The following is a 72089-nucleotide window of genomic DNA, read 5'->3' on the forward strand; positions in this document are numbered from 1 at the left end:
GACTGCTCTCCTCTGTCTGGGTGCCGGGGCCTAAATGTTTGACAGTGGCCTGTTCCAGTGGTGGGTGACGTGAAGCCTGATTCTCTGCTATGACATGAAGACAGATTCTCTGCTGACATAAGGCCAGATTCTCTGTTACGGGACCGCTCTCCTCTGTCTGGGTGCCGGGGCCTAAATGTGTGACAGTGGCCTGTTCCAGTGGTGGGAGACGTGAAGCCTGATTTTATTACATGCCACGGAGGCTCCTATTGCATTCTCTTTCTTTACTGAAATTTATCATAGCAGCACAGAAAAAAGAGAAAAAACCTTTACCACACAGGGTAACTATGGCAACAAGCCCACCCCTAACCCAGTATAAGAGTACTGGCATCCAATAACTCCTCCTCTTTCTTTGCTGCTCCACACCAGATAAGTAGCACTTTTATCTTGTGTAGCCTTGATTTGTATATCTTGTGATATTATCATATGGTTTTTTGTTATTGACGGGGGGTTTCTCCCCAATCTGGGTCTGGTATCTCTGTATACTTTTGTTTTTTCCAGTTTTTCTTACTCTGGTTATTTCTCTAAAGATTCTTTATTGTGCTCCCCTGGGATTTTTTATCCCTCGGTTCTGCTTTCACTTTAATTGCGCTTCCCTGGGATATCTATCCCTCGGTTCTGCCCTCACTTGTTGTATCGCTACCCCTCCTGTAGCACCCGTTTGTCGCTTCCTCCCCTCACCTCTTTCCGGCCGTCGCTCCTGTAGCCACTCCCCCTCGCCATCTTTGCCGGCCTTCTTCTTCCCTGCTCGCCTTTCCCGCGTCTGCTCTCGGCGGGACGGCGCGCTCCTTCCGGCTCTTACAGGAAGTCGCGTCAGTTATCGCGAGACTACGGCCGTCTTTCCCCTACACTGCATCGGCTGCTCCGGTCCGTTTCTCTGTCTAGAATTTCGGCGATTACTGTTGCTAATTCGCTCAATTAAGCGCTTACTAATATATATATATATTCTCCACTGTTATTATGGCTGAAGGTAATAATAATGTTAACCCTTCCTTACCTGGGGGCCCTGAGAATACATTATCCCCTCCTTCTCTGATTACCCCAGTGGGGTCCATTCCCCTTCAGGCCTCTGATTTGCAGCGCTCTGTGACTGCTGCGATTCAAGCAGCCATGGGCTCTGTGTCTAGCGCCATTTCCTCCTCTATATCGGAGGCGCTCAAGGGCCACTCTTCCAAACGCCATCATCGCCCTGCCCGTCAGCACAGTCACCCTGTGCCTGAGCCCACCGCCTCCAGAAAACCTATGACTGGTGTGAAGTTATCCACCACTGAGAGCGCGCATATATCGCGCAAGAGAGCCCATGCCCGCCGGGCAGAAAAGGCGAGGCCTTGGAAATGCGCCAGAGCGCAACCTGAACCCGATTCTGAATCGGATGTAGTATCTGATGAGGAGGCTAGCATACAAGATGTCTCTTCTGATGAAGAGGGGCTTGATTTCACAGACGAGGTCTTCCCGGGCACCTCTTCCACATTGACGGAGCCTATGGTCCCTACTTTAGTTCCCCCTACTCCTACTTCGGCGGTCCTTGACCCAGCCGGAGAGTCCCTATTTGACCCTGATGCACTGCATCACCCTCGCTCCGCTGAATGGTTGCCATCTGACCATGTGGCGAAATACTTAGAATCCCGGATTCGCCATCCCCTGTCCAAGGAGGCGAGAAATAAATTGCGGGCTGAATGTCCCAGGCCCATTATCCCGAACAAAGTGGCCGAGACCCCTTCGGTAGATCCGAAAATGACTCAGTTCCTGGCAAAGTCCGGATGGAACCCATGTAGGGGTTTGGAGTCGGCCCTGAAGGCCTGTCAAGATAAATTACTTGACGTATTGGGCCCTCTTACAAAAATCTTTGAAATGGCAGAAACTGCCAGGACCCAAAATCTGGCCATTGACCCAGAGGAACTTACTGGATGGGTTCAGAGAGCCGTGTGTATTACCGGCAATGTCAACACCTCTCTATCCATCGAGAGGAGAAAGGCCATACTATTTAAAATAGAGCCTAAGCTCTCTAATTTGGCCCTCACGGAGGCCGGCAAGGACGCCCAAGGCCTACTTTTCGGGGACTCCTTTATTAAGGACCTCGGACGTTTTGTAGGGGCCTTCACTGCGCTGGATAAGGCCCAGTCATCCATGAGACGCGTCTTCCAGGGGCGGGTCTCTTCCAGGGCCGGCAGCTCCAGGGGCCGCCTGTCCGGCCGTGCTACATTTCAGTCCCGCGGTTCTGCGGGTCGAGGCTCCTACCTATTCCGTGCCTCCCAGGACTCAAGACAACCTCCGTCATTCTTCCCGTCCCGCGGTTACTCTTGGAGATCCAGAGGCCCCAGAGGTTCTTCCTATCGTAGACCCCTCGGTAAGTCTAGCTCTATCTTCTTCAGCAATTTGGATAGGAGGCAGACTCCATCGTTTTTCCCATGTTTGGTTGACTGTCACCACAGACCCTTGGGTCTTATCTACGGTTCAAGGGTTCCATATAGAGTTGACTGTTCCATCTGTTCAGATTCCTTTGCCCCATCCCATTTGTCTTCCGTTTCAGAGACAACGTCTTCTGCACCTGGAACTGTATTCCCTTTATCAGAAAGGCGCGATAGAACGTGCTCCCTCCACTCCCGCAGGTGTTATCAGCAGCATCTTCCTGGTGGCGAAGAAGGACGGTCAGATGCGCCCGGTGATCAATCTCCGTCCCCTGAATCACTATGTCCGCTACCGCCATTTCAAAATGGAGGGCATTCACCTTCTCCGGGACATGCTCCTCTTGAACGATTGGATGGTCAAGCTCGACTTAAAAGATGCCTATTTGACGGTTCCAGTAGCGGATTCCTCCAGAGACCTACTTCGGTTTCATTGGTACGGAGAAACTTGGAGGTTCACTTGCCTTCCATTCGGCCTGTCATCAGCCCCTTGGTGTTTCACCAAGCTGATGCGACCGGTCGTGGCCTTCCTCCGCAGTCGTGGGATTCGTCTAATTATTTATCTAGACGACATCCTTCTCATGGCCCAGGATCGCAACTGTCTGCTGGAGCACCTGTCGACCTCTATGGATCTTCTGTCCCGATTGGGTTTTCTCATCAACCTGGAGAAATCTTGTCTCGTCCCATCCCGCTCCATGGAGTTTCTGGGTTTTCGGGTCGACTCTGCCTCAGAGTCCCTCAGCCTTCCTTCCACCAAGGTTCGTTCTATTCGCAGGGAACTTCACCGGACGTTGACTCTCCCTCAGGTCTCGCTACGCCAGCTTGCCCGTGTGATTGGCCTGCTATCCGCTTCCATTCAGGCAGTCTTCCCGGCTCCGTTACACTACCGAGCTCTTTAACATCTCAAGCTTGCGCACCTTCGTGCCGGTGCTACATACGAGGACCTGATTTTTCTGGACAGAGAGACCAAAGACGAGCTTCAGTGGTGGATCCACAATCTGGATGCCTGGAACGGCAAGGCTATCTTCGGTCCACGTCCGGACTTCACGATAGAGTCGGACGCCAGTCTCTCGGGCTGGGGTGCCTACTGCAACGGCGTGACCACCGGCGGTCGTTGGTCCCCTGCAGAGGCAAATCTTCACATCAATTCCCTGGAGCTTCTTGCTGGTTCTTTCGCTATTCGCAGCTTCACGAACGGTATAGCCTGCGCATGTGTGAGACTTCGGATGGACAATATCTCGGCTGTGCGTTATGTCAACGCCATGGGAGGAACACGCTCTTCAGCTCTTTCCCATCTGGCGAAGGACTTCTGGGAGTTTTGCCTGGAGAAGGACATCAATGTTGTAGCAGAGTATCTTCCTGGTTTGCACAACACTCACGCGGACTGGTCCTCGCGTTTTCTGGTGGATTCCAGCGATTGGAGATTAGACGTGGGGATGTTCTCCTCCATTTCTTCTCGGTGGGGTCCTATGTGCATCGACCTTTTCGCGTCTCGCTTGAATACTCAGCTTCCGAGATTCTACAGCTGGAGGCCAGACCCGGACGCGGAGGCGGTGGACGCGTTCCTCCAGAAGTGGACCAGTCATCTGTCATATGCGTTCCCACCGTTCATGATGATCCCTTGAGTTCTTTCACAACTACGTATTCAGAGAGCAGAGATGGTACTTCTGGTTCCTTTCTGGACGGCCCAGTCGTGGTTTCCTCAGCTACTGGAGTGTCTGATCCAGCCCCCCTTGCTACTGCCGTCTCTCCCAGACCTTCTACTCGACCCGTCAGGTTGCCAACACCCGCTCGTGTTAGACGGGTCTCTACGCCTGATCGCATGCAGAGTTTCAGGAGTTCCTGGGACGTCTCTGAGGTTCCGGAAGCAACTAGACGTCTTCTGGAGAGCGCATGGGCCCCGGGGACTAGAAGATCCTACCGTGCTGCCTGGCGATCTTGGACTGACTGGTGCCTGGCAGGGAACTTGGATCCCGTATCAGCCTCTGTAACGGAGATCTTGAAATTCCTCACCTCTCTGTTTGAGTCAGGTAAAGCTTACCGAACAATTAATTTGTTCCGTTCTTCCATTTCTGCCTATCACTCAGGCTTGGACGGTCGCCCGGCTGGGCAACACCCCTTAGTCTGTCGACTTCTCAGGGGTTCCCGTCTTTCACGTCCTCCTCGCCCTCGTTTTTCTTATACCTGGGACGTTTCCTTGGTTCTTTCCCTTTTTTCTTCCTGGCCCTCTAATGAACAGCTATCCTTGCGGCAATTGTCTGCGAAATTAGTCACTTTGTTTTGTTTGATTTCATGTAAACGGGTTTCCGATGTCAGGGCGTTGGACTATGATGCTAGGTCTTTTACGCCAGAGGGTGTTGTTTTTAACATTTCTCGGCGTACCAAAACCAACATTAGATCTGTTTCTTACCCTAGTTTTCCCGAGACTCCTGCCCTTTGTCCAGTTGCATGCCTGCAGATATATGAGGCCCGCACGTTGCCTCATCGTTCTTCGACATCTCCGGAATTATTTCTGTCATACCGGCGTCCATTTGCTCCAGTCACTTGTGTTACCTTATCCAGATGGGTTAAGTGGGTTATGTCCTTAGCTGGAGTCGATACTTCGGTGTTCACGGCTCATTCCACTAGAGGCGCTGCTTCTACATCGATGGCGGTCGCTGGTGCCCGTCTGGAGGATATTCTTCGTGTGGCTAACTGGTCTCGTGTGTCCACGTTTCGTGAGTTTTATTTCCGTCCATCCACTCATGTATTTTCTTCTGTTATTCAACAACTTTAAACTTGCAATAGGAGCCTCCGTGGCATGTAATAAAATTGCATGATTTTCCTAGTTTATGACGTAAAGTCATGATTTTATTAAGGACACGGAGGCGAGTATTGCCCCACCCATATTATATTAACCCACCCTTATTGTCTATTTTATGATATTTATTATTTATTATTATTATGATGTTCTTGTTATTACTATTATGCTCTATCGTGCATCATTTTTCCTTAATATTTATTGATATATATTATTCTGCTTTAGTGCAGTATTGATCTGTTCTTCTTGTTATGCAGTGCATTAGACTTGCATTGATCTTACATTATCTATGTTTCTCTTTGTCTGTTTTTTCCTTAGGTTAATAGTACTGTCGTCCTTGGTGCCTGAGGTCAAGTTTGGCTCTGTTGCCTTGTTTATACAATCATCCCGGTTGGATGCTTTCGGATGGGATTCTTCGTGATTGGATCCGGTCCTGTTGTCATCACGGTTTCTCAGGATGTGGCTTCATCAAAGAAAGAGGAGGAGTTATTGGATGCCAGGACTCTTATACTGGGTTAGGGGTGGGCTTGTTGCCATAGTTACCCTGTGTGGTAAAGGTTTTTTCTCTTTTTTCTGTGCTGCTATGATAAATTTCAGTAAAGAAAGAGAATGCAATACTCGCCTCCGTGTCCTTAATAAAATCATGACTTTACGTCATAAACTAGGAAAATCATGCAATTCTCTGCTATGACATGAAGACAGAATCTGTGCTGACATGAAGCCAGATTCTCTGCTATTGCATGAATAGACTGATTCTGTGCTGACATGAAGCCAGATTCTTTGCTATGGCATGAAGAGACTGATTCTCTGCTGATGTGAAGCCAGATTCTCTGCTATGGGACCTCTGTCCAATTGATATTGGGTCATTTTTATTTTTTTTATTTTTATTTTAATTCATTTCCCTATCCACATTTGTTTGCAGGGGATTTACCTACATGTTGCTGCCTTTTGCAGCCCTCTAGCTCTTTCCTGGGCTGTTTTACAGCCTTTTTAGTGCCCAAAAGTTCGGGTCCCCATTGACTTCAATGGGGTTCGGGTTCGGGACGAAGTTCGGTTCGGGTTCGGATCCCGAACCCGAACATTTCCGGGAAGTTCGGCCGAACTTCTCGAACCCGAACATCCAGGTGTTCGCTCAACTCTAGTCATGAAAAGAATAAGAACAATCTTGCATTGTTTAGTACCATCCTCTGTATCCATGCCATGTTGGAGATTACAGACTTCATAAATTGCCCAAGTGTGTGGATTCTAACGACCAACCACAACAATATCCAGTGTATGCATGCACACAGCGTTCCTGCAACAGGCTAAATTTTCAGCAAACTGCCAGCCATTATTTTGCCAAAATGACCATATCTGATGAACAGAGTTCTCTCATAACTATCAATATGCCTTATTCGAACATGTGGACTAACTTCATATAGGAGTTTGTCCCCCCCTGCAAGAAACCGAATGGAGATAAACTCTGCAATAGTGGCTCCCCCTTTGGCAAAATAAAGCTACAGTATCCATATATTAGATGTAGAAATGAGCGAATAATTGAAAAGTTAGATGCGGCTGATTCGCCGAATAAGAAAAGAAAATTTGTTTTGTGACTAATTACTTCATTACGAAGCTAATTTTTTTGAAAGTAGCGGGAGCAATGACAGGGAGCTGCTTTAGCGCTGCCCCCGTCATTGTACCCCTCAGATGCCGCTTTCATACATGATCGCGGCATCTGAGTGTAAAGACAGTGTAAAATTTACAATTAATTTTTTTTTAATCAAACTTACTGCCTCCATTTGCACGCTACCGGTCACATGTTAACTACAGGTATATCTCACACGGGTGTGTAATATAATCAATATGCAGTGATTACAATGATCGCTAATATACCACGCTAACATACTACACCTTAATCCTGCCCATGGTATTGAAAAACACAATAAGAAAGCAACCCAAATTTGTACAAGAGATAAAGTCACAATGATATATCCCAATTGGGCAAAAGGTTACTACTACATATGTAATACAATCCTATAAAGGTAATACTAGATAGTTATAAAGACACAGATATCACATACAGACCGAGGACCTGGAGAGAGCACCGAACCCCAACGCTCGTTTCGCTGACGCTTCCTCTTGGGGGAGTACCCAAACGTCGTCACCACCTCCTATTTATACCCTATCTATAAGGTATGCATTCCCCAAACCTGCATATAGTCAATCGCACCTGAAAATCCACAAGTGATTGTTAGGGGTACTACCTCATCCAGCCTACACACATCTCGCTGCCAGATCGCACGATAGGTGGCGGTCTTGTGATCCATATGGCCACGTGATCCGCCCCATCACATCGCCCAGCACATATCCTAAAGATTGCGGCGTTTCGCTATCCCGTGACCATATCGGTCACGTGGAACGCGATATTCATGAACGCAGAATGTCACATATTGTAGCCAAAGGCACCATCTTAGAACGGGGCAACCTACTCTCAACTTAATTTCAAGAAGATATCAATGTAATGTAGACCTACTAAGTTAGAACTCAGAATAATAAAATAATATCTATTCATTAACAGTCATCGTGATCCTCTAAGTTTGTTCCCTATAACCCTTAATAAGGACATATTGCACATATATAATACAGGGTGGTCTTACCCCATCACTATACTAGTTAAAAGCATAGAATATAGTAATCAATTAATTTAAAAAATACACTGCTCAAAAAAATAAAGGGAACACAAAAATAACACATCCTAGATCTGAATTAATTAAATATTCTTCTGAAATACTTTGTTCTTTACATAGTTGAATGTGCTGACAACAAAATCACACAAAAATAAAAAAATGGAAATCAAATTTTTCAACCCATGGAGGTCTGGATTTGGAGTCACACTCAAAATTAAAGTGGAAAAACACACTACAGGCTGATCCAACTTTGATGTAATGTCCTTAAAACAAGTCAAAATGAGGCTCAGTAGTGTGTGTGTGGCCTCCATGTGCCTGTATGACCTCCAGGCTCGGACTGGCCCACAGGGGTACAGGGGAATCCCCCGGTGGGCCCCTGAGCAAAGTGGGCCTCTAGTCTCCCACCCCCTGCACAAGTGGCAGATAACACTGTAGACTTACTGCACTACATATATATATTCAATGTACAGCACCTCAACCAGCCTATGTTAATATAAAAACTTGTTAGATTATTTATTATATTTGAATGTATGCATACGGTGGGCCCCCAAAATAAATTTTACTGGTGGGCCCTAGGTACCCCAGTCCGACACTGATGACCTCCCTACAAAGCCTGTGCATGCTCCTGATGAGGTGGCGGACGGCTCCTGAGGGATCTCCTCCCAGACCTGGACTAAAGCATCTGCCAACTCCTGGACAGTCTGGTTGATAGAGCGAGACATGATGTCCCAGATGTGCTCAATTGGATTCAGGTCTGGGGAACGGGCGGGCCAGTCCATAGCATCAATGCCTTCGTCTTGCAGGAACTGCTGACACACTTCAGCCACATGAGGTCTAGCATTGTCTTGCATTAGGAGGAACCCAGGGCCAACCGCACCAGCATATGGTCTCACAAGGGGTCTGAGGATCTCATCTCAGTACCTAATGGCAGTCAGGCTACCTCTGGTGAGCACATGGAGGGCTGTGCGGCCCTCCAAAGAAATGCCACCCCACACCATTACTGACCCAATGCCAAACCGGTCATGCTGAAGGATGTTGCAGGCAGCAGAACGTCCTCCACGGCGTCTCCAGACTCTGTCACGTCTGTCACATGTGCTCAGTGTGAACCTGCTTTCATCTGTGAAGAGCACAGGGCGCCAGTGACGAATTTGCCAATCTTGGTGTTCTCTGGCAAATGCCAAACATCCTGCACGGTGTTGGGCTGTAAGCACAACCCCCACCTGTGGACGTCGGGCCCTCATATCACCCTCATGGAGTCTGTTTCTGACCGTTTGAGCAGACACATGCACATTTGTGGCCTGCTGGAGGTCATTTTGCAGGGCTCTGGCAGTGCTCCTCCTGTTCCTCCTTGCACAAAGGCGGAGGTAGCTGTCCTGCTGCTGGGTTGTTGCCCTCCTACGGCCTCCTCCACGTCTCCTGATGTACTGGCCTGTCTCCTGGTAGCGCCTCCATGCTCTGGACACTACACTGACAGACACAGCAAACCTTCTTGCCACAGCTCACATTGATGTGCCATCCTGGATAAGCTGCACTACCTGAGCCACTTGTGTGGGTTGTAGACTCCGTCTCATGCTACCACTAGAGTGAAAGCACCGCCAGCATTCAAAAGTGACCAAAACATCAGCCAGGAAGCATAGGAACTGAGAAGTGGTCTGTGGGCACCACCTGCAGAACCACTCCTTTATTGGGGGGGTCTTGCTAATTGCCTATAATTTCCACCTGTTGTCTATCACATTTGCACAACAGCATGTGAAATTGATTGTCACTCAGTGTTGCTTCCTAAATGGACAGTTTGATTTCACAGAAGTGTGATTGACTTGGAGTTACATTGTGTTGTTTAAGTGTTCCCTTTATTTTTTTGAGCAGTGTATATATATATATATATACATGATTTTACGATAAAAATTACTAAAATTGACACCATTCATGACAATAAATACCCAATAATTATGTCATAACAAAATACTGTGATACTTATAGATCGATTAATAAATATACTAATAAAAGCTGATTGATAAGGTGATGATAAAATACAAAAAAACGCCACAGTGAAAACACACAAAAAGTGCCCAGTGCAAGCGCTGTGTGTAAATGTACCATGCAGTGAAATATCAAAAACAAATTGCTTCCAAATAGGACATTATCATCTTATGCTCCGTCCTTTATGGGGGTTGTGGTCCCAATATTCCCAAGAGTCCAAATCACTGTCATTAATTTCTAAAACGCATCTGTTTTTTAAAAGACTCTTCATTGTCAGATTACTTCTGACTTATGGCCACAGTCCAGGGCCAGGAACACCTGAGGGTAAACTACAGATGGATATCTGAAACACACCAAGATGGTTAAATGGAGGGTCACAACCATACTATAACTGTTAAAAGTATTTCATTAGCGTTAAAAATACTAGAGCACATTAGGCACTAACAAATATACAGTTTAATGCCTAAAGAAATGGGGCAAAACTGTTGCTCTCATTTAAGCCAAACGTTGTGACCCACCGTATTGAGAGCAAAAATCCACATTGTCTCCTTTTGACCCAATAACTTCTTCTAATTCCCTTCTCTGGGAGAGACAAGAACCCGATCTATCCCCCTAAAATGCAGGAGGGATCCCTCAGAGCAGTGTCTCTCCCTGAAATGTCTCGCCAAAGTCTGTAGTTGTGTAAGTTCTTCAACATCCCTTGCTGCCTCAATGGACAGGACATGCTCCCTAATCCACCTCCTCAGTTGTCTTGATGTCATTCCAATGTATATAAGATTACATGGACACTCAGCCCAGTAGATTACACCAACCGCAGTGCATGTAATTGGATACGTGATCCTATATTCCCTGTCATGTTGTGGAGTTCCAGAAGCTACCAGCCCTGTCCATGTTCACACAGGCCACACATTTTCTGCATTCCTTACTGCCCCAAGGAATACACCTTGTTCCAAAGAGTTCCGACTCTTTCCGAGTGTAATGACTTTGTACTAGACGATCCCTAAGGTTTCTAGCCCTCCGGTACGTTATTGATAGAAATAAGGAAATGAAAAGGAAAGGAAATTGATGGAAATATGTTGTAGTTGGGGATCAACTCTCAAAATTTCCCAATATTTGGCAAGGGCAGAACGTACCGCTTTTCACTTCGTGTTGAATCCTGTGATGAACCTTATTTTATCAGAATCCTGTCTCTTAGCTTGTTTATGCAAAAGATCCCATCTCTGCAATAGTCTTTCTCTCCGATAAGCCCTCTTTACGCACAGTGTTCCATAACCTCTCTGTTGGAATCTGTAACTTAAGTTCTCTGCCTGTAATTCAAAGGATTCATCAGTCGAGCAGATCCTGCGAGCCCGCAGTAACTGGTCGACTGATATACTCTTATTTAGATTACCTGGGTGCGGCGATCTCGCTTGCAGGACTGCATTGACAGAGGTCTCTTTCCTGTATAGGTCTGTACCAATGTATCCCTGTGAATCCACCTGGAAGATCACGTCCAAAAACTCCATATCTGTTCGGCCCACCCCTTTAACCCCGGGCCTGTTTTCACCTTCCTGCCCAGGCCATTTTTTGCAAATCTGACATGTGTCACTTTATGTGGTGATAACTTTAAAACGCTTTTACTCATACAGGCCATTCTGAGATTGTTTTCTCATCACATATTGTACTTCATGACAGTGGTAAAAATAAGTAAAAAAAATATATATTTTATTCATAAAAAAATACCAAATTTACCCAAATTTTTTAAAATTGGCAAATTTCCAAATTTCAATTTCTCAAATTTTACAATAGATAGTAATACCTTCAAAAAAAGCAATTACTTTACATTCCTCAAATGTCTACTTCATGTTTGGATCATTTTAAAAATGACATTTTATTTTTTTGGGGACGTTAGAAGGCTTAGAAGTATAGAAGCAAATCTTGAAATTTTTCGGAAAATTTCCAAAACCCACTTTTAAAGGACCAGTTCAGGTCTTAAGTCACTTTGTGAGGCTTACATAATAGAAACCACCCAAGAATGACCCCATTTTAGAAACTACACCCCTCAAGGTATACAAAACTGATTTTACGAACTTTCTTAACCCTTTAGGTGTTCCACAAGAATTTATGGAAAATGGAGATGAAATTTCAGAATGTCACTTTTTTGGCAGATTTTACATTTTAATCAATTTTTTCCAGTAGCAAAGCAAGGGTTAGCAGCCAAATAAAACTCAATATGTATTACCCTGATTCTGAGGTTTACAGAAACACCCCACATGTGATCGTAAACTGCTGTACGGGCACACGGCAGGGCGCAGAAGGAAAGGAACGCCATATGGTTTTTGGAAGGCAAATTTAGCTGAATTGGTTTTTAGATGCCATGTCCCATTTGAAGCCCCCCTGATGCACCCCTACAGTAGAAACTCAAAAAAGTGACCACATTTTGGAAACTACTGGATAAGGTGCCAGTTTTACTGGTACTATTTTGGGGTACATATGATTTTATATTGCTCTATATTACGTTTTTTGTGAGGCAAGGCAACAAAAAAATGGATGTTTTGGCACCGTTTTTATTTTTTATTTTTACAGCGTTTAACCGAGGGATTAGGTCATGTGACTTTTTTATAGAGCAGATCGTCACGCACGTGGCAATACCTAATATGTCTACTTTTTCTTATTTATTTAAGTTTTACACAATAATAGCATTTTTGAAACCGAAATAATGATATTTTAGTGTCTCATAGTCTGAGACCCATAGCTTTTTTATTTTTTGACCGATTCTCTCAGGTAGGGTCTCATTTTCTGCGGAATGAGGTGACGGTCTGATTGGTACTATTTTGGGGGGCATACGCCTTTGTATCACTTGCTGTTGCAATTTTTGTGATGTAATGTGACAAAAATTGCATTTTTTTACACAGTTTTTTTTTTTTTACGGTGTTCATCTGAGTGGTTAGGTTATGTGATATTTTTATAGAGCTGTTTGTTACGGACGTGGCGATACCTAATATGTATACTTTTTTTAAAAAAAAATTCACTTTAGCACAATAATAGCAGTTTGGAAGCAAAAAATAATCATATTTTAGTGTCTCATAGTCTGAGAGCCATAGCTTTTTTATTTTTTGACCAATTCTCTCAGGTAGTATCTCATTTTTTGCGGGATGAGGTGACGGTCTGATTGGTACTATTTAGGGGGGCATGCGCTTTTTTGATCACTTGCTGTTGCAATTTTTGTGATGTAATGTGACAAAAAAGGCTTTTTTTTACACATTCTTTTTTTTTTACGGTGTTCACCTGAGTGGTTAGGTCATGTGATATTTTTATAGAGCTGTTTGTTACGGACGTGGCGATACCTAATATGTATATATTTTTTTATGTATTTCACTTTAGCACAATAATAGCAGTTTAGACACAAAAAAAAATGATGTTTTAGTGTCTCCATGTTCTGAGAGCTATAGTTTTTTTTATTTTTTAAACGATTGTCTTAGGTAGGGGCTAATTTTTTCGCAGGATGAGGTGACGGTTTAATTGATACCATTTTGGGGGGCATACGCCTTTTTGATCGCTTGGTGTTGCACTTTTTGTGATATAAGGTGACAAAAATGTCTTTTTTTAACACAGTTTTTATTTTTATTTTTTTATGGTGTTTATTGGACAGGGTGGATCATGTGATATATTTATAAAGCCGGTCATTACGGACGCGGCGATACCTAATATGTGTGGGTTTTGTGTTTTTTTTCTGTTTTTTATTATACAATAAGGGGAAAGGGGCGTTTTTTTTTTTCTTTTTTACTTTATTAATTTTATTAAAAACAATTTTTTTTTTACTTTTTTCACTTTTGGGGGTCTGATCCCCTTTGCAATGTATTACAATACATCTGTATTGTAATGCATTGCCTGTTAGTGTATGACACTGAGTCATACACTAACAGGTTGCCTAGGAGACCCAGCCTGAGGCTGGATCTCCTCGGCTCCCGTAGAAGGCAGTTCCCGATGCCGTGCAAGGCATTGGGCAGCCTCTGCACGGCATCGGGCTGCCTTGTGTCGCATCGGGTCCCCGCCACAGCAGTGCGGGGACTTGACGCTTTCCCTCACCCGACACAAACTTCTTCTATTTGCACAAAGAGGACCGCCACTCGCTGAAGTAGAATGATTATTCAATATTTAATGGTCACATACAGAAGGCAAGTGACGCATTTTGGCTACTAGGTGAGCCTTTTTCCCCTAGTAGCTGAAACGCGTCACTTGCCTTCTGTATGTGACCATTAAATATTGAATAATCATTTTACTTCAGCGAGTGCCGGTCCTTTTTGTGCAAGTATGTGAGGTTTTACCCTGGACGCGCGCACCGCATCTCTGACACACGGCCGACTGTGTCTTCTCTGGAACAAACCTCTTCTATGTCGCGGTCAGTGCTGACCACGGCATAGAAGAGGTTAATCCGCCGGCATCGGCTTTTACAGCAATGCCGGCTGATACAGAAGGGGCCCGGCTACCATGGACTGCCGGGCCCCTGCAGTGATCGCGCGCGCACCGCATCGGTGCCCGCCCGATCACTATGACGTACTATTACGTCAAATTGCGGGAACTCAGTGGTTCCCATGACGTAACAGTATGTCAAAGGTCAGGAAGGGGTTAAAGGTAAGTTTTATGTTTTTGTCATTTCTGTTCAATTCCTGTATAAACTGCCCAAACTCATCTGGAGGACCTCCCTCTTCCACAGCCCTAGGAATCAATTTGCATATGGGGGCGCACAAGACTTCCCCAATGCGGTGCCCTGGAGCTGTAGAAAGAAGGACCCCCTAAACAGGAAAAAATTATGAGTGAGGACATATTCAAGGAGAATCGGAAAAAAAATCACACTTTTTCTTACCCAGGTTCGTAGTATACAAAAAAAAAATCTGTGGCCTTTAATACATGCTGATGTTTTATGGAGGTATAAAGTGATTCTACATCACACGTAGCTATCGGCATATTAGATTCCAAATGGATATCTTCTACCTTCTTCAATACATCAATTGTGTCTTTAAGGTATGAGGGAAGACCCTCCACCAGTGGATGTAGGTAATGCTCCACATACTTGCAGATTACATCATTCAGGCCATTTATTCCTGAGACTATTGGTCTCCCGGGTGGGTTCAACAGGTCTTTATGCACCTTAGATTGGAAGTAGAGTGTGGTGATTACCATAAAGTCAGACAAAAGGTGGGAATACTGTCGAGAGGAAATAATATCCTCCTCAACCCCATATTGGAGACTTGCCTCCAATTCTTGTTTGAATTTCATCAAGGGGTTGAAGGTTAGCTTTTTGTAACAGCCCATTTTGTTTAACTGTCACCTGGCCTCTTTCTCATACATAGCTGTAGGCCAAATGACCACGTTACCACCCTTGTCCGGCGGTTTTATAATCACATCATTCCACCCCTTCATCTCACTTAGTGCTCTTCTTTCCCCTCTCGTGCAATTGTCCCTCCCACCTTAGCTGGAGATCTTAGATAGCTCTCCAACCACTAGTTGGGCAAAAAGTTCCACATTGGGGTAAAGGGACAATGCTGGAAATTTAGTAGACTTCAGGATCAGATGTTTAGGTAACTCACCTAGCTGTTCGGGTTCATCTTGTTTCTCCAATAGTGAGGTAAGTGTGGCCAGAGCATCCTGCTCAGATCGAGTGGTAAAATTAGGATCCATTTTGCAGCTAAAAAGTCTCTTAAAAATAAGCCGTCTAGCAAAGAGATCTTTCACTATGGAAAAATAATCAAAGTTGCATGTTGGTGAAAAAGACAAGCCTTTCCCCAATATTGACATTTGGTCATTAGTGAGGACATGGCTAGAGAGATTGATTACCTGTAGCTGTTGGCTACCCTCTTGACATCTCTTTCCTACAGGTTGCTGAGCATCCCCCATTTTTCGCTTGCTTAATCTTTTGAGGTATCTCCATAGTCCCTGTCCCGATACACTGCCTTCCTCATTCATTGACATTACTGAGGAAATTTATACAGAGTGTGTCCTTCCCCCATATTTATAGTTTCTCCAGTGGTATACTTAATTTTTTTCCTGATCCTGATGATCCCGTTGGAATTTCTTACTTTTTACAGTTTTAATTTGCCTTTCCCAAACCAGGAAGGAACAAACTTAGAGGATCACGATGACTATTAATAAATAGATATTCTTTTATTATGCTGAATTCTAACTTAGTAGGTCTACATTTCATTGATATCTTCTTGAAACCATGTTGAGGGTAAGTTGCCCTGTTCTAAGATGGCGTCTTTGGCTACAACATGTGACATTCTGCGTTCATGGATATCGCGTTCCACGTGACTGATATGGTCACGTGATAGCAATATACTCTGAAACGCTGCGATCTTTAGGATGCTGCTGGGCGATGTGATGGGGCGGATCACGTGGCCATATGGATTACGTGACCGCCTATCGAGCAATCTGTCAGCGAGATGTGAGTAGGCTGGATGCGGTAGTACCCCTAACAATCACTTGGGGATTTTCAGGTGCGATTGACTATATGCAGGTTTGGGCACGCCCAAACCCAACGGTATGGGCACGCCCCCAAGAGGAAACGTCAGTGAAATGCGCATCGGGGTTCGGTGCTCTCTCCAGGTCCTCGGTCTGTATGTGATATCTGTGCCTTTATAACTATCTAGTATTACCTTTATGGGATTGTATTACATATGTAGTAGTAACCTTTTGCCCAATTGGAATATATCATTGTGACTTTGTCTCTTGTACAAATTTGGGTTGCTTTCTTATCGTGTTTTTCAATATCATGGGAGTATGTTAGTGTGGTATATTACCTTTACCGATCATTGTTATCACTACATATTGATTATATTATACACCCGTGTGAGATATAGTTAACATGTGACCGGGTGTACTTATGGGGAGAACACTTTTGTCATGGCACTTCATCTGCTGCCTCCTAGTAGGTCAGATTAATCCATCAGGTGATGAAATGGACAGTGCCTCCTGGCTTGTTCAGCCTCTCTGCAGGACACAGTTAGGCCAGCACATTTCATGCTTGCTGTGCACATTAGATTTAGTGACCACCTGTAAATCTGCCATGAATTGCAAATTTGCAATAATCTGTTTTGCGGAAGGAGCAGCTATTTTTTAACTATGTTATTCATTGAGTATTGTATTAAATTGCATCAATAAATTATGACTTTACATTATATGTGTGTGCTTTAATTCGGCAAATCAGCCAAATCGAACTTTTAAGAAATTCGCTCATCTCTAGTCACCACGCATGGGATTTCGGCCGAGATCTTAAAATCAATATGGAGGCTGGCAGCCCGTCACGAGCATATGGAGGAGGTAGGTTTGAATTTTTTATTTTTTTTTACACTATTTTAGGTTAAATCAATTCGCTGACACGAAGCACGATTAAATTTGGCTTCGAGGCGAATCTAATTTATCCTGAAATTCGGATCGAATTCCACTTTGTGGGATTCGATTCGCCCATCTCTAATTAGATGGATAGCCATTCATTTGGGTACCACAGAGGAATTATCTGGCTTGCCATATCTTCTCCCAAAATAATCTGCTGTTTGCTGGGGGTGCCAGAAGCTGGACTTTCAGTCATCAGCCCCTCACTGCAGGGTCTCCTGTTTAATGAGACATCACATTCTCTAAAAAATGATTTGCTAAAAAGGTGGAAATAACTTTTTTCATCCAACATTTAGCTAACAGTCAACTTAACCCAGTGTTCGTGAAACATTTATTGCTCAGAGCCTGGGGAGCCTCAAATTTAGATTTTTACTATGGAGTGTCTATGTAAGGTCACATACTGTATATACAGTAGTAGATTTGTGGACATCCACCTATAAAAGGTAACTTATACAGAACATTTTTGGGTCTATAGATAGAGTCGTTTGTGTAATCTGAACTTTTAAAGATCTCACCAGTATAAGTTTTCAATTTTTTTCCGAGTCAAGATCAACCCATTTGTAAGGTTGCATTAAAGTTAGTAGTACAAGAGCTATAGAAACTTTTTTTCTTTCTGCTAACAATGTAAAAAAGTATGCATCCAAACAAAATAACAGACCCGGCAGGGACGCAGTACTACCTATCTGCTGCCTCCTAGTAGGTCAGATTAATCCCTCAGGTGTTGAAATGGACAGTGCCTCCTGGCTGGTTCAGCCTCTCTGCAGGACACAGTTAGGCCAGCACATTTCATGCTTGCTGTGCACATTAGATTTAGTGACCACCTGTAAATCTGCCATGAATCGCAAATTTGCAATAATCTGTCTTGCGGAAGGTGCAGCTATTTTTCAGATGACTTTTAGCACCTTTGTTTCTTTCTGAGCCCAAGGCAGCCACTGTCATCATCTGCTAACCAAGAGGAAGCAGCGCTTGTCTACAGCCCCTGACAATGTGCTACATAAACAATCGCTGCAATTTTATTCTCTGTATCCTCTAATGCGTTGCAAAAGCAGCAAGTATGTGTGTGTTTATAAGTTATGAGTAGACAGCACTTAAATGATCATCCACAAATCATGAAAAACATATTTTTTTTAAACAAATCCCCGGAACAGGAGGATTAATAGGGTAGCCGTCCTTATTTTCTCTAATCCCTGACAGACTATATCTTTATAGACTCTTGCATTTTCAAGTCACAATCTGTTCCTAAGGGACAATTTTGATTCATGTTCTGCTGATAAGTAAATCCTGGCACAGTTAATGAAATATAAGTTTGCAGGATTCTCTCAGGAGTGGTCTAATATGCAGATATGGCTATGAAAAGATTTGTTTTAGGCTGTCTGCGCTGGGTATAAGTAGAAGTGTTGCTCGGTTAGTCACCATAAATGATCAAATCCTATCATTTTCCTTTAAGAGGCAAAGGGCTGAACGTTGAAGCTTTTATTATGGATTACTAGAACTACAGGGTTAGTGCAATCTGTCACCAAGAAAGAACATCAGCCTATGCTGATAATATACTGAAATATACTGTAACTTTTTAACGACAAAGCTTATCTTCTGGAATCTTTTATTGCATGGGAAAGGGTCACAAAAAATGATTGCTTTTTGTTGAAAAGTGGATACCAGTGGTGCTCTCCTTAAATTACAGTATATGACAGAAGTCCATGATTGGGGGGGGGATGTCCTTTCTTTCTAACACTACCAGCTGGTCAGGACTCCTGCACATAGCAAAACATTATAGGTCTATACTCTGTGTATCTCTAATTGTGCACAGAATTTCTTGGGGATAGACTCTGTAAGAAAGAAGACATGGCATGCTCCAGCATATGAAATATAAAATGTGGTAGAGTGCTCACCGATGTGCAGCTCGGTCTGCTATACCACCTAGCATGTAAAATCTAAAATACACTGCTCAAAAAAATAAAGGGAACACTTAAACAACACAATGTAACTCCAAGTCAATCACACTTCTGTGAAATCAAACTGTTCACTTAGGAAGCAACACTGAGTGACAATCAATTTCAGATGCTGTTGTGCAAACGGGATAGATTGTTCAAAATGTGAGCAAATTACCCGTTTGGAATCAAAAATTGAGTATCTAAACGGGCGAGTTTCAACACTGAGAGGCGTTAACAATTTGGAAAAGAGTTTGCTGCTCACTGAACAAGCACTCTATGGGGTAGTTGAGGGGGAAGGTGAAAGCGAAGAGGCTGAGGAAAGCGATGTAGCTAGCTGGGTAACAGATAGAAAGCGGGGTAGAGGGAAGAGTGCCAGGGAGGCTAGCCCTGATCTGTCACACCCCAACAAGTTTGCACGGTTGGCAGATCAGAGGGGATGTCGGTTCAGGGACAGCACTGCTGCAGCCGGACACTTCCTCTGCCAGTCAGGGGAATGTCAGCTCCAGTAAGCAGGGGACCAGGAGAGCAGGGCAGGCCAGACAGGTGCTGGTAGTGGTAGACTCTATTATTAGGGGTACAGAAAGGACAATCTGTCACAAAGACCGTGATCGCCCAACGGTGTGTTGTCTTCCTGGCGCTAGAGTTCGACACATAGCAGATCAGGTTGACAGGGAGGGGCTGGAGAAGACCCAGAAGTCCTGGTCCATATCGGAACCAATGACAAAGTTAGAGGAAGGTGGAGAGTCCTTAAAAATCATTTTAGGGATTTAGGTCAAAAGCTTAGGGCAAGGACCTCAAAGGTAGTGTTTTCCGAAATACTGCCTGTACCACGAGCCACACAAGAAAGGCAGAGGGAGATTAGAGAGGTTAACAAGTGGCTCAAGAACTGGGGTAGGAAGGAGGGGTTTGGGTTCCTGGAGAACTGGGCCGACTTCTCTGTCAGCTACAGGCTCTATCGTAGGGATGGGCTGCACCTCAATGGGGAAGGGGCAGCTGTGTTGGGGGAAAAGATGGCTAGAAGGTTGGAGGAGTGTTTAAACTATGGACTGGGGGGGAGGGTAATTACCTTATAGGATGGGAAGATAGTGCAGATAGAGACCGGGGGCAAGGTAGTGGGACTGGGGGAGGAATGGAAGGAGGGACTAGAACTGTTCTGAAGGAAAGGTGTAGGGTAAAAAATATACATAAACCTCTTAATTGTATGTATACTAATGCCAGAAGCCTGACTAATAAAACTGGTGAACTGGAATAAGTGATGTGTGAGGAGGACTATGACATAGTGGGAATAACTGAGACATTGCTGGATGATAGCTATGACTGGGCAGTCATTGTACAAGGTTACAGTCTTTTTAGAAAGGATCATCAAAACCGGAGAAGGGGAGGGGTCTGTCTTTATGTAAAGTCCTGTCTAAAGCCCACAGTCCGAGAAAATATGAAGTGAGGGACATGAACATGTGGAGTCACTGTGGGTAAAAATACATGGAGGCAAAAGTAATAATAAATTACTAATAGGAGTTTATTATAAACCACCTAATATACCAGAGTCCACATAAAATCTGCTACTAAACGAGATAGACGAGGCGGCAAATCATAATGAGGAGGTTATTATGGGGGACTTCAACTACCCAGATAAAGACTGGGAAACTGAAAGCTGTACATCTCATAAAGGAAACAGGTGCTTGGCAATAACCAAAGACAATTACCTTTCCCAACTAGAGGATTCAGGACCCGATTGGACTTAGTATTAACCAATAGACCTGACAGAACAACAGATGTGCAGGTTGGGGGACACCTGGGAAATAGTGACCATAAAGTAATAACCTTCCAATTATCCTTCAAACAAGTGTTTCTACAGGGAGGAACAAAAATACCAAACTTCAAAAAAGCTAACTTTAGCCAACTAAGAGAGGCCATAGGCCTAACTAACTGGGACAAAATCCTCAAAAATAAAAATACCGCCACAAAATGGGATATTTTTAAAAGCATCCTAAAATCTAATTGTGAGAGGTACATATCTTATGGGAATAAAAGGTTAAGGAACAAGAAGAAACCAATGTGGATAACTAGAACTGTAAAGAAGGCAATAAATGACAAAAAGAAAGCATTTAAATCGCTAAAACAGGAGGGTAGTGAGGAAGCACTGAAAAGCTATAAGGAAAAAAATAGAATATGTAAAAAACAAATAAAAGCCGCCAAACTAGAGACAGAGAGATTAATTGGCAAAGAGAATAAAACTAACCCTAAAATGTTCTTCAATTATATAAATGGTAAGTATAAATCTGAAGGTGTCGGCCCTCTATAGAGCAATGAGGGGGGAGTTGCAGAGAGCGACGAGGAGAAAGCAAAGCTATTAAATATTTTTTTCTCTACTGAAATTACTGAGGAAAATAAACTGTCAGATTAAATGCAGAATGTAAAAGTAAATTCCCCATTAATTAAAAGTGCTCTGTCTGACCCAGGAAGAAGTACAACAGCGACATACACCCCCGTATCCTAAGAGAATTAAGTAATGTCATAGCCAGATCCTTATTTCTGATATTTACAGACCGTATACTGACAGGGAGTGTTCCACAGGATTGGCGCATAGAAAATTTGGTGGCAATATTCAAAAAGGGTGCAAAAACAGAGCCTGGAAACTATAGGCTGGTAAGTTTAACATCTGTTGTGAGTAAACTGAGAGGTGCTATCTTGGAGGATCTCAATGAAAACAAGCAAATAACATCATATCAGCATGGCTTTATGAGGGATCAGTCATGTCAAAGTAATTTAATCAGTTTCTATGAGGAGGTAGTTCTAGACTTGACAGCGGCAAATCAATGGATGTCGTATATCTGGACTTCTCCAAAGCATTTGACACTGTACCACATAAAAGGTTAGTATATAAAATATATAAAATAAGAATGATCGGACTGGGAGAAAACGTCTGTATGTGGGTAAGTAACTGACTCAATGATGGAAAACAGAGGGTGGTTATTAACGGTACACACTCAGATTGGGTCACTGTCACTAGTGGAGTACCTCAGGGGTCAGTATTGGGCCCTATTCTCTTCAATATATTTATTAATGATCTTGCAGAAGGCTTGCATAGTAAAATAGAAATTTTTGCAGATGACACTAAACTGTGTAAAGTAATTAACACCGAGGAGGACAATATACTGCTAAAGATGGATCTGGCTAGATTAGAGGCTTAGGCAGAGAAGTGGCAGATGAGGTTTAACACTGACAAATGTAAGGTTATGCACATGGGAAGGAATAATGCAAATCACCCGTGCATACTAAATGGTAAAACACTGAGTAACACTAACATGGAAAAGGACCTAGGAATTTTAATAAACGGGAAACTAAGCAGTAAAAACCAGTGTCAGGCAGCTGCTACCAAGGCCAATAAGATAATGGGTTGCATCAAAAAGGGCATATATACCCATGATGAGAACATAGTCCTACCACTTTACAAATCACTGGTCAGACCACACATGGAGTACTGTGTACAGTTCTGCGTCTGGAGGAAAGAAGGTTTGTACACAAACATAGAAAAGGATTCTTTACGGTAAGAGCAGTGAGACTATGTCTGTAAAGAATAAATCAAGGCAACTGGACTTACTGTAGATTTCTTGAAAACGTTTCACTCGTTCTTCCAAAGAGCTTTCTCAATTCTGAGTGACGTTACAAGATTCTCTGGGAAGAAATATGTAACTGAATCAACATCTGGTAATTATTCCCAGCTTGGGGTCAGAGGTCAATATACCCAGCATGGGGTCAAAGGTGTTGATTCCATTATCCTAATGGCCTTGATTTATTCTTTACAGATATACCATGACTTGGATAAATGAGAACTTTCACAGACACAGTGAGACTATGAAACTCTCTGCCTGAGGAGGTGGTGATGGTGAGTACAATAAAAGAATTCAAGAGGGGCCTGGATGAATTTCTGGAGTGTAATAATATTACAGGCTATAGCTACTAGAGAGGGGTCGTTGATCCAGGGAGTTATTCTGATTGCCTGATTGGAGTCGGGAAGGATTTTTTTACCCCTTAAGTAGGGAAAATTGGCTTGTACCTCACAGTTTTTTTTTTGCCTTCCTCTGGATTAACTTGCAGGATAACAGGCCGAACTGGATGGACAAATGTCTTTTTTCGGCCTTATATACTATGTTACAACTGCTGCACAATACAAATGCATTATATACTTTCTATTTTAGAAAGTATATTATAGGTATATCACACCCCTCAATTAGTTTTTTTTGGGGCAACAGGTATATCAAACACGTTGCAATTAGTTGTTCCAATAGCGTTTGTCCCTTTGTATAGCTGCGGTATCGCAGCAGAACCGCACACGACTGCTACACAATACAAATGCACAATAATATACTTTCCATGTTAGAAAGTATATTATAAGTATATTACACCCCTCAGTATATCTTACTTATCGATAGCGCACCTATGCCAGTCCTTAATTTTTTTTTTGTGGCCCTATTAGCTAGCGTTTGGTGTCCCTAACAGCCTGTCCCTGCTTCACAAATCAACCTCTCCCTACACTGGCAAAACACAGAGTGTAAAATGGCTGCCAGATCGAGTTCTGTGATAGGGTGGGGGTGTGTCCATGTGCTGAAATGTCTTAATTGGTTGTCCTGTCCCACCTGATGGATGTGTCATGGGTCAAAGTTCGACGCAATGCAAAAGAATATGGCACCAGCTGACATCGCCATATGTTCACATGTTCGGTGAATCGCAAACACGCAAAGTTTGCCGCGAAACGACCGCCCGGTGAACCGCAAGGCCATCTCTACTCACAGAGCCTCCAGTAGTAATAAGGCCCTTCATATTTTTCCCCTACTGGTAATAAAGCTCTCTACAGACCCCTCAGTAGTAATAAGGCCCCCATAGTGCTCTTAGTAAAAATAAGGTAGATCCCCCATCTATAGTAGGTAAGTCCCTACTATAGATCCCCCAGTAGTAATAAGAATGCCTATAATGTCCCCTTGATTTATAATACCCCTACAGTTCCCCCAGTATTTGCATTGCCCCCTACTGTTATAATGCTCACCCTGAAGTGTCCCCAGTATTTATAATACCCCCTGCAGTGCTCCCTATAGTTATATTCCTCCCTCCACCATACATTCCCATGTAAATAACATCATACTATCTCTCCTGCCCCTTCCAAAATACAGTCCTATGTAAAACACATCACTCCCCTCCCTTCAGCCCCTACAATATATAGTCCCATGTAAATAACACAATTTCCCTCCCTTCGCCATAGAGTCCCATGTAAATAACGGATTCCCGTTTCTGGTCATTTAAAACATAACATTTATTTCTTTTATTAAGACTAATATAAATCGGGAAAAAGAAAGAAATTTAAAATAATAGGTGCTGGTGAACTCAGGCGGCTGGGAATATAGGTTGCTTCACCCATATATTCTGCCTTAATCGAATGCGTCTATCCTTATCATAGTTGATGTTACAACAATTTCTAGTTTCCACTTTCCAGCTCTTAATTCTATTGGCTGGATTCTTAGGTTCGTGTCTATGTGGATCACATTTATAGAGGCATATCTAGTCGCATTAATTCTCAATCCCTAGCTTCACTTTTTAGTATTTGCTTTAATGCGACTCCCTACCGCTTATGTGTCTTACACGAGGTGCGTCTGCAATTACACCAAGTTCGGACACTGAGTTACAACCGCGCCTAAGCTAAAAATCTGATTGCAGCTCCCCCATCAGTGTCCGAACTTGGTGTAACTGCAGACGCACCTCGTATAAGACACATAAGCGGTAGGGAGTCGCGATAAAGCAAATACTAAAAAGTGAAGCTAGGGATTGAGAATTAATGCGACTAGATATGCCTCCATGAATGTAGTAGATTAATAATGGTGGTATGGGAGATTTAATTTGTGGAATTAGTGGTATATATAAAAGAGGTAGATAAATTACTAAAGGTTTTTTGGATTGAGTTCGCACAGCCCCCGGGGCAAAATGAACTCTATAAAAAAGGTAAACAACAGAGATATTTTCCAGCTTCTTAGTTGGAATTATATTTTTTCCTGTAACAGTCATCTTTATTTCTTACAAGTCGTTCTAGTGTATCAAATACATGTTCAGCCACACAAATAAACCAAATCCACCCTCTGTATGCTTTGCCTTCCTAACAAGTCTATTGTACAACCCTCCGAAATCCATTGAGAGTAGAGCGTCAAGCAGTTCTCAGGGCATGGGTGTCACGGATGTTCCCGCGAAAGGTGGCAGGAGATCGGCGAGACTGGCAACACGTGGTTTGATCTGTCATGTTTTCTGTTTGGATCAAATGACGTCTGTGTTGTTTCTGGTGCTTGCCACACCTTTTTTCCCCAGGTGCGGCTATTTGGGTCATTTAACCTTCTCTATTTATTGTTGTTTCTTCCACTATGCTACGCTGTTTATAGCTTAAGTTTGAGTTGTGGATAGCTGGTGTGTGAACTCGGCTGAGTTCCTGGTGCTGCCATAGCCGCTTGAAGTTAAGTGTTTTCTTTCCCTTTTGTATTTTGTTTGGGTTATTTTGTATGTTACATTTCCCTGTCATTTGTATTATGGCCTGAGGGAGACTCCTGTTCGTCCTTCCTTTTGGTATACATTAGGTATACACTATGAACTCAACTACCTCTGGGGTCTGTTCACACTAGTAGTTAGTCAGGACTTTGATTAGGGTTTTACTAGGAGGTGTCCATCTCATTTCCCTAGTTTCCACGCCTTATTCCCTCACTCCTTTTCCTCCTATGTTCGGTGTGGTGTTTCCCTCCCATACCCGAATGTGACAATGGGTTTGTATCCAAGGTCTCATTTTCTTCGACATAATGAAAACTAGATATTTTAACAATACCCAACATCTGTTAATTATGTGGTAGAAGCAGAAGAGAGTTCTCTGACATCCACTAAGGAGAAAACATCTTTTGTTTTCTTTTATTCTGTTTTCATGCAACACACACCCTTCGTTCGCAAGAGATCTCTTAATATATGGTCGTGAAGTACAATAATTTTATATCATCAGCCCAAATGTACAAAATAATACATCAGGTTTCTAAGATCTCGTCCCCCTCCTACGTGCGCTTTCTGTCTCTCTATATTTCTTCTCCATGCAATCCTCCATGTACATATATATTTATAACCTCTTTCTCTTCCTTTCTCCTTACATATATATTTTCACCTTCGCTATCGCTGTCTCTTTTTTCTTTGCAGTCTTGTGGGACTACTTGACTGTTTTATTAGTTTTTTATGACCATAAGAAATGAAAAAAAAGTGAAAAGTAAAATCAAAAAGTCCAGAGTTGGCTGCTGTTGTCACAAGAATCTTTAGTTCTTTATAGATCCTGATATATAGTTTCTTTACACTGGTGTTCATCCATGTTACCTATGACCTACCCCATCTGCACAATGGCATCATACCCCTCGCTCTCAACTCCAAGTCATTCACCTTTTCTCTGCTTTCTCTCAGCCTTTACAGGGGCTGGGAATTGGAAATACATTACAAGAATCTTTTGAGGATTTTCCTTGGCTTTAATTTTAATGAAAATGTGGATCGGAGCAGGGGAAACAAAATTGTTTTATCATCAGAGTCTGTCTGAGTGATTGCCAGAAGGAGGCTTTGCGACTGGACGCATCCTCTATGGCTGCTGTGTTAAATCCCTAGGCTCGAGGTCTGTGAAACAGCAAAGAGGACAAAAATTAGCCTTTGTGGTTTTCAAGGCAGGGATTGTTTATATCGTCTTTGGTACAGATCCCTGCTCATCTCGTCTGTTAATGACACTAATGAATCAGTGATGAAACAGCCGATGCCTGTGTCAGGGCTGTGTCTCCATGGCTGATTGTCTTGTGACTTTGATTATTTATAGTAGTGTGAATGAAGGCTCAAGCAGGGTTTTGGCTATATTCATCAAAGCCTTACAAATACAGAACTAGCCACTGTTTTATCTGTAAAATAAGCTTTCATATTGAAACCAATGGAATTCTGACACAGATGTACATTTGTGGTGGGCTCTTGTTTGCTCTTTCTATAACAGTAAGGGGGGACATTGATATATGACCGAGTTTGGATTGTATTTATTAAGTCTCCACGGCAGGAAAATTGTTAAGGGAATATATATATGTATACTGACGAGCAAAAGGGTAACAATGCTTTGAACTTTTGACTTTCAAGCTCCATATCTCAGCATCCACTACAGCTTCAAACAGGAGAGTACCATCATTTTATAGACAGTCATCTTGGCTATCTCCTACATAAATTGGACTTGCAACTATTTAGCATATGATTAGTTATGCAGATTCTTGTCATGTAACTGCATTGTTACTGTTTTGCTCCTGGAGGTGGAACAAACTTTTTCTTATTGTACACTACAATTTACAACCTGCTATCGCATTCCGTAATAGCTCAGTGTCTAATTAGGTTGATTCCCAAGTGAAAGGTCACTGGTTCGAATCCAGGAGCAGCCATGAACAAGATTTCACAAGAAATGAGAAACAGCATTTTCCAGCTGATCTATAGCGTTATCTTGACCAAGAAAACTGCCAAACTGCATCATGTGAGTGCCATGACAGTTGGAAAAAAAACAAAATGAAGTTCATCTGTCCATTCCAAAGCCAAGAGGTGAACATCCAGGCCAATTATCAGAGCCAAAGGTTCTATCAGTTCTGACGCGACAAACAAGCCAGTGAAGGTGGCTCATATGCTTTGTAATAGTGAGATCACAGATGTACATGCAAGCATTGTACAATTTGCATTACACAAGTCTGGAATGGTGGCCTGAAAAAAGGTGAAGAATCCTCTACTTCAATATCGTCGTCATCAGAAGCGTTGGCTCAAATTTGCAAAAATAGTACAAACAGTGGACAGTAGAAGATTAGAAGCTGGTGATTTGGAGCAATGAGATGAAAGTCAATAGACTGGGCTCTGATGGGTGCAAATGGGTCTGAAAGAAAGAAGGGAAAAGAGGGCTAACAGATTGAGAAATTGAAGGAACTGTCAAGCTTGGTGGAGGAAGCCTGATGATATGGGGTTGTTTCACAGCCAAAAGCATTGAATACTTGCCCACGATTGATGGTGGTCTTAAAGCTGAGCTACTGATGTAGCAGGGTTAACACACATGCTTTATGAGACATGTTATGTAAACTAAATGCGTTAAGCAAATGCTTTATGAGACATGTTATGTAAACTAAATGCGTTAAGCAAATGCTTTTCAATGGCTTTTGTTTCAAGATAACGCAAAGAGTTAAGAAATTTGAGTTAAGAGTGTGTGTATTCGTACACTCGAATACTATGGGTATGAAAAGGATAACATAGTGTTCCAATAGGACAATGAACCAAAGCATATGGCAAGATTGGCGAATAAATGGTTCAATGACATAGAAGTAGAGGTGCTGGATTGGCCCCACAGTCCCCAGACCTCAACCCAATTAAACACTTGAGGGTAGAGTTGAAGAAAAAGCTGTGCTCATACCCAAATGATCTCACCAGTATGCACCAACATTGGGAACGTGTAAAAGTGACGTGGGAAGAGATTTTGGTCAAGACATGCTTGAGTCTGATCGAGAGCATGCCCAGAAGGATTAAGGAAGTGTTGAAAGCCAAAGGTGGATTTAGAAAATAATAAAAATAAAAATTTTGAATTTTAGGAGCAAATCAGTAGCAATGCAGTTACATGAGAAGAATCTGCATAACTAATCATATGCTAAATAGTTGCACGTCCAATTTATGTATGAGATAGCCAAGATTATTGTCTATAAAATGACAGTAGTCTCACATTCAAAGCTGTAGTGGATAGTGAGATATGGAGCCTGAAAGTCAAAATTGTTATCCTTTTGCTCGTCAGTGCATACTGTGGGGATTCGCTCTGGTAGTTGGAATAAGCGGGTGCAGTACAGAGGCAAAGTACAAGTTCGTAATTCAAATGTCCGTGTTTATTCACACATACGGTAAGGTCAAACAAAAAACACTCTTTAAAGGGTTGGTGTTTGTTCACACCAAGTAGAAAGTTCATGCATAACAAAAAACGTTACCTTGTTGGCGGTTCTGCCTCCAGCAGTCTAAATTCAGGCTTTCGGTGGCCTGCTTTCCCAACACATGGGTCCCAGATTTTTAGCCCAGCACAGGGCTCAGATCACAACACACAGGGCATTCTCTGCTGCTGAGTCCAGCAGCCTTTTTAAAGATAGCCAGTAGGGTTGAGCGAATTCGAACTGTAAAGTTCGGGTTCGTACTGAACTTTAGGATTTTTGGATCCTGGACCCGAACCCGAATCTTTTAATGAAAGTTCGGGTTCGGTGTTCGGCAAGTTAATGGTGCTTTTTGAAAGGCTGCAGAGCAACCAATCAACAAGCGTGATGTGTGCCCTTAGAAGCCATCACAGCCATATGCCTACTAATGGCATGGCTGTGATTGGCCAGTGCAGCATGTGACCCAGCCTCTATATAAGCTGGAGTCACGTAGCGCTGCACGTCACTCTGCTCTGATTAGTGTAGGGATAGGATGCTGCTGCTGTGAGGGAGAGAATAGGACAGAATCTTTAATCTAAAGTGCTTGTTAACTCAGTGATCTACCTAGATTTTGCTTTGTCGGTGAAGTGCACAATCTTTTCACCCTGCCCTGAGCCCAGTGACCCAGAAAAATTACTTTTATCTGTCTGTTAGTCAGGTGGGCGGCGGCAGCCATTTTATGCAAGTTCTGTGCACCAGCACAGCATATGTGCATTTGTCAAATAGAAGCTTGAAATACAGCAATTAGATTCTGGATTTAAAAAAATCACCCATTTTTGGCAAGACCCTACATCTGTGGCCTTTGCAGCATTTGTCTGTGTGTAATTTAAGCTTGAAATACTGCAATAATTTTCTGGGTTTTAAAAAACAACCATTTTTGGCAATACCCTCCATGGCCTAGTCTGGATTTGTACGTTTGAGATACACTCTTTAAATACTGTGGTCCTATTCTGCTATTAAAAAAACACCCATTTTGATCAAAACACTTAATTTTGCAGCCCTTGCTGCATCTGTGATTGTTAAAAACGAGTTTGAAATACTTCAATAATTTTCTGGCTGTGAAAAAACACCCATTTTTGGCAATAGCCTTCATTTTGGGCCTCTGCCGCATTTGTCAGTGTACAATTTAAGCTAGAAATACAGCTATAATTTTCAGGGTTTTAAAAAACACCCTTTTTGGGCAAAATACACAATTTTACAGCCCTTGCTGCATATGCACGTGTGAAATTTAAGCGTTATATACTGCTGTCATATTCTGTTATTTAAAAAAACACCCATTTTGGACAAAAAAACTTAATTTTGCAGCCTTTGCTGCATATGTCATTGTGAGATATACCCTTTAGATACTGTGGTTATATTCTGCTATTAATTAAACACCCATTTTGGCCAAAAATCTTTAATTGCGGCCTAGTCTGGATCTGTATGTGTGAGATACACACTTTACATAATGTGGTTCTATTTTACTATTAATAAAACAACCAATTTGGGCAAAAATCTTTAATTGCGGCCTAGTCTGGATCTGTTTGTGTGAGATACACACTTTAGATACTGTGGTTCTATTCTGCTATTAGAAAAACACAAATTTTGGGCAAAAATCTTTAATTGTGGCCTAGTCTACATCTGTACGTGTGAGATACACACTTTAGATACTGTGGTTCTATTCTGCTATTAGAAAAACAATAATTTTGGGCAAATATTTTTAATTGTGGCCTTGTCTACATCTGTACGTGTGAGATACACAAATTAGATACTGTGGTTCTATTCTGTTATTTGAAAAACAGCCATTTTGGGCAAAAAACTTAAATTGCGGCCTAGTCTGGATCTGTACGTGTGAGATACACCCTTTACATACTGTGGTTCTATTTTGCTATTAATAAAACACCCATTTTGTGCAAAAATCTTTAATTGCAGCCTAGTCTGGATCTGTACGTGTGAGATACACCGATATTTGAAAAACACAAGTACTGTAATGTGTGTCAACACCCATTAGACCACCAAATACATAACCACACACATATATTATATTAAAGTCAATCTTTTTTTGTTAAAAATGTAAAAATACATAATTGTGGACAAATTGTATACATAGCAGTGATTACAGGAAAATTCTGCGACAATATGAAAGTTTCACTCCTTCCAAAAACTCCTGGTAACGGTAATACAGATTTACAAAAATATGCGTAGTGGCAATAGTATATTATGCTGTAAAAAAAAGCCAAAGAGATCAGTTAGGTGTAATTTGCTTATACTCGTCTAAAAAATGATGCTATGTCATGTGCACTTGAGCCATGGAGTCCAGCCTTAGAATTCAAAGTCCATGCATGCCACAACAGCAGCTAATTGTTTGGTAGAAAAGTGTAGACACAATGATTCAAACTCCGCACAAATTGCAAACTACAAAAACCCCATATCTGTAGGCTAAGATAATACAAAAAAGGTGGTGTCTGCACCAATGGCAGCACTAAAAAAAGTTGTGTCTGCACCTATGGCAGCACTGCACATGTCCTGCACAAAGACCCCTCTGGTAGTCAATAGCCACACTAGTGGACCTTAGTAGAGATCCACACTATAGCACCAACCATACTGAGTAATGTATTGACATAATAGGGGCACAACATACATGTTGGAACAAAAGTTTAACACTTACATGCCACAATGGACAACAGGAGTGCAAAGATCTTTAATTGCGGCCTAGTCTGCATCTGTACGTGTGAGATACACCCTTTACATACTGTGGTTCTATTCTGCTATTAATAAAACACCCATTTTGGGCAAAAATCTTTAATTGCAGCTTAGTCTGCATCTGTACGTGTGAGATACACCCTTTACATACTGTGGTTCTATTCTGCTATTAATAAAACACCCATTTAGGGCAAGATCCTAAATTTGAGAAATATGAGGAGAGCGTCAAATAAGGGACGTGGCCCAGGTCGTGGTGCTGCTGGTGGAGCTCCTGTTGCAGGGAGAGGACGTGGTCGATCTGTGCCAGCTAAACGCAGAAGTGAAACCCCTTCCTCAGGTGCGAGTAGGTGACAGAACCTGCAGCGGTATTTGGCCTAATGCGGCTCTACGAATGGTGAGGCCAGAACAAGTACAGTCGATAGTAGATTGGGTTGCTGACAGTGCCTCCAATTCCTTCACATTGTCTCCCACCCAGTCTGCTGAAAGATCAGAGTTGGCACCTGCAGCCGATGTCCATCAGTCTTTCACCTCACCCTCTTGCAAATCAGCCAAGCAGTCTGAGCCCCAAGTCATGCAGCAGTCTCTTCTGCTTTTTGATGACTCTGTTACCAGGGTTTCCCAGGGCTATCCACCTAGCCCTGCCCCATAAGTGGAAGAGATTGAGTGCACCGATGCTCAACCACTTATGTTTCAAGATGAGTACATGGGAGGACCATCGCAGCACATCTCGGAAGATTACGAAACACAGGTGCCAACTGTTGGGGATTTCGAAAGTGTGCAGACCGAAAAGGAGTTCAGGGGTGAAGACTGGGTGCAAGATAATGTGGAGAACAATGAGGTCCTCGACCCCACATGGAATCAAGGTCATGCGAGTGACCTGTGTAGTTCGGAGGAAGAGGCGGTGGTCGCAAAGAGCCACCAGCACAGCAGAAGAGGGAGCAGGGTGCAAAAGCGGAGTGGCCGTCCCCTAGACAGTACGCCTGCTACTGCCCACCGCAGCAAGGGACCGAGCACACCAAAGCCAACTCCAAAGAGTTCCCTGGAGTGGCAGTTCTTCAGAGAATGTGCTGACGACAAGACACGAGTGGTTTGCACGCTGTGCAATCAGAGCCTGAAGCGAGGCATTAACATACTCAACCTGAGCACAACATGCATGACCAGGCATCTAAGTGCAAAGCACGAGCTGCAGTGGAGTAGACACCTCAAAAACCAAGAAAGGTCTCTGGCTCCTCCTGCTTCCCCTTCTGCTGCAGTCTCGGCCTCTTCATCCACCTCTGGAGTGACAGTGACACCTGCCACCCCGCAAACAGAGAATCTGCCAAAAACACCACCATCTGGGTCACCAAGCATCTCCACAATGTCCCACGGAAGCGTTCATCTCTCCATCTCCCAAACACTGGAGCGGAAAAGGAAGTACCACCCTACACACCCGCGATTCCTGGCCCTGAATGTCAGCATTTCAAAATGACTGGCCTTTGAAATGCTGTCATTCCGTCTGGTGGAGACATAGAGTTTTAAAAGCCTTATGGCGGTGGCTGTCCCACAGTACGTCGTGCCCAGCCGCCACTACTTTTCCAGGCGTGCCATCCCTTCTCTGCACAACCAAGTTGGGGACAAAATCAGGTGTGCACTGCGCAACGCCATCTGTGGCAAGGTCCACCTAACTACGTATACGCGGACCAGTAAGCGCGGTCAGGGACGATATATCTCCATAACAGCACACTGGGTAAATGCAGTGGCGGCTGGACCTAAGGCGGATAGCAGTTTGCCGCATGTCCTTTTACCACCGAGGATTGCAGGGCGCCTCCTGTTGCTTCCTCCTCCTACTCCGCTTCCTCATCCTCCACCGGCTCCTCATCCGGTCAGCGTAACACCTTCACCACCAACTTCAGCACAGCCAGGGGTAAACGACAGCAGGCAGTTTTAAAACTTTTCTGTTTGGGGGACAAACCCCACACCGCGCAGGAGCTGTGGAAGGGCCTTGAACAACAGACAGGTGAGTGGTTGGTGCCAGTCAGCCTCAAGCCCGGCCTGGTGGTGTACGATAATGGACGAAATCTCGTAGCAGCTCTGGGACTAGACGGTTTGACGCTCATCCCTTGCCTGGCGCATGTGCTGAATTTGGTGGTGCAGAGATTCCTTAAAACTTACCCTGATATTTCAGAGCTGCTGCATAAAGTACGTGCTATCTGTGCGCGCTTTCAGCGTTCTCACCCTGCTGCTGCTCGCTTGTCAGCGCTGCAGCGTAACTTCGGCCTTCCCGCTCACCGCCTCATATGCGACGTGCCCACAAGGTGGATCTCCACCTTGCACATGCTGGCCAGACTGTGCAAGCAGCAGCAGGCGATAGTGGAGTTTCAGCTGCAGCACGCATGGGTGAGTCGCTCGGCGGACCAGAACCACTTCACCACCAATTACTGGGCCTCCATGCGAGACCTGCGTTCCTTGTTGCGCTGTTTCGAGTACTCCACCAACATGGCCAGTGAAGATAACGCACTCAGTGTTACTATCCCAATTCTATGCCTCCTTGAAAAAACGCTGCTGGCGATGATAGAAGAGGATGTGGCACAGGAGGAGGAGGAGGAGGAAGAGGGATCATTTCGTAGGGTTTCCGGCCAGTCATTCACAAGTGGCTCCGAGGGTGGGTTCCTGCACCCACAAACCCAAGGTACACAATTGTCCAGCCAGGGCACAGTTCTGGAGGATGACGAGGTGGAGGATGAGGAGGAGGAACCTTGTTCACAGCAGGGTGGCACCCAGACCAGCTCATGGCCATCACTGGTGCGTGGCTGGGGGATATAGAGGACACAGACAATACACCTGCCACAGAGGACAGCTTTTCGTTGCCTCTGGGAAGCCTGGCACACATGAGCAATTACATGCTGCAGTGTCTCCGCAATGACCGCCGAGTTGCCCACATTCTAACTTGTGCTGATTACTAGGTGGCCACGCTGCTGGATCCCCGTTACAAGGACAACGTACCGTCCTTTATTCCGTCACTGGAGCGTGATCGTAGGATGCACGAGTACAAGCGCACACTGGTAGATGCGCTGCTGGTGGCATTCCCACCTGACAGCGGGGGCACAGTGGAAGTACAAGGCAAAGGCAGAGGAGGAAGAGGCACCGCCAGAACCTCAGAAGGCAGGGTTAGCATGGCCGAAATGTGGAAAAGCTTTGTCAGCACGCCACAACAACCAGCACCACCAGCTGATATGGAACGTCTTAGCAGGAGGCAGCATTTTACCAATATGGTGGAGCAGTATGTGTGCACACGCCCACACGTACTGAATGACGAGTCTGCCCCCTTCAACTTCTGGGTCTGCAAATTGGGCACATGGCCTGAGCTTGGCCTTTACGCCTTGGAGGTGCTGGCCTGCCCTGCAGCCAGTGTATTAGCTAAACGTGTACTTAGCACGGCAGGGGGCGTCATCACAGACAAGCGCAGCCGCCTGTCCACAGCCAATGTGGACAAGCTCACGTTCATTAAAATGAACAAGGCATGGATCTCTCAGGACTTGTCCGTACCTTGTGCAGAATAGACATGTATACCAGCACTAACCAGCCATTGTTATACTGCAGCGCAATTGCACATTCTTGTATTTTGGATATTTCACACTCTTTTAGAGTGTACCCTAATTTTAAAAAAAAAATATTAAAAACAAAAACCTGTGTTGGCTACCTCATGCTCCTCCACCGCCGCTTCCACCTACACAGCTACGTCCACCGCCTCCTCAAATTCCTATTCCATATGGAATTCCACCTTATAAATCAAATTTTTTTATTTATTTGTACGTTTTTACAAATCATTAGTCAGACCACACATGGAGTACTGTGTACAGTTCTGGGCTCCAGTGAACAAGGCAGACATAGAGCTGGAGAGGGTCCAGAGGAGGGCAACTAAAGTAATAACTGGAATGGGGCAACTACAGTACCCTGAAAGATTATCAAAATTAGGGTTATTCACGTTAGAAAAAAGACGACTGAGGGGAGATCTAATAACTATGTATAAATATATCAGGGGTCAGTACAGAGATCTCTCCCATCATCTATTTATCCCCAGGACTGTGACTGTGGCGAGGGGACATCCTCTGCGTTTGGAGGAAAAAAGGTTTGTACACAAACATAGAAAAGGATTCTTTACGGTAAGAGCAGTGAGACTATGGAACTCTCTGCCTGAGGAGGTGGTGATGGTGAGTACAATAAAGGAATTCAAGAGGGGCCTGGATGTATTTCTGGAGTGTAATAATATTACAGGATATAGCTACTAGAGGGGGGTCGTTGATCCAGGGAGATATTCTGATTGCCTGATTGGAGTCGGGAAGGAATTTTTTATTCCCCTAAAGTGAGGAAAATTGGCTTCTACCTCACAGGGTTTTTTTGCCTTCCTCTGGATCAACTTGCAGGATGACAGGCAGAACTGGATGGACAAATGTCTTTTTTTGGCCTTATGTACTATGTTACTATGTTACTATGTTACGTATTTCATTTTATATCATTACACTACTTTGTCAGTTACATTTCCTGGTGAAATTCTGCAATTTTTGGGTGTATAGTACCACTTCTATACCAAGTAGACAAGTTTAAAAAAGTAAAAAAAATTGTCATTTACATTTTTGGGTGAAATTAACCAATTTTTGGGTGTATAGTACCACTGGTATACCTAGTAGACCGGTTGAAAAAAAAAATTGTCATTTACATTTTCGGGTGAAATTCACCAATTTTGGTGTGTATAGTACAACTGCTATACCTAGTAGACTGGTAAAAAAAAATAAAAAAATCTTAGTTATATATTCTGGTGAAATTCACCAATTTTTGGGTGTGATGTACCACTGCTATACCTAGTAGACAGGTTTAAAAAAAAAAATTGTCAGTTAAATTTTTTGGTGAAATTCACCAATTTTTGTGTTCAATATACCCCTCCTCTACCTAGTTGACAGCTAAATAAATTTCCATAATTTTTCTGTTACATTCTTGGGTTGACATTATACAATTTTAGATGTGAATAAACACCTGCTATGCTAAGGTGACGGAAAAAAAATGTAATAAATTATTCAGTAATTAATGCGCGTCACATCCTTTCATTCAATGCTTAAACTTTGAAAAGTTGTCACACTTTTATGCTTTAATAATTTCTCCCATATTTCAACTCTATAATTTTTTATTTAAAAAAATGTATCCTCCCTTGGATGTGGTCTCTTTTTCTCACACTCCCTCTCTGGCCTGGAACCCTGATTCCCCGCCACCCGTGATCACCATGGTAGGCGCATAAAAGAACATCGAAAGTTGATAGAGCGGATATCAAATTGGATCGTGAACATCACGGGGACGTGCGACATGGTGGGGCAGTAAGTGTGCACACGCCTACACGAACTGACTGACAGGGGTCAGCCCCTGCAACTTCTGGGTCTCCAAATTGGGCACATGGCCTGAGCTTGCCCTTTACCCCTTGGAGGTGCTGGCCTGCCCTGCAGCCAGTGTATTGTCTGAACCTGTGTTTAGCATGACTGGAGGGGGTTATCAAAGGCTATATTTCCCAATGTTTTGGGGTGTACCCTAATTTTAAAAATAAAATGTAAAACCAAAAAGCAGTGTAGGCTACCTCCTCCTTCACCGCCGCTTCCACCTACGCCGCCACTTCCACCGCCTCCTCAACCTCCTACTCCATATGGACCTCGTCCGCCTAGATCAAGATTATTATTTTTTATTTTTACCTATTTTATGTTATTTAAAGTCATTTCCCTATCCACATTTGTTTGCAGAGCACTTGCCATGCTCTTAACCACATGTTGATGCCATTTGCAGCACTCTAGCCCTTTCCATGACAATTTTACAGCCATTTAAGTGCTCAAAAGTTTGAGTCCCCATTGACTTCAATGGGGTCCGGATTCGGGGTCAAGTTCGGGTCCCGAACTCTAACTTTTTTCTCAAGTTCGGCCGAACCCGTCGAACCCGAACATCCAGGTGTCCGCTCAACTCTAGCAGGTATATATCACACCCAAAAATTGGGGAATTTCACCAGAAAATGTAACAGACAAATTAGTGAAATGACAAAATAAAATACGAATAAATTAAAAAAATAAACGAGTTATGAGGTGGAGGTCCATATGGAGTAGGAGTTTAAGGAGGCGGTGGATGTAGCGGTGTAGGTGGAAGTGGCGGATGTGGAGGACGAGGTAGAGAACACAGTTTTCTTTGTTTTAATTTTTATAAAAAAAATTTAGGGTACACTCCAAAAGAGTGTGAAATATCCAAAATACAACAATGAGCAGTTGCGCTGTAGTATAACAATGGCTGGTTAAGGCCGGTATACATGTCTATTCTGCATTGGCTGCGGACAGGCGGCTGCGCTTGTCTGTGATAACGCCCCCTGCCGTGCTAAACACACGTTCAGACAATACACTGGCTGCAGGGCAGGCCAGCACCTCCAAGGTGTAAAGGGCAAGCTCAGGCCATGTGCCCAATTTAGAGACCCAGAAGTTGAAGGGGGCCCACCCGTCATTCAGTACGTGTAGGCGTGTGCACACATACTGCTCCACCATGTTGCTGAAATGCTGCCTCCTGCTAAGACGTTCCATATCAGCTGGTGGTGCTGGTTGTTGTGGCATGCTGACAAAGCTTTTCCACATTTTGGCCATGCTAACCCTGCCTTCTGAGGTGCTGGCGGTTCCCCAGCTGCGTTGGCGACCTCTTCCTCCTCCACTGCCTTCGCCTTGTGCTTCCACTGGGCGCCCGCTGTCAGATGGGAATGCCACCAGCAGCGCGTCTACCAGCATGCGCTTGTACTCGCGCATCTTACGATCACGCTCCAGTGACGGAATTAAGGACGGTACGTTGTCCTTGTAACGGGGATCCAGCAGCGTGGCCACCCAGTAATCAGCACAAGTTAGAATGTGGGCAACTCGGCGGTCATTGCGGAGACACTTCAGCATGTAATCGCTCATGTGTGCCAGGCTGGCCAGAGGCAATGACAAGCTGTGCTCTGTGGGAGGTGTATCGTCTGTGTCCTCTGTATCCCCCCAGCCACGCACCAGTGATGGCCATGTGTAACGGTCACGTCCACACACACACAGGGGGAAGGATAGTGACCACCGCGCTACACCCTCACCCCTGGCCCTGCCTACTTGCCTCACGAGTCCTGATGACAGGGGACAACTGGACGACAGTCCCTAACTTAGGATACGTGCAGGGAAGACAGACAAGACAAAATACGGAACATGAACGGACCGGGTCAGAACCAAGAGAGCTACGCAGTACAAAGGGTTAAGCAAAGAATGGTCAGGAGAAGCCGGGGTCAAATACCAGGAGAGTAGAGAAGTACAAGAGGAGTCCTAAGAGAGTAGTCAGGTGGGAGCCGAGGTCACAATACCAGGACGGATGCACAGTACAGGAGGAGCAGGCAAAAGGATCGTCAGGGAACGGAATCAGGTGAGTATTCAGTAGTCCAACAAATAGCCAGGAACCTAGAAATTAACAGGCAACCTGTGGCTAGCCGGCTGCCTGTATTTATAGTGGGGAGTGAGGGTCATGTGATGTGGCCAGCGTCACATGACCGACAGACCAACCAGTTGAGCACCGAGTGATCAGCTCGGCGCTCAAGGCAGACTTAGGAGCAGTGAGCCACCCAGCAGTAAAGCCGCCCTGGGAATGAGGTCAAACACAGATCCTCATTCCCAAAGCTAAGCAACAGTTCTGCGGGCAATGGGGGACCGAGTGCACCTTCGGAACCCTGTTACACCATGAGCTGGTTTGGGTGCCACCCTGCTGCGAACACGGTTCCTCCTCCTCCATCTCCTCTTCCTCATCCTCCACCTCGTCATCCTCCAGAACTGTGCCCTGGCTGGACAATTGTGTACTTGGCGTTTGTAGGTGCATGAACCCACCCTCGGAGCCACTTGTGAATGACTGTCCGGAAACCCTATGAAATGATCCCTCTTCCTCCTCCTCCTCCTGTGCCACATCCCCTTCCATCATCGCCAGCAGCGTTTTTTCAAGGAGGCATAGAAGTGGGATAGTAACACTGAGAACGGCGTTATCGGCACTGGCCATGTTGGTGGAGTACTCGAAGCAGCGCAACAAGGAACTCAGTTCTCGCATGGATGCCCAGTCATTGGTGGTGAAATGGTGCTGTTCCGCTGCAGCTGAAACTCCACTATTGCCTGCTGCTGCTCGCATAGTCTGGCCAGCATGTGCAAGGTGGAGTTCCTCCTTGTGGGCATGTCGCATATGAGGCGGTGAGCGGAAAGGCCGAAGTTACGCTGCTGCGCTGACAGGTGAGCAGCAGGGTGAGAACGCCGGAAGCGCGCACAGACGGCCCGCACATTATGCAGCAGCTCTGACATATCGGGGTAATTTTTAACCCCTTAAGGACTTGGCCCTATTTCACCTTAAGGACTTGGCCATTTTTTGCAAATCTAACCAGGGTCACTTTCAGTGCTGATAACTTTAAAACGCTTTTACTTACCCGGGCCGTTCTGAGATTGTTTTTTCGTCACATATTGTACTTCATGAGACTGCTAAAATTGGGTCCAAAAAGTAAATTTTTTTGCATAAAAAAATACAAAATTTACCAAAAATTTGGAAAAATTAGCAAATTTCAAAGTTTCAGTTTCTCTACTTCTGTAATACATAGTAATACTCCCAAAAATTAGGAAGATTTTACATTCCCCATATGTCTACTTCATGTTTGTATCATTTTGGGAATGATATTTTATTTTTTGGGGATGTTACATAGCTTAGAAGTTTAGAAGCAAATTTTGAAATTTTCCAGAAATTTTCCAAATCCCACTTTTTATGGACCAGTTCAGATTTGAAGTCACTTTGTGAGGCTTACATAATAGAAACCATCCAAAAATGACCCCATTTTAGAAATTACACCCCTCAAGATATTCAAAACGGATTTTTACTAACTTTGTTAACCCTTTAGGTCTTCCACAAGAGTTCATGGCAAATGGACATAAAATTTAAGAATTTCGATTTCTTGGAAAATTTTCTAATATAATCAATTTTTTCCAGGAACAAAGCAAGGGTTAACTGCCAAACAAAACTCAATATGGGTTGCCCTGATTCTGTAGTTTGCAGAAACACCCCATATGTGGTCGTAAACTACTGTTTGGCCAAACGGAAGGACATAGAAGGAGGGGAACGCCATATGGTTTTTGCAAGGTAGATTTTGCAGGACTGGTTTTGTTCCCATGTCCCATTTCAAGCCCCCTGTTGCACCCCTAGAATAGAAATTTCAAAAAAGTGACTCCATCTAAGAAAGTACACCCCTCAAGGTATTTAAAACTGGGTTTACAAACTTTGTTAACCCTTTAGGTGTTCTACAAGAGTTAATGGCAGATGGAGAAACAATTTTGGAATTTATATTTTTTGGAAAATTTTTCATTTTAACCCATTTTTCCCAGTAATAAAGTAAGGGTTAACTGCCAAACAAAACTCAATATGGGTCTCCCTCATTCTGTAGTTTGCAAAAACACCCCATATGTGGTCCTAAACTACTGTTTGGCCAAACGGGAGGACATAGAAGGAGGGGAACGCCATATGGGTTTTGGAAGGCAGATTTAGCAGGACTGGTTTTGTTTATACCATGTCCCATTTCAAGCCCCCCGTTGCACCCCTAGAATAGAAATTCCAAAAAAGTGACTCCATCTAAGAAAGTACACCCCTGAAGGTATTCAAAACTGGGTTTACAAACTTTGTTAACCCTTTAGGTGTTCCACAAGAGTTAATGGCAGATGGAGAAACTATTTTAGAATTTCTATTTTTTGGAAAATTTTCAATTTTAACCCTTACTTTATTACTGGAAAAAATGGGTTAACAGCCAAACAAAACTCAAAATGGGTTTTCCCTGATTCTGTAGTTTGCAGAAACACCCCATATGTGGTCGTAAACTACTATTTGGCTAAACGACAGGACATAGAAGAAGGGGAACGCCATATGGTTTTTGGAAGGCAGATTTTGCTGGACTGGTTTATTTACACCATGTAACCTTTCAAGCCCCCTGATGCACCCCTAGAGTAGAAACTCCATAAAAGTGACCCCATCTAGGAAACTACAGGATACGGTGGTTGCTGTTTTGGGACTATTTTTGGGTAAATATGATTTTTGGTTGCTCTATATCACACTTTTTTGAGGCAAGGTAACAAAAAATTTAAATTCTAAAATTGTTTCTACATTCGCTATTTAGTTTTGTGGAACACCTAAAGGGTTAACAAAGTTTGTAAAGTACCTTTTGAATACCTTGAGGGGTGTAGTTTCTTAGATGGGGTCACTTTTATGGAGTTTCTAGTCTAGGCTACATCAGGGGGGGCTTCTAATGGGACATGGTGTAAGATAACCAGTCCATCAAAATCTGCCGTCCAGAAACCATATGGCGTTCCCTTCGTTCTATGCCCTGCCGTGTGGCTATAGCCATTTACGACCACATATGGGGTTTTTCTGCAAACTACAGAATCAGGGCAATAAATATTTAGTTTTGTTTGGCTGTTAACCCTTGCTTTATTACTGGAAAAAAAGGATTCAAATGAAAATTTTGCCAAAAAATTTGTGTTTTGGCACCGTTTTTATTTTATATTTTTAACGCTGTTCATCCGAGGGGTTTGTTCAAATGTTATTTTTATAGGGCAGATTCTTATGGACGCGGTGATACCTAATTCGTCTACAGTGGGCGCTACAGTTTTTTTTTTTTTTGGGCGACTATCTAATGTAGGGGCTCATTTTTTGCGGGATAAGATGGCGGTTTTATTGGCACTAATTGGGGGTGCATATGACATTTTGATCGCTCGCTATTACACTTTTTTGTGATGTTAGGTGACAAAAAATTGCTTTTTTTTTTACACGTTTTTTTTTTTTTAACGCTGTTCATCCTGTACATAATTTTCTTTTTATAGAGAAGATTTTTACGGACGCGGCGATGCCCAATATGTACGGCTCTCAGACTTTGGAGACACTAAGCAGGCATCCTCAAACTGCGGCCCTCCAGATGTAAAACTACAATTCCCACCATGCCCTGCTGATGGCTGTAGGTTGTCTGGGCATGCTGGGAGTTATAGTTTTACAAAATCTGGAGGGCCGAAGTTTGAGGATGCCTGCACTAAAACTAATATTTTTGGGGGAAAAAAATGGTTCCGTGTCTCCAAAGTCTGAGAGCCATAGTTTTTTATGTTGTCTAGGGGACTGTTGGGGATTATAAAAATGTAGTACTCCATGGAAGTGTAATACTCCCTGAAGCAATCGATAATGCAGAGGCCCGGGTGATCGGGGCAAGTGTCACATTGAGTGGTGGTGTCCTTCCGTAGCCCCCTCTTGTGACACACTCTGCATCTTTTTTGTGTTCGTCCCTTCTTTCCAGTATGGGGGACCACACCTGGAAAATGTTGGCCAGGGACGATCCGGGCGCCTCCAATTCCCGAGCTACTCCGGCCTGCTCTTTCCTGGTCTGAAAAAAATCAGGTCCTTGAGGACTGCCTCATAGAATTGGAGGAATGTCCCTGTGCTGCCAGCGCTTCGGGATAGTACTGTCACGGCGGGGAGTGGGGGAAACCCCCCACTGTGTGGTGTCAAAGGGTAAAGGGGATCAGCCTGGCCAAAAGGAGTAATAAGGGAGCAGGTCACCTCCTACCGCGTCCCTAATCCTCTACCTGACTCCTCGCTGTATGAGCGGACCCTGATGGTAGGACGACTCATACTCCGGATTCCTAGAAACCCTAAGACGCCCTGGTAATCCCTCACATGGGAGCAGGGGAGAGACAACCTGTTCATCCCAGTAATGGAGGAACAGGAGTCTCTATCTGAGGCCAGGCTGCAAGGAGAAGGGAACACATACAGCTATAGAGATGGCAGGTAAGCAAGACTAGACACACTGACTGGAACCCGTGCACAAGTGCTGGTGTCCACACCAACATTAAAAGGACACAGCACACACCACAACCACACAGGAACCCAGGACACCCATAGCTGCAATAAACGTGAGACACCATAAAAACAGCTATGACCACAAGGGTGGCCCTCACTGGACAGATGGAATATGAAGACCATGGCTGGAGTACCCCCCAGCTTCAGGCATCCAGCAGAGGCTAAAAAGCCCAAGCAGCCACACTCACACACACATAAACCCAGTGTTAACAAAACACTATGAAGGGAGTTAACCCTTCCAATACCAGACAAGGGAAGGAAGCCACTTAAAGAGGAAGTGCACACACAAGCATAGAAAGCTACACATTGCCGCAGGCAACAACATGCGTGGCAACCATGTCACGGCAATCACCCAGAAGGCCGAGACACTGCCACCGCATGCACACACAGCAACACGTTGCCGCAGGCAACTGCAAGTGTAGCAACAGTGTCACAGCACACCATAGGCCGTGACAAGTACAAAAGCGTTGTACAAGGCAACCTGTACCAAGTAGACCGCAACTTTTTTGTACCATGCCCGGGTTTTGCGCATGGCATTAAATGGCTTGAGGACTTGATCAGAGAGATCAACTCCTCCCATATACCAATTGTAGTCGACGATACAATCGGGCTTGAGGACCGTTGCCGTGGTACCTCGCTCAGAGACGGGGGTGGTGCTGCTACTGTGGATTGTGGACAGTACAAGGACATCCCTCTTGTTCTTATACCTGACCAGCAACAGGTTTCCACTGGTAAGGGCACGGGTCTCACCCCTGGGGATAGGTACCTGGAGGGGGTAGGCGAACGTGGATCTAGCGGCAAGGGACCTGAACAAGGGAATGCTAGTATAAAAGTTATCCACGTACAAGTGGTAACCCTTATCTAGCAGTGCGTACATAAGGTCCCACACGAGTTTCCCGCTAACACCCGAATACGGGAATCTCGCCCCTCGTACACACGAAATTTGTAAGTGTAACCTGAGGTACTCTCACAAATTTTGTACAGCTTCACGCCATACCTCGCCCGCTTAGTGGGAATGTATTGGCGGAAACTGAGTCTCCCCTTGAACGCAACGAGAGACTCATCAACCGCGACCTCCCTTCCAGGTACCTAGGCCTGCACAAATTTGGCCCCGAAGTGATCGATGACCGGCCGTATCTTATACAGACAGGATCACCTCTGGGGGGACATGCTGCATTATCTGAATAATGCAGACATTTCCGGATGGCCTCAAACCGGGGCCGTGTCATGACAATACTGTAGTGTGGGGTCTGGTAGAGGATGTCCCCACTCCAGTATTGCCTGACACTGGGTTTTTGCACTAGACCCATGTGCAGCACGAGGCCACAAAATGTCCTCATCTCGGCTGCACTGACCGGCGTCCAGCCACCGGGTCTAGCCAAAAAGGAGCCCGGGTGCTGAGTAACGAACTGTTGGGCGTACAGGTTCGCCTGCTCCACCATCAGATTCACAAATGGGTCACTGAAAAAAAAAAAAACACTGTGAGAATCTGGATTCCTGGATTGCCAACAAGGGGCAAGTGGCAGGGGAGGGGGGGGGGGTCTAGGGTCTCAAAGCTAGAAAATAATAAGTTTAGATAAAGTTTTTTTTTTTTTCCTAACTAACTTTTCCCTTCTATCCTTGCCTAACGGTGCCTCTCCCTCACTGACCCTAACCTACCTGGAGGGTGATGGGTGCAGGAGGGTGATGGGTGCCGATAGGGGGGGTCGCAGGAGCCTAGTGAGGAAGGTGCTGGACAGGAAGAGGAGGGGAGAAAGGAGTGCTGGAAGTTTGAATCTCGCGCCTCTCTCCCTGCACCAATCAGCACCCTGGACAGCGGCATTCAGCACCACGACCAGCACCGATCAGTCTTTTTCCGGTTCATCGGGTCACCGGAGACTCGAATGGACCGGAAACGCAGCAAACCGCAGGTCTAAATTGACCTGCAGTTTTCTGTGATCGCCGATAAGGGGGTCAATACGGGGCGTTGTTACAGGATGCCCGCTGAATGATTTAAGCGGGCATCCTGTTCCGATTAACCCCCGCTGCGCCGCAATCGCGTTTTAAACCCATGATGTACCGGTCTCGGGAAACATGGGTACGTCATGCGTCCCTAAGGGGTTAAGGAACCTCTGCACCACCAAATTCAACACATGCGCCAGGCAAGGGATGTGCATCAGACCGGCTAGTCCCAGAGCTGCTACGAGATTTCACCCATTATCGCACACCACCAGGCCGGACTTGAGGCTCACTGGCACCAACCATTCATCGGTCTGTTGTTCAAGGCCCGTCCACAGCTCCTGCACGGTGTGGGGTTTGTCCCCCAAACAGATACATTTCAAAACTGCCTGCTGTCGTTTACCCCTGGCTGTGCTGAAGTTGGTGGTGAAGGTGTTACGCTGACCGGATGAGGAGCCGGTGGAAAATGAGGAAGCGGAGTAAGAGGAGAAAGCAACAGGAGGCAAACTGAAGTGCCCTGCAATCCTCGGTGGTGGAAGGATATGCAAACTGCTAACCTCCTCAGGCCCAGCCGCCACTGCATTTACCCAGTGTGCTGTTATGGAGATATAACGTCCCTGACCATGCTCAATGGTCCACGTATCCATAGTTAGGTCGACCTTGCCACAGATGGCATTGCGCAGTGCACACCTGATTTTGTCCCCCACTTAGTTGTGCAGGGAAGGGATGGCACGCCTTGAAAAGTAGTAGCGGCTGGGCACGACGTACTATGGGACAGCCACCGCCATAAGGCTTTTAAAACTCTCCGTCTCCACCAGACGGAATGACAGCATTTCAAAGGCCAGTAATTTTGAAATGCTGACATTCAGGGCCAGGGATCGCAGGAGGGTAGGGGGGTACTTCCTCTTCCGCTCCAGTGTTTGGGAGGTGGAGAGCTGAACGCTTCCATGGGACATTGTGGAGAAGCTTGGTGACCCAGTTCGGGCTCTACATCAGTTCTGCATTATTTAGATGACTTTCTTTTTGTCGCCCCGGCATTAGGTAATGTTTGCTTGTTCTTGCTGAATATTTTTTGGGAGAAAATGGCTCAGTTTGGGGTTCCTATTTCAGCGGAAAAAACGGAAGGCCCGGTTACGCGTTTGTCGTTTTTGGGTATCAAAATCGACACAGTGGACATGGTATTCCGGTTGCCACATGAGAAGCTTCAGAAGCTTATAGGTTTGATTGATGGGTTTTTACTAGTTAAAAAAGTTACCCTCGGGGGGCGTGGCCTGAGAGCGTATGGAGTAGGACGCAACGCTCACAGCTCCTGCAGGCATCCTGATTTATATGTGGTAGCAGCGTCTATTTCAAGCAATTTTGCTTACCTGGTGGGTGAGTGAAGACCGGAGAGTGCGGGGGTGAATTTGTGGGTCCCGGCATGCCGCGAAAATCTAGCAAAGGGCCGCGATACGATAGGCCGGAGGTGAGCCAGCATGGCGTCGAGGAGGAAGAGGGGCCGGCCTCCCAGTTCAAACTGAGCCAGAGTGCGGCCGCAAAGTTAAGTAAGTTCGCCCGCGCTGATAGCGGGGCGAGAGACTGGGCAGAGGAGAAGGAGCCAGAGATGCAGAATTCCTCTGAACATGAGGACGGATCCCTGGAGGGGGAGACCCTGGATGCGGCGGAGTGGCCGCCATTAACCCCTACACGTCCAGCCACAAGCACGGCAGGCCCCAAAGATGCGGCTAATGAAGAGCCCACATTAAAAGATATTATGGCTGCTGTCGCTAGCTGCAACAGTACCCTGAAGGTGCTCTCTGTACAAGTTGGCAGCCTGAGGTCAGATGTGTCTATAATCAGACACGACCTACATAAGATATCTGAACGCACCTCTGAACTAGAGAAAAGGGTGTCTAATATAGAAGATGATGTTCGGCCTCAGCAAATGGCGGCAAAAACAACCGCTAAAGACATAGCTGCTTTATACGCTAAAACTGACGATCTGGAGAACAGGTCCAGAAGGAACAACCTGCGGATTGTTGGAATGCCAGAAAAGACGGAGGGAGATAACGCTACAGAATTTGTGGAGAAATGGTTGCATCAGCTATTTAAGGAGAAAGGTCTATCTTCCCTGTATGCGGTGGAGAGGGCGCACAGAGTCCCCATGCGGCCGCTCCCGCCAGGCAGACCACCTCGTCCTATGCTGGCGAAGATCCTGCACTTTAAAGACCGGGACACTATCCTGTGGCAATCAAGGGACAATGAGGAGATGGTCCTGAACGGGGTGAAAGTGTCCATATTTCCGGATTATTCCAATGAAGTACAGCGGAGGAGAAGCAGATTTATGTATATAAAGAAAAGGCTGAGAGCTCTACAAGTACAATATGCTATGTTGTTTCCTGCTAAACTGCGTGTGGTGGCATTGGGATCCACCAGATTCTTTGAAGATCTGGAGGAGGCGACGCAGTGGCTGGACGTCCACGAGCGGCAATTGAGAAGCGGGGCCCCGAACACTTGAAGGAGGCAGATATACGTTTATTATGTTCAATTTTTATTTGCATTTGCACTCTAAGGTTGCTATAAAGGTTGCGCCAGTTAAGAAGTGTATTATGTAATGCTACCACGAGGTAGATCCTGTGGAGGGAGTAGGTTGCTGAGAGTGAAAATGTATTTCTCAGATGTGGAGAGGATTCTCTACCTGAGAGATGTTGTTATAATCTGTTATGATTATTATATGTTGGGGGGTAAGTTGCTCTCAGATGGCCCAGTTTTAATATGTAAGGTTGATACCATAGGGAAAATTTTCCCCAGTTATAGTAATCTGATTGGGAAAGGGGGGGAGGGGGGCGGTAGGTTGGGTAGGGAGTTGGGGGGAAGAGATATGGTCTTGAAGTATGAGCTGAGGAAGTGGGAATGGGATGTGAGATCCAAGTATGGTCTGAAGTTCTATCATGTCACAGGTGATTAGAGTTTTAAGCTGGAATGTGAGAGGAATGGCAGATGCACGAAAGAGACAGTGTGTTTTTCAATACTTGGGGCGGTTTCAGCCGGCTATATGTTGTCTTCAGGAAACGCATTTGATTGGTGAAAATTTACACTGGATAAGTAAAAATTGGGTGACATATGCGTTGCATTCAACCCATTCTTCTCACTCTAGAGGGGTTAGTATGATTGTGCATAGTAGCATTAGGTATGAACATATGCAGGAATGTGTGGATGCGGATGGTAGATATGTGTGTGTGGTCTGTAAGGTGGATGGAATACAGGTGGTGCTTGTGTCGGTGTATGTGCCTCCACCGTTTGCATCCCCATTGATAAGAGAGATTATGGATTTTGTGGCGGACTTCCCTGGGTTGCCGTGGCTACTGGTTGGGGACTTTAATTGCACGCTAAATGACTCCCTAGATAGATGCCGGGTGCAAGGAGCAGGGGGTTTACCGGGGAGTGTGGCTCTTAGAAATATTATGGGTGAAATAGGTGTGCATGATGTATGGAGACTGCGTAACCCTGATAAGCGTGAATTCTCGTGCAGATCTGCTACGCATCATTCGCTATCGCGTATTGATCTGGCCCTTGTTAATGATATAATGCTGCCACTGGTCAAGGATGTTGTTTATCATCCTCGGTCGTTGTCTGACCATTCTCTGGTGCAGATTGACTTGTGCCTGGGGGTGCTCAGACAGGGACCGAGGCTGTGGAAGTGTAACGCACATTGGCTAAGTGTGCTGGGAGATCTGTCCGGGATATCTCTTGAAATAAAGGAGTTTTTTGCTATTAATACAGGGACAGCCACGGTACCGGGTGTCTGGGACGCCATGAAAGCATTCCTAAGGGGAGTCTTAATGAAAGAAATTAATAAGCATAAATCTAGGTCTAGGGAGGCTGACGTTAAGGCGCATGTACTGGCGGCTGAGGCGGAGAGAGAGTTTGGTAGATCCCCCACCCTGATTAACAGTGAGGCGCTGGCGGTTGCTCAGGAGCAGCTGAGGTGTCATTTGGTGCAGGCAGCTGAGAGAAAGAGAAGTTTCTACCGCCAGAGATCCTTTGAAGAAGGTGAAAAGGTAGGTCATCTGTTGTCGGTCGTATCACAGGCTCAGAGAGGCTCCTCTTGTATTCAGGAACTGAGAGAAAGCAGAGGGAACAATAGCCAGGATACGAAAGGAATATTAGATATTCTAAAAAGCTTTTATTTATCTTTGTATGCTTCTACTGGCTCTAGTTCTGAGGTGTCTTTGAATGAATTTTTAGGGGAGGCACAGTTATCGAGGCTGTCAGAGGAGGATAGAGTAAGGCTGGAAGAGCCGATTTCACTGGAGGAACTGGAAGCTGCGCTTGGGGGTATGGCGAATGGTAAGGCGCCTGGAGCTGATGGCCTCCCAGTGGAGGTGTATAAAAAGCTGCAAGGGATACTACTTCCTGAATTACTTAAGGTGCTTGAGCACTCATTGGAGGCAGGTTCGCTACCACATTCGATGCGGGAAGCTATAATTGTGGTTATACCTAAACCTGGGAAGGATCCTAAAATACTGGATTCATACAGACCAATTTCGCTTCTCACAGCGGATGTTAAGCTCCTGGCGAAGGTGTTGGCGAACAGGCTGTCCAAAGTAATTCTGACTATAGTGCACCCAGACCAGACGGGTTTTATGCCTGGGAAATCGACGGCTATTAATCTCCGTAGGCTGTATGCTAGCTTGAATATTCCGGCGGATAACTGTGGTGACAGAGCCTTGCTTGCCCTTGACGCTGCTAAGGCGTTTGATAGTGTGGAGTGGAGCTACTTGTGGGGGGTCTTGGAAAATATGGGTTTTGGAGCACGATTCATTCAGTGGGTAAAAGTCTTATACTCTGGTCCTAAGGCGAGAATTAGGGCTAATGGAGGGTTGTCAGATTGTTTCGCCCTGGCCAGGGACACCAGACAGGGATGCCCATTGTCGCCCTTATTGTTTGCTCTTGCAATAGAACCGCTTGCGGCGCATATTCGCTTATCAACGAATATAGTGGGGTTTAGATACGGTGGGCTGCACAATAAAGTGGCTATGTACGCAGATGATACTCTGCTTTTTATGGTCGATACTGGTGCGTCCCTGGATGCGGCCATGGCATTGATTGACAGATTTGGTAGATTCTCTGGACTTCAGATAAATTGGCAAAAATCCTCTTTGATGCCAATAGATGGGCAGGCTTTGTCAGGTAGACAAGCAAATAGCCTGGTGCCATGGGTGGATAAATTTAAATATCTGGGACTATATATAACACCGAGACTATCGGATTTTGAAGACCTTAATCTATCCCCATTGCTAGCTACTTTCAGGCTTAAAGTAAGGTCATGGTGTAGACTCTTTCTTTCGGTTGTAGGTAGAGTTAACCTTTTAAAAATGGTTATGATGCCCCAGTTACTGTATATACTGAATAATGCTCCCGTATGGATACCCCAGGGTAGATTTAAGAAAATTCATTCTATATTTAGGGATCTTACTTGGAAATATGGGCAGGCTAGGATTAAACTGGAGACATTGCAATATACTAAGTCGGAAGGGGGCCTGGCTGTCCCCAATGCATGGATTTATTTTCTGGCTTCCCAGTGTCAACATTTCAAGGGATGGATTGAGTTGCAAGCTACAGATATGACAGGGCAGATATTGCAACATTGGTTGGGCAGTAGGGACCTCATGGGTATTTTGGAAGGCTCAGGGATGCATGCTGGGAGAGAAAAGCTCCCTCTTATTGAACTTATGAAAAAAGTTTGGGCAAAGGTGAAGCAGATAAGAGATGTAGGTGGAATTAGTGAACTTTCCCCTATTGGAAAGAATCATCTGTTGCCCGAATTTTTTGCCATACCAGGACTTAGGAATTGGGAAACTTATGGGGTGACGAGAATAGGCCAATTAATCAAGGATAAGGTATGTAAGACATTTCAAAACCTGCAGCAGGAATTTAATGTTCCTAAGGGATGGTTTTATCAATATCTCCAAATGAGGCATGCCCTTGGGGTCACACTGCGGAAAGGATGTGCGATTGCTCAAATGGAGGTGGTTCATAAGCTTGTTCTCCCGTCAGGAGGAGGGAAAAGAGGGCTGATATCACAGCTGTATGCTCTTTTATTGGGAAAATTCCTGGAGGGGTTTCCGCTCACAAGAATGAAAAAATGGGAGGCTGACGTGGGGGTTATGTCTAAAGACAAGTGGGAAGTCCCCAAGGTGTCCTTGAGCGAACAGGGCAAATTATCCCAGCTGTTTATTATACATAGAGTGTACAAAACACCGGTGTTTTTAAAAAAGGTTGGAGTAAGAATTGATGACAGGTGTCCAAAATGTATGGAAGAGGGAGCGGATCTGTTGCATATGCTGTGGTCGTGCCCAGTAATTGGTAATTATTGGGAGGAGGTAAGAAATATGATTAATAGTAGAATGACATTGAGAATCCAAAAGGACCCAAAGGTGTGTGTACTAGGATATGTGTCTGAGATTGGAGGAAATGAGTCGGTTAAGGTAGCTGTTGGGAGGTTGCTATATGTGGCCAGGAAATTGATTGCCATGAGATGGATCCAGGGAAGTCCGCCTACACTGAGTGAATTTGAACGGAAGGTGAATGACATGATGATACTTGAGAAAGGGGTGTATGTGAAGAGAGGATGTCCGCAAAAATTTGAAAAATTGTGGAGTGATTGGTTATCTCACACTCATGTGGTTATATAGGCTCGTCAAAATCAAGACTAGTTATAAGGGAAGGGAGAGTTAGGCAAGGAGGGGGGGGGGAAGGGATTTGGGGGGGATTTGATATGTATGATCCTTTGTTTCAAATCTATGTTTTAGCATGTATACACATTTGTACTGATATTGGTTAAACTGTGTGTCATTATTGGTACGGTTACTGTTATACTCTGATTTCACATGGTGGATAATGCAAGAAAGGAAAAAAAAACAACGAATTGTTTGGTGTAATATTCTGTATTTATTGTTTCAATAAAAACGAATTGATTTAAAAAAGTTACCCTCCTCCAGCTTCAGTCTCTTTTGGGCCTTTTATGTTTTGCATGTAGGGTAATGCCCATGGGACGAGTTTTTGCTCGGCGTTTATCATTGGCCACCAGGGGTGTCAAATCTCCTCGGCATTGCATCCGGCTCACTAATTCTCTGAAGGAAGACTTGCTGGTTTGGAAGGTCTTTCTACAATCCTTCAATGGCCACACCTGTTACATGTTCGGAGTAACCTCTAATTCCGAATTGTCCCTGTTTTCAGATGCTTCCGGGTCATGCGGTTTTGGGACAATTTTGGAGACTGAATGGTGTGCCGCTGAGTGGCCTGATTCATGGCGGTCCTCTGGGTTATGTAAGAACCTCACTTTATTGGAGCTGTTCCCGATTATCGTGTCAGTGGAATTATGGGGGGAAAGGTTGTCCAACAGGCATGTTTCTTTTTGAACGGACAATTTAAATGTGGTTTACGCTATCAACAGCTTGTCTTTCTCTTCCAGCCGGTTTTGGCTTTGCTGCGGCATTTAGTGCTGCGGTGCCTCAAGCGCAATATCTATTTTAGGGCTCGTCATGTTCCAGGGGTTGATAATAAAGTTGCTGATGCCCTTTCCCGATTTCATTGGCAGGATTTTCGGTCCTTTCTACCAGAAGCGGATCTGGAGGGCAGGAGATGCCCGTCGTATCTGTGGGATTTTGTGGACAGCAGCTGATGACGCTGGTCAGATCTTCAGTCTCCCCTGCTACATGGCAGGCGCATGGTAAGGCATGGGCTGAATGGTGGAAGATGGTGGGCAACAGAGACGTGGGCTCCCGAGATGACCTGCGCTTGGAAGTTACAATTGAGTGGTTGTTGCGTTTGCGAGCTACGCGCATTTCTGCGGTGGTTGCGCAGCGGCGCCTGTCGGGTATCGCCTTTCATTTCAGATTGCGCGGCTGGTTGGATGTAACCAAGCAGTTTATTATTCGTCAGGCATTAAGGGGTTGGAGGAAGGAGTTTGTGTCACAGGAGAGTCGGCATCCGATCTCGTTTAACCTACTAGGTAGGCTTATTGCCAAGCTTCCTGAGGTTTGCGCATCACCAGCGCTGTTCTCGAGTAGTTTTAGTATAGCCTTTTTCGCGGCCCTCCGGGTGGGTGAGTTGGTTGCCTCCTATTGTCGCAAATCGAAAGTCTTTCTTGGCAGGACGTTGTCCTAGGCAATGATTCTTTGAGGATTTGGGTCAGTCATTCCAAGACGGACCAGTTTGGTAGGGGTACATGGATTCCTCTACATCCGGTTCCTGGGGTAGCTCGCCCGTGCGCTGCGCCCGGCGGGTCACAATTTCTTTACGCATGCAGACGGTTCCCCTATGACCAAATTCCAGTTCACCAGGGTTTTGCGGTCTTGCTTAGAGTTGGTGGGGGTGGATCCCAAGGAATTCGGTACTCATTCATTCCGGATTGGGGCGGCTACAGAAGTGGCCAGGGCAGGTTTACCCGAATCAGAAGTTATGAGAATTGGCAGATGGAAATCAGCTTGCTTTGCGAGATATATTAGGCTGGATCTTAAAAAAAGACAAAAAACATAACCGTTTTAATTTCAGAAGATGTTAGCCACATTGTTCATCTTGTGTAAGGTTTTTGCAGTAGCGTGCTTGGTTCTAATTCTGTTTTCTTGCAGGTCCGGGGCGACCGGCCGTATGGATGGTCGGCCATTCCTATATTTTCTGGGGGGCGCAGAGAGCTGATTGCCGGCCTGGCGGGAGATCTCTCGGTTTCCGGGAAGTGGATGTGTCGTGGAGAGGAATCCGTGGCTTAAGATGGTCACAGCTCCTTTCGCAAGTAGTGGATATTGGCTTGCAAGCCAATGATCCAGTGATTCTGGTCATACGTGCAGGGGGAAACTATATAGGTTCCATGCCACTGGTCGAGTTGTTGACCCTTATGCGGTCTGATATGGAGCGGTTCCCGTAGTTTTTTCGGGAAGTGGTTCTGGTGTGGTCCAAAGTTGTTCCACGTGTGGTATGGCAAGGCGGGGAGGCAGTGGAAAGGTGCAGGAGAACAGTGAACACGCGTATATCCCGCTTTGTTATGTCCCGGGGAGGTGTGGTGGTTCGCCACCGGCAGCTCGAAGGTGATAATCGCTCGTTGATGAGGCCGGACGGGGTTCATCTTTCCAATATCGGATTGGATATTTTCCTCTCAGGTCTTCAGGATGGGGTGGAGCAGGCCATGTTTTTGTTGGGTGGTGGTCGGAGCCCCGTTTGAGGGTGGTTCTCCTCCATGGTGGTAGGTTAATACAACAGAGAGGTGTTGGAGGCAAATGGGCGGAACTGCCCGCTGGGAGACCAGTGGCTGGCAGATCGCACGGTTCTGGTGTTTATGGTTTTGCCATTTGAATAATTAGCTGTGGCCGATTACCACCCAACAACAATAAAGTGGTTAAAAGAAGAACAGTGTCAGTGTCCTTATTTGAAGGGGTTTCTTGGTTTTGGTAAGGGGCCAGAAGGAGAATGAGGTTTATTCCCCCCCTTTTTCCTGGTCATACCGACAGTCTGGTGGCCACCCGACAGTTTAGGGATGGTGGGCAGGGACTGGTGGTCCCCTCCCCCCCACCTTTTTTATGGGTTACTCCTGGCCCCTGTTTAACAATAATAATAAGGGGTTAATTCTAGGATCCAGTTAAAGGGGGGAGGAGGCGCGGGTCTAGCAGGATATATAAGCCCCTGTCCCGCCTCTTCTCTCCCTCTTTAAGCGGAAGCGCTGTGTTCTCCCCCTCGGGTTGGCAGTTATGTTTATACTTTTCAATTTTTCGGGGCTTCATATGTGGTTTCGGTTGGATTCTTTTATGTGGGCAAGGTACATGCCAGGTAGAATTTGTAAGTCACAGCTGGCGGCAGGTTAATACAACGGAGAGGTGTTGGAGGCAAATGGGCAGAACTGCCCGCTGGGAGACCAGCGGCTGGCAGATCACACGGTTCTGGTGTTTTGCCGTTTGAATAATTAGCTGTGGCCGATTACCACCCAACAACAATAAAGTGGTTAAAAGAAGAGCAGTGTCAGTGTCCTTATTTGAAGGGGTTTCTTGGTTTTGGTAAAGGGCCAGAGGGAGAATGGGGTTTATCCCCCCCCCTTTTTCCTGGTTATACCGACAGTCCTAACCTGACACAGATGGTGCAGGAGCTTGGGTAGAAACTCTGTTCTTTTAAGTTAGGACAAGGTTCTTCCATTCCTCAGGCCTCTAGTTCGTATTTAGAGTCCCAGATTAAGCTTCCTGAACCCTTTTCTGGAGACCTGAGGAAGTTTCTTTCCTTTAAGGAAAATTGTAAACTTTATTTCCGTTTGCGCCCCTTGTCCTCTGGCCCTGAGAGTCAACGCGTGGGCATTGTCATTTCCCGATTACAGGGTGATCCCCAGGAGTGGGCATTCTCTTAACCAGCTGATGCCAGTTGTTTAGCATCAGTAGAAGGGTTTTTTCAGGCCCTAGGTACCCTGTATGATGAACCAGACAGGGCACTGGTAGCCGAGACTGCTCTAAAGGTACTGGTTCAGGGTGATCTACCTGCGGAGGAGTATTGCACCCAATTTAGAATATAGTGTGTTCCCTCAGGGTGGAATGAACCAGCCCTTAAGAGTCAGGTCAGGGCTGTCTGATAACTTAAAGGATCTTCTAGTTAGTTATCAGCTTCCAGAGACTCTTGAGGAGATGATGACCCTAGTGGTCCAACTTGACCGACGGGTTAGAGAGACACGACAGGAACGACAGTTCTCTTTTCAGATGGTGGTCCAGCCTGAGGTCTGTCCCAGGAATAACACTGAGGTCTCTTCCGAAGAACCCATGCAGGTCGGCATGACCCAAGGGAATCTGCGCCGCAGAGGTGGAGTGTGTTTTTACTGCAGAGATCCTGACCATTGGATCAACCAGTGCCCTAAGAAGGTCCTGTTCGTTAAATCTCCCAAGACAAGGCAACTTAAAGACCAGGTACACCATGATATTAAGAAAAGTAAACTTTTGGTACCTATAACGGTATCCCTGGGGATAAATAAATGGCCGGGTAAGGCCTTTATTGACTCTGGATCAGCGGCCAGCTTTATTGATTCTGAGTACGCTATAAGACTGGGTATTCCAATTTTTGTTCTACCTACACCTATCTATGTCATGGCTATCGACACCACTCCCCTGGTAGGTGGTACGGTGAGGTTGTGTACCTCAGAGATTTCTTTAACCGTGGGTGTGTGCCACTCTGAGAAATGTTCCCTGTTAGTCCTGGAGAACTTACCGGTCGAGGTGGTACTGGGGTTGCCTTGGCTCCAATTACACAACCCCACTATAGATTGGTCCAGGGGGGAGTTGGTGAAATGGGAACCTAAGTGCGACTCGTGCTTGTCTGTGGTACAGGCTGGGGTCTCAGTAGAATCTGATACATTACCCACAGTCATTAAGGAATATTCAGATGTGTTCTCATCATCGACCCCGGAGGCTCTACCATCCCATAGACCTTATGATTGCGCCATAGAATTATTAGAAGGTGCCAAGTTTCCTAAGGGGCGTATTTATAATCTTTATAAGCCCGATTGCAAGGCCATGGAGGATTATATTAAGGAAAGCCTCGGTAAGGGGCACATTAGACCTTCTGTCTTTCCTATGGGGGCGGGGTTTTTCTTTGTTAAGAAGAAGGATGGTGGTCTTAGACCTTGTATTGACTACTGGAAATTAAATAAGATCACTATCCAGAATAGATACTCCCTCCCATTGATTCCGGATTTATTTAACCAGGTACTGGGGGCAACCAGTTTTATTTTAATTGACCTGAAAGGGGCATATAACTTAATCCGAATCAAGGAGGGAGACGAATGGAAGACAGCGTTCAATACTCCGGCTGGACACTTTGAATATCAGATTATGCCTTTTGGACTCAGCAATGCCCCAGCTGTGTTCATGAATGATATTCTCAGAGAGTTCTTGGGTAAATTTGTCATTGTCTATCTTGACGACATTTTGATATTTTCTCCTAATTTCAAATCTCATGTGTTTCATGTTAGACAAGTTTTGGAGGTGTTGAGGGAGAATCAGTTATCCGCTAAACAAGAGAAATGTGTGGTATACAGGAGATACTATTTCTAGGTCATGTCCTGACTCCTCATGCCTTCAAAATGGATCCTTGTAAGGTACTAGCAATTAAGGAATGGGTAAGACCTTCATCCTTAAAGGCCTTACAACGTTTCTTAGGATTTGCCAATTACTACCGTCAATTCATTAAGAATTTTTCAGTAATTGCTAAACCGTTGACTGACCTCACTAAGAAAGGGGTAGATTTGGAGGATTGGTCTACTGAGGCCATTACTTAATTTGAAACCCTAAAGAAGGCATTCAGTAGCGCTCCCATTCTGATCCAGCCAGATCAGTTGAAACCTTTTGTTGTGGAGGTGGATGCATCTGAGGATGGGGTAGGAGCGGTCCTTTCACAAGGTCCTGCTAGCCTTACTAACCTGAGACCTTGTGCCTTCTTTTCCAGAAAATTTTCTCCCACCGAAAGAAACTACGACATAGGAAATCGGGAGTTGCTGGACCTAAATGGGCATTTCAGGAGTGGAGGCATTTTCTGGAGGGGGCAATACATTGCGTTACTGTTGTCACTGACCATAAGAACCTAATGTTTCTCGAGTCTGCTAAGAGGTTGAATCCCCGTCAGGCCAGATGGGCACTGTTTTTTACTCATTTTGATTTCTCCATTACTTTCAGGTGGAAGTAAAAACGTGAAGGCTGATGCATTATCTCGGAGCATCCATGCTTTTCAGCCTACAGAGGCACCACCTGAGTCCATTCTACCAACAAATATCTTCGTAGAAGCCTTAACCCAGGATATCTCGGCTCTCATTAAGGCTGAACAACATCGGGCACCAGCATCCACCCCAGCAGATAAGTTGTTTGTCCCCATACAATTTTGTCTCCAGCTGTTGGGTGAGTGTCATGATTCTGCCTTTTGTGGACATCCTGGTATTGAGGGCACTAAGGAGCTGGTTTCTAGATCATATTTTTGGCCCACTCTAACTAGGGATGTCAAGTCCTACGTGTCGCCCTGTGAGGTTTGTGCTAGGTCTAAGAAACCTAGGACTCGCCCTGCTGGTGACCTACAACCCCTACCCATTCCCAGTAGACTCTGGTCCCATATCTCGATGGACTTTATTACTGACCTGCCCCCGGCAGAGGGTAAGACTGTGGTTTGGGTAGAGGTCGATAGGTTTAGCAAGATGGTTCATTTTATTCCCCTGTCTAAACTCTCGAATGCCAAAACCCTGGCGTCTATTTTTGTGAAAGAGATTGTACGGTTACTTGGTATTCCGGAGAACATTGTATCTGACAGGGGTGTGCAGTTTGTGTCCAAGTTTTGAATAGCTTTCTGTCAAAAATGCCAGATTTCGTTGTCTTTTTCGTCCACCTACCACACTGAGAGTAATGGGCAGACTGAATGCCTCAATCAGTCTGTGGAACAATTCCTGAGGTCATATGTTGCTGATGACCAGCAATTATGGGTTAAATACCTTCTGTTGGCCGAACTTGCTCTGAATAACCGTTTTAATTCTTCTGCTGGCGTCTCCCCTTTCTTTTGTAACCATGGTTTCCATCCCCTTTTTCATTCTGGGTCATCCATCTCCTCCTCTAACCCTGAGGCGGATAAGGTCTCCCCTGAACTGTGCACAGTTTGGGCTCAGGTTCAATCGAACCTAGAAAAATGTCAAAGTACTCAGAAAGTCAAGGCCGATAGGAGACATTCTAAGGGGGTGAACTTTCAGGTTGGGGATAAGGTATGGTTGTCCTCCAAGAATCTGTTGCTCAAGGTTGCTTCTAGAAAATTTGTTCCTCGTTTTATTGGAGCGTATAATATTACAGAGTTGATTAATCTGGTATCGTTTAGGTTGGAGCTGCCCAAGTCGTTCCACATTCACAATGTGTTTCATAAATCTCTACTTAAAAAATATTTTGAACCTGTTGTACCATCGAAAGCCTCGCCTCCGCCGGTTCTTGGAAATGATGCTGTCAAGTATGTGGTGTCTAAGATAGTGGCTGTCAAGAGAGTGCGTAATTCCTTACAATACCTGATCCACTGGAAGAGGTATGGACCCGAGGAGAGATCTTGGATACCTGCTAGGGAGGCTCATGCTCCTAGACTGGTTAGAAAATTTAATTTCGAACATCCTGAGAAGCCGTCGCCTGAAGTCTTGGGTTCGGTTGCCCTGCATAAGAGGAGGGGTACTGTCACGGGACGCCGACGAGGCGCTTGCTCTCCTCAGCGCCGGCTGCGCACGTCTGCTCCGCGCAGCCGGCGTCCTCAGTTCCCCCGGCAACCAGGGGAGGTCTGAGCACCGAGCTGGGCACTCTGTGTTCAGCCATATTCACTAGAGTGGGTTATGTGGCCCTGGCCACGTCACATGACCCCAGCTACTCAGTATTTAACAGGCAGCCTGCTGGCCACAGGTTGCCTGTTAATTAGGTTCATTTGAGATTTTGTTACCTGGCATACTTACCTATTCCTGTGTTCCCTGACGATCCTCTGCCTGCTCCTCCTGTACTGTGCTGCTCTCCTGGTATTCTGACCGCAGCTTCCACCTGACGATTCTCTGAGGACTCTTGTGGTACTTTATTACTCTCCTGGTATTTGACCCCGGCTTCTCCTGACTATTCTCTGCTTACACCTTTTGCACTTCGTTGCTCTCTTGGTATTGACCCGGTCCGTTCACTATCCGTTATTTGTCTTGTCTGTCCTCCCAGCACGTATTCTAAGCTAGGGACTGCCGTCCAGTTGTCCCCTGTCATCAGGACTTGCGAGGCAAGCAGGCAGGGCCAGGGGTGAGGGTGGAGCGCAGTGGTCACTATCCTCCCCCCTGTGTGTGTGTACATTCAATGTGAGAAAGTGGAGATGATGATGTATAATGGCCCACACTAGGACATAAAATAGGTAAGAAGGTAAGTGTACGGACCTAATAATTGTTAGTAGTGTTAAAGGGGTGGAAATCACAAAGGGAACAAAGAACAACTATACCTTGTTGTCTGGCATCATCCAGTCTAGAAATAAGAGGAAAAGGGAATATAAAGGCACATGTACTTGGGTCTCAGTTTAGATAACAAGGTCTAAATACAAAGATCAAAGTCCTTGTTTAAACCGTTGGGGAGACAGAGTTTATAGCTCATGTATCTAGTAGGATTACACTCTTTTAAGGATCAGAGTACGGTTGCCTCCCGCTCTGGGTACCGAGATATGTTCCAATACCTGAAACTTCAATTGGCTGACCTGATGATTTGCCTGAATAAAATGATATGGAACTGTAAACTCAGTTTTTTCATCATATAGTTGATTTATGTTGAGAGATTCGGTCTCGCTAACATTGGGAGGTTTCCCCAACATACCTGAGACCACAAGGACATTCAATCAAATAGACGACAAAGGCTGTCTCATGTGTAAAAAAAAACTTTCAATCGATAAACTTTCCCTAAATGAGGATGGATTATCCTGTTACTCTTCATTACGTTTGTACGTTGTGAACAGTTTAACTTTAAACATTGCTACGTTCCCATTTTTTCTGAGCTAATGTAACTTGCCTAACAGTGTTCCTCAGGGGTCCTATATCTGCTTTCACTAAGATATCTCTCAGATTCCTTGGTCGTTTATAGCACATTCTAACTGGACTCCAGAATTCTGTGACCTCTGGATATGATTTTTTCAAAAGGGACCACTGTTTTCGGATAATATGTTGTATTTTTGGTACAAAAGGATGGTAAGTGATTACCAATTGTATACAGGGGTCTGATGTGTCACTTCTATTAGTACTTGTTTGTGTGGTGTAGGTTTGTTCTTTAAGTAATAATTTCCTTTCCCAGGATAAACTCTGTCCTCCAATTTTTTTTGCCATTTCATCCATACATATCTTTTGTAAATCAGGAGAGCTAACTATTCTATCCACCCTTATAAATTGTGATCTGGGCAACGAATCTTTAGTGCTTCTAGGATGACTAATGGAAGTAAATAGAAGTATAGCATTCCTGTCAGTAGGTTTGGTAAATAATTCAGTCGATAGTGTGCCTGTGTCATTTTTGGTGACAATGGTACCGAGGAAACTTATTTTATTCTGATCTATGTGGACAGTAAACTAAAGGTCCATATAAACATTGTTCAAATATTGGTAAAATTCCTCTAATGATTGTATGTTATCATTCGAGATACAAAATATATTGTCGATATATCTGTGCCATATAATGGCATGTGTTTGAAATAGGGTATTAGAGTATACCCAGGTCTCCCCAAACTGTGTTATAAAAGTGTTAGCATATGGTGGTGCAACATTGGATCCCATGGAGGTTCCTTTTCTTTGTATATAGAAATCATCACCAAACATAAAAACATTTTTTGTAATATGAATTTCAATAATTCAATGCAAAATGTAAGTTCAGGTATAGATAAAGATGAAGTGGATAATAAGGTTGCGACTGCTTGTATTCCCCTTCTCGTGTCCCATGGATGTATAAAGGTTATTTACATCAAGAGTAATTAAGGGATATTATGCAGTTCTGAAATTATTTTTAGGAATTGAGATGTGTCTAGAAGGTATGATCATGCTTGTTGCGTCATGGGTGTAAGGACCTTTTCTATAGAAAATACACAGTGGCAAAAGTATAGATTCAGTAGAGGCTACAATTGGCCTCCCTGGTGGTTTCTGTTTTTATACATCTTAGATAGGATTATAATTTTTTAGAAAGGTGTAAGTGGCTTTGTCTATAGTGCCCTCTGCTAGATGGTGAGGAAGGAAGACATTGATTTCACCTTGTATTTTAAATGTAGGGTTAAAGTTGATAGGTTCAAAGGTACTAATATCTGCTAATTGTCTTTTGATTTCCTTAAAGTAATAGGAGGTGTCCATAACCACAATTGCCCCGCCTTTGTCAGCTGGCTTAATAGTAATCCTTTTTAAAGTGTTTTAATTGCTATGAGTTTTTCGCTAGGTGTATTGGCATGTGTATGGATTTCACCTCTTTTAAGAGAGTTGACATTTGTCTGGATTTCTTTATCTTTATCTGTGACATGAAACATGGCTTTCCACTGCAGGATATGCTTGACGCACTCCTCATTGTTTTGAATCATCAAGGCGATTCTCTTCTGTTCATGATGCACTGGAGGCAAAACCTCAGCAGAAATGCCTGCACAGGCACCCAGTATCTGCTGTTGCGTGTGCGTCACACTCTGGATTTTCACTGCATAAACCCTGGACTTGACATCCTCCCACGGGTAGAAGTCCAAGAGGGTGAGATCTGGCAAGTGCAGAGGCCCCTCTACTGGGTCACAACATCCAATTCCCTTCCCCAGGAACTGCTGATCCAAAAACTCACAGACATCATGCATATAACGTGGGGGGAACCATCCTGCTGAAAGAACACTGGGAATGTGCCATCTTTGTTACACAGTGACAGAAAAAACTCTTCACGTAACAATTGCAGATATTTGTCAGCAGTAAGTTCTCTATCCATGAAGAATGCACCCGCTATCTTCATTCCCCACACATCACACCATGACTTTCTGTGCGCCAACTATCTTGGAGGGATTTGTGCCAGACCAATATTACAGGTTTTGTTTGTTCACCTCACCATTTATGTACAAATTTGCGTAATCACTGAACATTAAAGTATATGTGAAATGTGGGTCCCATTGCAATTGCTGTGACACCGGTTCTACAAATTCAAGATGGCGATCAGGATCATTCTCATTGAGATGATGCAGCAACTGGATCTTTTACAGGTGCCATTTGTGTGTAGCCAGTATCTGCCCATTGGTAGTTCAACTCATCCCGCTCTCCTGTGACAGCTGTCAGGTTCTACATTCAGCTCTTGCTGAAGAACGCCAGGATGGCCATTGTTGTTTTTTTTTATCTGTGGCAGTTTTATTATGTCCACTTTTTGGCAGGTTCAACACAGAACTTGTTTGGTGAAATGTGGCATAGCAAGAAATTTGTCAGCCGTACCATGCCAGACAGGTGGTCTGTTAGGGTGCTGAGTGTTGAAATCTGCTGCAATGACTAGGGTAATATACTCCCTGGAGATGAGCAAAATCTCTGTCCACTCCTCAGTGCCATATCTGAGTCTGTATCAAAGAGAAAATTGTTAATAACTTTGGCAAGAATAAAGGTGCGTCACATTTCAGCACAGATTTGGATTCCTCATCAAGTTAAGATACATCACTTGCATTCCTTCCAATTTGAAATTATTGACTTGGTTCCAAGACAACAGCTTTCAAAATGTCAGCTGTGTTGGACACTGCCCCTCACAGATTTGCTTCTTTCCCCTTAGCAACATGCTACACACAGGATGATGTTCCCAACCACCCTTTTTCATTTATTCAGGTGTCAGGTACTTTTGCACCACCTTGTGTATATCTATATCTAATAAAAAAAAAAAAAAACTGAAAACCTAATGTGATAGAGCTGAGATTGATAAAGTATAAACTGTGGTGCTTGGTCAATGATCACACAAACACCCTTTATTTTGAGTTGAGTAGCAGGGTATATGTTGAGACTGTGTCAAAGTTGGGGCAGAGTCTGCGGGCAATAAGAAGTGTCAGCGGGCAACAGTGATGCATAGTGGAGGTCCCTTGCAAGTTTGCTGCATTTCAGCATATGAAGTTGGAGATGTAGTCAACATTTATGCTGCACTCATTGCCGAGACAATACATATCCAGTCATACAATACCGTCAGGAAGGTGTCTGGCTCCAAATTTATTCCCGAGCAGGAGAACAACGCCAAACATGCAGCCAATGCCATTAAAACTATTTTCAGCATAATTTTGTCCTAGAGGTAATGATTAGAGATGTCCCGAACTATTCGCCGGTGAACAGTTCCCAGCGAACATAGCTTGTTCGCGTTCGCTGTGGTGGGCGAACATATGCGATGTTCGGTCCGCCCCCTATACATCATCAGTGAGCAAACTTTGACCCTGTACCTCACAGTCAGCAGACACATTCCAGCCAATCAGCATACCCTCCCTCCCAGACCCTCCCACCTCCTATCAAAAAGCAAGGACAGCATCCATCTTAGATTCATTCTGAAGCTGCAGTGTCACAAATTTGACTAAGTTGTAATCGCAATGCGAATTCAACTTAGAGCTGGGTTCCTAATAGTTGTATTGCTAGAATATAACGAAGATTGAGAATATAGTGCTATATTCGTTATATTCGTCAATTCTAGCAATACAACCATTAGGAACTCAGATCTAAGTTGTAATCGCAATGCGATTAAGGCTGGGTTCACACGGGCGAGATTTCCGCGCGGGTGCAATGCGTGAGGTGAACGCATTGCACCCGCACTGAATCTGAACCCATTCATTTCTATGGGGCTGTGCACATGAGCTGTGATTTTCACGCATCACTTATGCGTTGCGTGAAAATCGTAGCATGCTCTATATTGTGCGTTTATCACGCAACGCAGGCCCCATAGAAGTGAATGGGGCTGAGTGAAAATCGCAAGCATCCGCAATCAAGTGCGGATGCGGTGCGATTTTCACGCATGGTTGCTAAGATGGTGTCTATTCACTGTATTATTTTCCCTTATAACATGGTTATAAGGGAAAATAATAGCATTCTTTAATACAGAATGCTAAGTAGGTGGTCAATTGAGTGTTAAAAAATAAAAAATAATTAACTCACCTTCTCCTCTTGATCACGTAGCTGCCGGTCTCTTCTTACTTCTTTAATCATGAGCTCCCGGCTAAAGGACCTGTGGTGACGTCAGATCACATGGTCCAATCACATTGTCCATCACCACGGTGATGGATCATGTGAATTCAACTTACCACACTCTGCATCAACTACGTAATTTTTGAAGTATGTCGGTCGAAAAACAAAATTAATTCAGTGGTCAGCGCTGCGGTTATATGCAGCAAAATCTTTATTGAAATATTTTGGTTGAAAACCCAAATTTATTCTGCGGTCAGCACTGCGGTTATATGCGGTAAAATCTTTAATGACGTATCTTGATGAACTTTGCGACTCTTCCGGGCTCAAAGCTATCTTGATGCTTTGGCATGTCATTGTCTGTAGCTACTAGAGGCCTGTTCATGCCAGGCAGCTTCCCCCAGAAGTATCTTGGTCGATAGACACTCTGTCATTGTGCTATCCTCTGGCTTCCTCATGCTTTTGCCACCTCCACACTCTGTGATTGTGCCACTCTGTGGCCTACTCATGCTGCTGCCACCTCCAGACTCGGTCGTTGTGCCACTCTGTGGCCTACTCATGCTGCTGTCACCTCCAGACTCTGTCATTGTGCCACTCGGTGGCCTCCTCATACTGTTTCCCCCTCCAGACCCTGTCATTGGGCCACTCTGTGGTCTCCTCATGCTGCTTCCACCTCAAAACTATGTCATAGATCCACTCTGTGGACTTCTCAAGCGGTTCCCTTCCCACTTCCTGACTGGGCCACTTTCGGCCTGGCTGGCATCATCATTTATTTGACACTTCTTCTAATCTGTCAAAAGGAAGGAAAAATTAGACGCACAACGGATCCTGTCTGTGTAACAGCTGTAAGGCCTGTATGGTCCCATCAGAATTGGCTTGTGATTTGGAAGCCAAAAGCAGGAGTGGGTACAAAACACAGAATACATGCAAATATTCCATTCACGTGTCATCTCTGTTTTGGCTCCACTCCTGTCTTTTTTGGCATTAGCAATACTGATGTATTACTGACCAAATTCTGACTGAGTGAAGGCGTATGCTCAACAGACAGGATCCGTTTTTTGTGGGTTATTGTTCTGACGGATCAGAGGAAGGGCAAAATAATCAGCGACATCAACACAAACTTACTGCTGACACCCTATCCACTCTGTAGGGGGGCTCTACTTGTTTAAGCATTTAATAGAACAGGTTCTGTAGACATCTATGTGGAATCAGCTGACGACGGTGTAAAAGGAGTGTGCTTTTTCTTGGTGCTAACATCGACCTGTAAGGCTGAGTTAATACTTGAGTTATTTGGTCAGTTTGGGCCCCGTGACTGCCCAAATAAGTGAAGTATGCAGTGATACTGACTCACAGTATTATTTCACTACCAGAGCAGACTCCCTATGCGTGTTACTGCAAGGCACAGTGTTCTACACCACTATAAAGGCTCTTTGCAGCCGGGAAATAGCAGTTTTTTAACAAAATTCGCCGCAAATAAATTCAAATCAAACCAAATTTTTTCAAAAAATTTTGAGAATCGGCTAAATTTAATTTTTTTTTAATTCTCTCATCTCTAATTATTTAATTGTACTTTGTATTTCTGAGATTAATGCACCATATCATCTATGTATGCCTTTCAGTCTCTTGTCTATCTGAGGTTGTTAGGTTTTATACATTGCATAATAACTGAAGTCAGAAGTAAACCTACTCTAAAATAAAACTTTCATACATTTCACAAGAGATATACCGATTCTTTTTCTAAAAGAACTCCCACACAAATTTTTATTTTCTGACCTGCTAGCAAGGTACATGATGTAATCTATAGTGAATGTAATCTTCTTACCAGCGTCTGTATTTGTGAGCTATCCCCTCCCTTCTGCTTCTCAGCTGTGTCATGTGACCAGCAATCAGACTTTCCAAATAACACAGCATCTTAGGTTCCATTCAGACATCCGTAACGTGTTTTGCGGATCCACGGATCCGCAAAACACGGACAGCGGCAATGTGCGTTCTGCATTTTGCGGACCGCACATTGACGGCACTAATAGAATATGCCTATTCTTGTCCGCAATTGCGGACAAGAATAGGACATGTTCTATTTTTTTCAGGAACGGAATTGCGGACCCGGAAGTGCGGGTCCGCAATTCCGTATCCGGACAGCAGATCGTGCTGCCCCATAGAAATAAATGGGTCCGCAATTCCATTCCGCAAAATGCGGAACAAAATTGCGTACGTGTGAATGGGGCCTTAGGTGTAGACAGGAAGTCAGTTTCTCTATATATTCCTATGGGAGCCTCAATGTCAGTCTCATAGGAATAAATAGAGATGTAATTGACTTCCTGTCCTGTTTCATTTTAGCTCATGAGTACCACTGAAAGCAACCTATCAGTAAACTCTTTATGTTGCCCTCAGTGAGGACAGCATAAAGTTGCTGACAAGTTCCTTTTAGATGGTCCATTTTTTCAGTAATAATGGTAATGCCAAAGTGAATGAGATCTGTACAAAAGAAATTATTGGTGTAACGATGTTCTAGGTGCATATTCTTTACGTAGTCTTCAAAGGTACATATCACCTTGAAAGGTGTACAAGGTCAAATACCTAACAAATAAGAATGTTAATATTAATCAGAAAACTGCAATCCCATTGCCTGGTCTCTTATCCTTTTTCTGCATTCAATCTCCCCAAAACACATCATATCCAAATAGCTGCCAAATCCCAGAGACCCAAATTAGTGAAAATTGAAAAATAGCTTTGACAGCAATTAGTCAAACCCCACTGAAGACTGTGACACCATTAACATTGGGAATAAGAGACCTGGAAAATAGAAGCACGTATCAGTGTATAGTCTTCAGTAATTTTTTTTTCCACAGAAATAGATGACTGACAGTACCTTCCAATTAGTGGGAATCAGTCCAAGTGAGGGAGAGCTGACAAAACTGTATTAGCAAGTCTGCCATATGGCTGAGGAAAGAGCGCATTCTTATTACAATAAAGGGTTCTGGACATGTGAGTGACCTGCTAATTTTTAGCCCTTTCAAGATGTTGTATAGATGCCAGTTAATTTACGGCTTGGATAGCATAGTTTAACCGAAACCAACCAAAGCCAGAACGTCTTATCCGGAGACAGCTGATTAGAAGGTACAAGCAGAATACTGAAAATGTCAGGAAACGGATAATAGTAAAGACCAGAGGAGAAGAGGAGGATAGATATATGTAAATATGTAGCCATCTGCGCCCGGTTCAAGGTGATCCAATTCATTTTGATTTCTTCTTTTAGTTTGATATTTTATAAGAGTCTGATATCTGAGCATAAGGTGTTGAATATATTTTGCATATCTTGCATTTTTTATTTGCCAGTATTTATCCACTTCCTTCCACCATTAGGAACAAAGAGACTGATATAATACAGAGTTAAATGGTTTGCATTTGTAATTTTTGGCTACCTATATGATTACTTGGAAAGGGTTTATCTTTTAGTTGCAATGCAAATTACTACTGTAGTATGTACCACCCAGAGAACATATATGTACCGTATGTGTTTTACATAGTCTTATCGCCTTTCAGAAATTTAATATGTTTTAAATAAGGGTCAATTTACAAGGTGCTACACCTTTTCCAACTTTTTAATATACCTTTTTTATCCATTTATTTCATATCTCTGTAGAGAGATTAGCGTCACTTACATCTGTCCCTGTCCCCACTGGGGGCCACAGTTTAAATCCACCTATTGTCACGCTTCGGTGTGGGAGGGAAACACCACACCGAGCATAAGAGGGAAGGGGGGAATAGGTAATCAGGCCTGAGAACTAGGGAAGGAAGATGGACACATCCTAGTAAAACCCTAACCAAAATCCTGACTGACTACCAATATAAACAGACCCCAGAGGTAGGTGTGTTCATACACAGGAATACCTAGAGTGCTATATAGCCATATAGGACCCTGGTACTAATGGCAGGGACGAGATTACCTGTTCCTCCAAAAGGAAGGACAAACAGGAGTCTCATTCAGGTCTAATACAAACAATAGGGAAATGCAACACACAGAACCCAAACAAAATACAAAAAGGGAAAGGAAAGACTTAACTTCAAAAGAGCAATGGAAGAGCCAGGAACTCCGCCGAGATCCACACACCAACTATCCATAACTGAAACTGAAGCTATAAACCGCACAGCATTGTGGGAGAAGCAACAATAAATAAGGAAGGTTAAATGAACACATTAGCAACACCTGAGGCAAGGGGTGTGGCCATTAATAGAAACAACACAGATGGCTATTGATCCACAAGGAAAACCTGTCAGAGCAAACCATGTGTTGCCAGTCTCACCGATCTCCTGCCACCTGTCGCGGGAATGTCCGTGACACCTATCTGTATATTAATGGAGTATGGAAGGAAACCTGAGTAATTACAGAAAACTATACAAATTCCATGCGGTTGCATCTATTTTTGGGATTTGAACCCAGGACCTCAGTGCTGCAAGGAGACCGAGCCACCCCTGAGTCTTCAGTTACCACCGTCAAACTTTTGTCTTAGAGAACCATGGTAATGGATTGAGGCTGAAGGAAATAGGTTGGGGCATTGCAAATAAGAGTGGGATGCACACAAATTTTCTGAATGTGGGATCTTTGGTGAGATAGATAGATAGATAGATAGATAGATAGATAGATAGATAGATAGATAGATAGATTCTATGTTTTTACCTGTCTGGACAAAATAAAAATAAAAATCTAATCCTTGAAAGGTCTTAAAATCAAGTAACTACAACCTCAGATGAAGAACACAAAACAGATCCCACCATTTTGTCATTTAATGAACAAAGATTAAGCCAAAATGGAAAATTAATGTGAGAAAAATGTACTTCCCATGAATCAACAGCTTGTAGAAACAGCTGTAGCTGCAATAACTTGAAGTAACCTTTATCTGTATGACTAGAATTTTGTCCCAATCCTCTTTACAACAATGCTTCAGTTCATTGAGGTTTGTGAGCTTTAACTTATGCACAGCTATCTTAAGGTCCCACCACAGCAATTCAATTATGTTGAGGTATGGATTTTGACTAGGCCATTGCAACACCTTTTTTCCAGTCATTCTGTAGATTTTCTGGTGTGCTTCAGATTATTGTCCTGTTGCATCACCCCATTTCGACCAAGCTTTAGCAGTTGGATAGATGGCCTCACATTTGACTCTAAAATACATTGGTATACAGAGGAGTTCATGGTTGACTCAATCACTTCAAGGTGCCCAGTCGTCCTGTGGCTGCAAAACAAGCCCATATAATCATCCCTCCACCACTGTACTTGACAGTTGGCATGAGTAGTTTGTGCTGATATCTTGAGTTTTTTTGCAAACATAGCTTTGTGCATTATGGTCAGACATCTCCACTTTGATCTCGTCTCTCCAAAGAACATTATTTCAGAGGTGATTTTGGTTTGTTCAGATGCAACTTTGACAACTTAACTTTGCCTAAAAAGAAGAGGCTTTCTCTTGGCAACCTTTCCAGACAAGCCAGGCTTGTTGTCATGGTGTAGTCCATGCCTGCCGCCATCCTGCTATCTGGGGTGGGTATGAGTGCCGCATCACTCACCAAGTTTCTGTCCAGCTGCCAGACTTCTGTGTCCCACACTGCAGGTTGCAACCTGCAGCCTTGGCTGTGAGACCTTTTCCTGTGTGTGTTAGAGAGACTTTTACCAGCAGCACGGTAAAGTTTCTGATCCTTGCTCAGCTACTTTACCAAGAAGCTAATCAACCCTTTTATATATGTGTGTTGCCGACCTTAGCAATTTGGTCTCTACAGATCTTGCTAGATCTCTTAAATTTACTAGAGCCTGTGAGATCTTTAATCCATTTGTCTTCCTGTGTATGAACCACTGCTTGTTTCCTAGTTCCTGATCCTCTGCAGTCTGTTCTGACCTGTGCTTGTTCAGTGTACTGATCCTGTGTCGCCTACCCAAACTTTTGGATTGTTTCACAGATTTGCATGAACCATTCCAGCCGTGACCTCTGTCTGTGTCTCTGATCCCCCTGGCTCAGCAGTCAACCACACTGGGACTATTCCAAGAGTTAATGGCCTGGTAGCTTCCCTGGAGTGAAGGCAAGACTTTGTAGTGAATTTGATAGGATGTCCACTCCTGGGAAAATTGTCAACTGTCATGAATGTTTTCCACTTGTGAATAATCTTTCTTACTGTAGAATGATGGGCTTCCAATTCTTTTGAAACAACCTTATAATTGCTCTGAAATTGTTTGTTCATCCAAGGTTGTATTTGCCTAATTTTCAGGCCTTATAAACAATAGGGGGGGGGGGGGGGTCATTTATTAAGTCCAGCATTTTAGATGCCAGTTTTAATACCCCTTTAGCTGGCGGTGGATCCGACAAACTTATGTAGAGGCTTCTACATAACTTCTGCGTATCCATCACCTGTCTAAATCTAGATTTAGACCATTTTCTACATCTGAAACAGGCATAGAAAATGATAAATGAGATGGGCCTGCTGGTCCGCCCCTGCCACACACCCTTTTTTAGACCTGGCGTGAGTGGGAAAAAGTTGCAGTTTGCAGAGCAAATAACCTTTGCACTGCAACCTGCAACAGATATACACCAAAGAGTGGCATATATCTGTTAGTAAATGACCCCCTAGATTTAGACAGACTTTTTTGCAACTCTTTCAAAAGTCGCACATAGTAATGGGCTATAATCCAGGTCTAATCTCATTTTTAGCTGTTAAACAGAGAACACTGTGA

The sequence above is a fragment of the Bufo bufo genome, chromosome 3, assembly GCF_905171765.1.
Source record: "Bufo bufo chromosome 3, aBufBuf1.1, whole genome shotgun sequence".
In the NCBI taxonomy this organism is placed as follows: domain Eukaryota; kingdom Metazoa; phylum Chordata; class Amphibia; order Anura; family Bufonidae; genus Bufo; species Bufo bufo.